Source organism: Labeo rohita, chromosome 17 (genome assembly GCF_022985175.1).
Source record: "Labeo rohita strain BAU-BD-2019 chromosome 17, IGBB_LRoh.1.0, whole genome shotgun sequence".
Lineage (NCBI taxonomy): Eukaryota > Metazoa > Chordata > Actinopteri > Cypriniformes > Cyprinidae > Labeo > Labeo rohita.
In genome coordinates this window covers 5,493,582-5,554,411 of record NC_066885.1, presented here as the reverse complement: position 1 = coordinate 5,554,411, position 60,830 = coordinate 5,493,582, and the positions used below count along the sequence as shown (strand labels likewise).

Here is a 60,830-nt window from a genome sequence, read left to right as displayed (position 1 = left end):
CTAATTAGAATCTCAAGGAGCACTTGATAATTACAGACAGGTATGTTTGATTAGGGTTGGAACTAAACTCTGCAGGAAAGTCGATCTCCAGGAACAGGGTTGGGCACCCCTGATGTAGAGTCATTTACATGATGGTTCTGGTAATAATACCGTATATATACACATACATATACATACTCACACAGTGGAAACCAAAATCTATAAATACTTGATTTTTTTCTGAAATATTGTTAATTTTGTATTGTAATATTGTAAATCAAAATTTGAAGAAATATTAGCTGTTGACATACCATTGTTCTACTAACATGTTTGACAAAATATCCAAAGCATTTCTACAAAAAAACTTTATTTTGTGGAAAACACAGTGATCAAAATTAGAGAACAGTACTAACCACTGTAGCACAAAAGAAGATTACAACTAAAATGTTGTAGGGATATCAGCGCCAGTAGCCTTGTGGACAGTGTGCTAACATATGGTGTGGTTGCGCCTCGGACGTCCCGAGATCAAATCCTGCCTTGTGGACCTTTCCTGATCCCACCCCAACTCTCTCTCCCACTTGCTTCCTGTCTCATTTCCACTGTCAAAAAAAGTAATAAAAATGTTTAGGGTTATAGCTGTCAGAACATAGTAGGAAGTGTAGAGGCCCTTGCTTTGAATGATTTCAGCACATTTGCAGCCATAGGACATCACTAGTTTCTCAGACTTCACTGTTGTGACCTTGGTCCACTCTTCTTCCAGTCTCTTCCATAATTTGGTTCTTGGAATACCCTGCTCTTGGAAATTTGGAACCGGTTCTTACAGTTTTTTTTCAACTGCTTACACACAAAATCATTACTTGCCACACAATTTCTGAAATCTGACACTCAAACACCAGAACCACACACCAAATCTGTAAAACCATATGCTAATTCTCGGCCTGTGACTAAGTTGTCAATTTCATAAAACACTTTTTGCAAAACACAATTCTCTATGTAACACAAAAATCTATAATTTATAAATAATTTTAATAATTTTTAAATAATTTATTTGTGCCTCACACTAACTCCTCACTTGTGCAAACACTCATTGCTTTACTTAACACAAACAACACAATCATGCCTTTAAAATAGACCTTGGAATATGCTTTGGAATATTCACCTTTTTCAAAATTATGTTTGGTTTCTGTCCAACTATACACATGGTTAAAATACACTACAAGTCAAAAGTTTCTAAACAGTAAGCTTTTTAAATGTTTTTTTTAATTCTATTCTGCACACCAAGCCTGCATTTATGTAATCAAAAATACAGCAAAAGCAGTAATATTGTAAAATGTTTTTACTATTTAAAATAACTGCTTTCTAATTGAATATATTTAATTGCAACAATCACACAGACCTGCAAGAATACACAGAAACAGTGACTAGTTACATCAAAAAGTGCATAGATGATGTGACAGTCACCAAAACCATCACCATATATGCTAACCAACAGCAGAGGTTCATGGGCTGCTAAAAATCTGAGATGAAGCATTCAGATCAGGAGATAAGGCAGCTCTCAAAACAGCAAGAGCCAATCTATCTCATGGCATCAAGAAGGCAAAACATCAATATGCTCAGAAAATTAACAATAATTTCAGCGACAGTAAAGACACTCGGTCCCTGTGGCAAGCCATGCAGACCATCACTGACTACAAGCCCCTGCCACAGGCCAGTGACGATGACACATCCCTGCCAGATGCACTCAACCACTTCTACTCACGATTTCAGATACAGAACAACACTCCTGCACAGAAACTCCACACATCTCCAAACGACCAGGTACTCTGTCTTTCTCCAGCCGACGTAAGGATGACCCTATCCAGGATAAACCCACGAAAGGCTGCGGGCCCTGACAACATACCTGGCCGTGTACTAAGAGACTGTGCTGCACAGCTGACGGATGTCCTAACAGACATCTTCAACACCTCACTGAGCCAGGCAGTCGTCCCCACGTGTCTCAAATCCACCTCTATAATTCCAGTTCCAAAGAAGTCACCTTTGTCCTGTCTGAATGACTATCGTCCCATAGCACTGACCCCAATCATGATGAAGTGCTTTGGGAAGTTAGTCATGCATCACATCAAGTCCAGTCTCCCAAACACGCTGGACCCATTCCAGTTTGCATACCGTCCAAACCGCTCCACTAGATGCAATATCCAGCACTCTCCACCTAGCCCTTACTCACCTGGAACAGAAAAACTCTTATGTTAGAATGCTGTTCATTGACTTCAGCTCAGCATTCAACACAATAATCCCTCAGCAGCTCATCCACAAACTAAACCTGCTGGGCCTAAACACCTCTCTCTGTAATTGGATCCTGGACTTCTTAACTGGAAGACCTCAGTCAGTCCGTGTTGGCTGCAACACCTCGAGCACTACCACACTAAGCACAGGTGCCCCACAAGGCTGTGTTCTCAGCCCACTGCTCTTCACGCTGCTGACCCTTGACTGCACTGCCAAGTTCAGCTCCAACCACATTGTCAAGTTCGCTGATGACACGACCAGCAACAATGATGAAACACACTACAGAGAGGAAGTGGCACAGCTGGCTGAAAGGTGTGGTGCTAACAACCTGTCCCTCAATGTAAGTAAGAAAAAAGAGGTTGTGATAGACTTCAGAAGAAACTCTGTTGACCACCCCCCACTGACCATTGACAGCTCGACTGTGGAGAGAGTCAGCAGCACTAAATTTCTGGGGGTGCACATTACAGAGGATCTCACCTGGACCACCAATGTCATGTCGCTCAACAAGAAGGGGCCAACAGCGCCTCCACTTTCTCCGCCGGCTGAAAAGGGCAAGTTTCCCTCCACCCATCCTCACCACCTTCTACTGACCAGCTGCATCACTGTCTAGTACGGAAACTGCAGTGCTGCTGACCGCAAGGCCCTACAGCGGACAGTGAACACAGCTGCAAAGATCATCGGTGCCCCTCTCCCCTCCATCCTGGACATTTTCCTTGCGCAATGCTCCAGCAAGGCCTCCAGCATCATGAAGGATCCCACCCATCCCTCCCACAATCTCTTCCAGCTCCTGCCATCAGGTAGAAGGTACCGGAGTATTAAAGCTTGCTCTGTCCGATTCCTCAACAGCTTTTTCCCCCAGGCTGTGAGAGCTTTTAACGCCAATCTCCCTGTCCCCCTCTGAAACCATGAAAACCTCAGCCTCCCAACCCCCAACTCATTAAAACTGTTGACAGTTTTCCTAAGTGCAATTCTAAGTGCAATCTCTTTCGTAAAACTTCATGTACAGTACTTATGTAAAGTTTTTTTAGTCTTAGTTTGTGTGCGTGTAGTCAACTATTTATTGTAGTTATAGTATTTATAGTATATGTAGTCAGATGGTTAACTGCTGTATAGGTCTATAATTGCTTTTCTTATATTTGTACTGTTGTATGTTTACATTATGTTTAACTAGTATGTAGCACCGTGGTCCTGCGAGACACGGCATATCGTTCCACTATATGTCCACACATGTAGCAGAATGACAATAATGCTTGACTTGACTTGACTTGACTATACCATTGAAAAGCTTGGAGTCAGTATTTTTTTTTTTTCGGGAAAGAAATTATAGAAATAAATACTTTTATTTAGCAAAGATGCTTTAATTGATCAAAAGTAATGCTAAAGACATATATATATAATATATATATATATATACATATAATTTCTATTTCATATAAATGCTTCTGGACTTTCTGTTCATCAGAGAAACCTAAAAAGTCTACTCAGCTGTTTTCACCATTATAATAATAATAATAATAATAATAATAATAACAATAATAATCTTAGAATGATTTCTGAAAGATCATATGACTGGAGTAATGATGCTAAAAATTCAACTTAAAATATATTGAAATATAATAGTAAAAAGATAATAGTAGAAATAATAATAAAAAATGTTGTTTTTACTGTACTTTGGATCAAATACGTAAGGCATTTTGCTTTTTGTGTGTAAAGTTTTGAAAAATAGAGGCAAAATTTTGAAAATGTGTGTAAGCAGTTGAAAAAACTGTAATACTCAGTATGACACTGAACAGAGTGTTTCCCATCAGACCCAAATAAATTAAACTTCTTGCCACTGAGTGTACAAGTTTGTGACAAAATTCCACATCTGTTTTTAACTCCTGGAGGATGAGCTTCTGGGGAGTGTTGCTAAGCTTGTCTCTACAGAATCCCCAACAGCTGCTCAAGGTTAAGACTCAGTGAAATACATGTCCACTGAAAGATTTTCACCTTGGGAGAATGAATATCTTCTTTGTCAATAATGCAGGGAATGAGCAGAGGCTAGCATGTTCTGTTTCAAGTTTTCTTTGTATTACATCACACAGTGGTGTGTGAATTCATGACAGCACTGATAAAGCACAACTCCCTCACACCTTCAGCACTCATACATCCCAATAGAAAAGCTTTACTACCACTGAATTTCACTGGGAGAACCAGGCACTTCTCATTGTACTCCTCCTCTAGCAACAGCATAACATTTAGGATGCTTTTGGATCCAAAATGATTGACTTGGACTCAAGATCAGAGTATGGATTCCCAGAAGTCTATATTTTGTAAATATGGGCCTTGGAAGAGGTTAAATGAGTTTATTGTGCTTTGGCTACAGTAATTCTAGTGGTGACAACAACCATGCATGTGTCAGGCATTCACCACAGCCACCTCCACCCGCCACGTCACCAGTAGCACCGCTCACCCGCTCTCAGTCACCAGAGTTCTAATCCTCCACACCTGATTCCAATCAGCCACGCCCTATAAAAAACGCTCACCCACAGTCATTCACTGTCTGGTCTACCGTTCACATCCCCTATGTGAATAACCTGGACTCATCGTGGCTTTCCCCTTACGGACTCACTATCACTGCTCAACTGTTGCAAGGACTGTCAGATAAGCTTATCATTAATCTATCCATTCTTGCATTCCATTTTACAATCCTGTCAATAAAGCTCCTGTTTGGTTTTGCACCTTACCTCTGCCTCTGGTCTCATCCCTGTTGTAATGTGACAGAAGACCAGACCGACACCGAACATGAGCACCGAAGCACCTGCTGCATCCCATCACTTCAGTTGGTGTATGCCCTCAAGGCTGGGTTATGGCCATGCCTGCAACATTCGCTGGGGATGCGGCTGAGTGTAGCCTTTTTTTTACTTCAAGTCAATCTGTACATCCAAATGCAACCAGAACGGTTTTCCTCCGAAAGTGCTAAGGTCGCCTTCTTAATCTCCCTCCTTACTGGTAAGGCCCTGCAGTGGGCAAAAGCTATCTGGAATTCAAATAATAACATAATCAACTCCTTTGAACAGTTTACTAGCCATTTCTCAGAAGTTTTCAGCACTGCTGCCAGCACGCTCACCACTTCCGATCAGCTGTTCCGTCTCTGCCAGGGCACTTCTTCTGTGAATGAATACACCATACACTTCCACATGCTGGCGTTGGCTAGTGGTTGGAATGAGGTAGCGCTGCTGAGTGGTTACCGGCAGGGACTCAACCCAGAGATTCGTGCAGCCATGGCACTGTATGATGACTCCACTGGATTGGAATCCTTTCTGCAACGAACAACCAGAGTTTCCCAGCGACTAGCCACCTGCCAGCCACCGGTAACCACTCCTCAGCCCGCTTCGGTGGCTGCCTGTTTCCCAGTACCAGAACCTATGCAAGTGGACACCACTTGTCTATCACGTGCAGAAAGGAATCACTGCAGGTCATCGGGCTTATGCTTATACTGCGGCAATCAAGGTCACCTCATCCGCAACTGCCCCATCAGACCCCCACGCCCGGTGGTGAGTACCATCCAATCAGAAGTCGAAACAACAGATTTGACTCTGGTACCTGTTACTCTCCATACTTCTGAACACTCTCTTTCTGTCTCTGTTCTGATTGATTCATGTTCCTCCAGCAACTTCATCTCACAGGAATGCTTTCAAGAATATTCAATAAAGACTATTCAGGAAAAACCACTGGGGCATAGAAGATACGTTATTCTTCACCACTCATCACCCTGCAAGTCGGACTGTTTCATAAGGAGGACATACGGTTTCTGGTACTGGAGGATTCCACCGTCAGCGTAATCCTGGGATGCCCGTGGCTCTATCAACATATTCCAGACCTCCGCTGGGATCCCTGTGACATTATTTGTTGGAATGAACAATGTTATGATCAGTGTCTATCTAACCTGCCTCTCCCCCGATCCATTCCAGTACACCTGGCCTCTACCCAAGTTGAAAGCCCAGAGCCAGAATTCTCTCCAGGAATCCAAGCGGAGTATGTGCCGTTCCATTATGGTTCAGTAAACAGGTAGCCACTCATCTTCCACATCATCGGCCATGGGACTGTGCCATCAAGCTGCTGCCTGGAGCCGAACTTCCCAAGGGACGAATCTATCCACTGTCCATCCCGGAGCGCCAGGCAATGGAGGAGTACATTGCAGAAGCACTGAAACAAGGATTCATTCAACCATTCACCTCACCGACCGCTTCAAGTTTCTTTTTCGTGGGCAAGAAGGATGGAGGTCTACGTCCCTGCAGATAGATTACCGTCAACTCAACTCCCAAATCATTCAGCAACCCTATCCTCTTCCCCTGGTCCCAGCCAGGGGAAGAGTCCCTCAAAGAGCTTTGTGGAGCCAGAATCTTTATGAAGCTGCGGAGTGCGGAGTGCTTATAACCTCATTTGTATTCGTACGGGAGACGAGTAGAAGACGGCCTTCATTACACTCACAGGGCACTACGAATACCGGGTAATGCCATACAGTCTCTCCATCAGTCCCTCTGTCTTCCAAACGTTTATGAATGAGGTGTTTCGGGAGTTTTTTTCATCGCTTCATTATGGTCTACATTGATGACATCTTGATTTACTCCCGGAACCAGGCCGACCATCGCCAGCACGACCAGCAGGTCCTCCAGAAACGTCAAAAACACAGTCTATACCTCAAGTTGGAAAAATGTGAATTTCATCAGCCTTCAGTCCACTTCCTAGGATATGTCATCAGTGCCGAGGGCATACAAATGGACCAGGGGAAAGTCAACGTTTCCTGGGTTTCTCTAACTTCTATCGCAGTTTCATCCAGAACTGCACCACTGACCTCCCTCCTGAGGGGTAAACTTAAACATCTCACTCGGAACCCACAAAGCTGTCCAGCTCAAGACCATCTTTAGCACCGCTCCTTTATTACATCACCCAGATCCTGAACTCCCTTTACGGTTGAAGTCGACGCTTCCACTACTGGAGTTGGAGTGGTCCTCTCTCAAGCGGTCGGTGAGCCTCCTCTCCTCCATCCCTGTGCCTTTTTTTCCCGTAAACTGACAGCATGTCACTTCCGCCGGATGTGCCGTACTCTGTGAGATAAAGTGTTACTCTTTTCATAGTTGTTGCCGTCTTTGAGACACTTGCATGGTATTTCTCCTGCTCTTTTTCTAGCAAAAATTCATTCATTACTAAATGAAAACTTAAAGGGAAAACCTAATTATTTCAAGAGCCTTGTCACAATTCCACATTTTTGAACATCCATGTTACCTCTGCTATATTTTCACAAATAAAACTATAATTTGGTATTCCTCTTGTACCATTGTCCTCTTGTATGCTAAAAAATAAATCTCCTGGAAGTTCTCTCCCAAGTGGTTCCATTATTGCCAGCATTAAGTAGTATGATTCAGTAGGCCATGTAACTAACTGTCAGGAAATTACTTGTCTTTAAAAGTTTTGGTTCAATATACTTACCTGTTGATCAAACATTGCCTTAAACATACGCTATTTATTATTATTATTTTTTTTTAGTTTTATTTATTAACTTTCAGGAGGGTGTACTCATTTTTTGCAACACAACATTTTATCACTTTGATAAAAAAAAGTCTTATTTTCCTGAATAATTTTGAAATTCTTTTTTGGTAATTGACCAAGCAGGCTTCAAAGAACCTTAATATGTCTTCTAAGTAAAGAGTAGGCTGAATTTGTTAAGTTTTAGAGGGGGGTGTACTCATTTATTCTGTGCACTGTATCTGTAAGTGGTCTCTAATTGTGATCAAATATCTAATTTAAGTTTTTAACACTGTGCTTCAGAATACAATTCATTTATGAAATTTGCTTAAAAACTGGGAGCCTGAACATCCTTTCATAGTAACAGAGTACAGTATATGGGCATTGAATTTCACATAATGTGAAGTTTATATAAATGTAGATATGTAGAAAATGTACATTCTGGTCTGTAGTGTTCACTGCTGCTTAAGATGCAAAAAGGCTGAAGATCTGAGAAGAAATTAAGTCCTGAGGTCAACACAAGCACACAAGCCATTTCCTCCCTTGTCATGTCTTTCTCACAGTGACTGATATGTTCAGATAGCATCTGAACAGCCTTTTAAACACAACAGTTTTAAATAAGCCAGCAGAAGCTATATTTATTGTAATTCTTCTCATTGTAGGCCAAGTGTGAGGAAAAAAAATCTTGTGAGAAAGAAACGTTCAAAGGAAATAATGACTGCTCCCTGCCCTGCATTTCATGACAAGTGGACAAGGCATGATATTATTTTAACAAAGCTGATTGGCCTTAAAGGGTTGTGTAGAGGAGTTTGGGTAGCATCAGTGTATACCTGTGGGTTGTTTGTCAAATGGTGCTGTTTAGTTGTTTGTTTGATGTGGTAGAGGTGTGAAGTCTTAGGTAGGTTGTAGGTGCTGGTGTAGATGAACAATTCACACGTACTCATCATGCCATTCCAGAGCTGTATGACTTTACTGTCTGTTACTGAGCACAAAATGAGATCATCATGAATATCCAGTTGTGTGAATTCAGTAGAATGGCAGTACATTGAGACATAAAATACAATACAATACAATACAATACTCAAGTTACATCAGTGGTTAAAACCTTGAATGTTTCTTATACAGATCTGGTTTTATATGTAACTATATGCAAAAATAACAAAACCCACTCTCATTTTTTACCCAGGTGAGTTTGTGTTTAGCTTGAGCAAAGAAGGTGGGTTGGTTTTAACTTACACTACACTACTACTCTGCTCTGGAGCAGATTTTATTTTAGGTTAGAGATCGCTAACTCAAACTGAACTAATCAGCTGTGAGCAAAGTGACATGAATCTAATGCTATAAGCTACTCCTCCTGTATCTCTCACTTCAAATTTAAGCACATGTTTTTGAGCTCTTTGTGAAACTACATAAATGATTAAATTCATTTGTACAGTCATATTTTCTTTTCTGCTGCCTTGTCAAACTATTGCTGTGGCATCAGTGTTTATTCCTGCATTGTAAAAATTTGTAATTTTTAGTAACAACATCTCTTGATCTGCAGAAGAGAATTGTGAGATATAAACTTGCAATTCTGATAACATATCAGTCATTTTTTGCAACTTTGTTTCTTAAAATTGCAAGTTCATGTCTCGCAATTCTGACTATAACTTACAATTGTGAGTTTATGTCTCACAATTCTGAGAAAAAAAGTCAGAATTGCAAGTTTTTATCTCACAGTTTTGACTTTGAGAACATATCAGTCTTTTTTTGCCACATCTCCAGATTTGTGTTTGTCTCACAATTCTGACTTTATAACTCGCAATTGCAAGAGTATATCTCACAATTCTGAGAAAAACAGACTTCCATCCTAAACCTACTCTGAAACTCTGAGTTTTATTCAGATAGCCTCATGCAACAGGCCATGAATGACTTTCTGTTCTTGTAACAGTTCTTAGATAAAAATACTCCTCGTTCAGACTGTCAGCCCAAATCTGATTTTGTGCATATCTGGATGGAATCTGATTTGAATAACTGACTGTTCACACATCGCAACTGTTCATATCCGATTTGTTTTTCCATAAGCGCTCTTTCGATTTATGTAATGTGCATTGATTTCTACGGCAATGCTGTTGCGTTGTTATGCCTATGCTATGAACAACAATAACAGCAATACAGATGTGGTACATGACAACATGTTGCCGCCAAGCTGGATTATATTTCGTTTTATGAGGCAGTGACAAGAAACGCAGAAAGCTGCAATGTGCGACTTTATTCCATGCTACCGTCTTGGCTGGTTTCAAAACTCAAAGAGGTGCATATACTTGCATTTTCACTTGACTTGCAGTTTGCAAAAACACAAGCATGTTTCTGCAAAGATGTTCATTATGTTTTCGACAAAACATGAAAAAACTATGCTAAATCAGACTGAAACGGATTTCCAGGATTCCAAACCACATACAAATGTAGCTCGAAATGGATTTGTAATAATCAGATTTCATGTAGTTGTCACAGGCGTCGTGTGCGGGAATGAGGAGTAGGGACGAGGAGATCAGGAACATACAGATTATTTAAATAATCCACACTATGAACAGGAACGACCAGGAACAGCAGGGAATCCACACGCAAACACAACGTAAAAGACTTTAAACGACATAGAGTGACTTACAAAATGACTTCAAGAACCGACAACCAAACGGGGAACAGAACCAAACTTAAATAACCAGGCTAATCAGAGGGAGACAGGTGTGAATGATTACACAATGACGTCATGATTGAAAACGGAACAGGAAAGACCAAATAAGGGCATACACGGGAAAACCAAAGAAAACAGTCCACAGGGGTGTTGCGTTATATTTAGTAAACATAATCGGATATCAATCAGATTTGCACAAAAACCTGATTTGGGCTGACAGTCTAAACGAGGCTCAGTTTTCTGTAAAATACTTTTTTAATGACACATACGTTTTAGTTGAATTACGAATTATTCAAAAAAATTAAGCACATACAGTGCTTTCCGAATACATTCTGTGTTTTCCAGTTATTGAATGAAAGACTCTAATATGTCAGTTCTTTTCAGTCCATCCAAAGCATGAGCATCGGGTGTTTTCAGATTACAAACCGAATTATTCTAATGAGCTGATTTTTTTTTGTTTTTGTTTTTTTGAGTCAAAACCATACATTACAGAGCAACCAGTACACACACCATATATGTGTGTTTGAGGAGTAGTTTTGCTTTTTCACCATTGATTCAAAAGGGTCATTTCTGAATTAGCATTTCACTCTGTCAGTCTGTCAATTCATTAAGGACTTTTAAAATGATGAAAGTTTGAGAATTTAGAAATGAGAAAACAGTTCTTGATTCTTCTCTGAACAACTCAACTTGTAGTAAGGTGTAAAAACCATCACACACCCTACAATACTCAAGTTAAATAAACACTTTCTTCTCAAAGATCAAGGCAAATAGAAAAAACTGAGTAATAAAGATTTATCATTCATCTCAAATAACCAACTAGAGAAGGCTTGATTCTTTGAGGCTGCTTCTAGTTGCACTAACATAAATGAGCCAAAAGGGGGTGGGATTAGGACAACACTTTACAAATCACACAATATTGCAATATTTCGAACTAAATCTTTATCACAGAGCTCTTTGAGTTTCCAATTTGAATGACATGATTGCAGCGTAGTTGTCACTGAATTTAGTGTAAACTATTTAGATATAGTATGTGTAATCAAAGTATTAGCGTTTATGATAAATAAGTATCACACATACAGGAAGATGGAAACAGATGTGTGATCTTGTCATGTTGAGGGTGCTGCTGGCCTCACTTCACAATGTTTGTGGTTGATGGTTAAAAACAGAGGTGTTTTAAAAACTGTGGCATCAAAGACCTTTAGCAAACAAGTGGAGAGTTTATGTCTCTTTGTGTTCAGACTATTTCGCCAAACAAGATGCTGCGGAGTATCGTCCTGATTGCCCTGCTAATATCCTCAGGTAAAATTAGCACAGATCAGTTGTTGGTTATCTTTATTTGTCTTAATTGTGTGTGCCTATAACTGTAAACACAGCACAGACCAATTTAGACTGGCTTAAATTCATTGATGTGCGATGCTGGTCAGGCTAGAACCAGCTTGAATGCGCTCAAAATATACACTGTTTAACTAAACTCATGCAATTTACTCACAGTTTGTGCTCTTCACTGGGAAATGCACAAAGAAGAGTCAACTGTAAATGAACGTGAAGAAAGCTCTGTGAGTTGTCCTCAACATCATTTATCATGATCTCATTTTGCGTTCAACTGTAAAGTTTAATATAGAAATGTCTGAATTTTTAGAGTTGCATTCTGCTATTTTTCTTTTTTTTTTGATGTTTGAAGCTTTCAATGACTGCATACACTTTTATGATTACAAATGCGATTCTGGACCACAAAACCAGTCATAAGGGTCAATTATAATACATTTTGAATAAATAAGCTTTCCACTGATAATAATATTTGGCCAAGATACGACTATTTGAATATATGGAATCTGAGGGTGCAAAAAAATCTAAATATTTAGAAAACCACCTTTAGAGTTGTCCAAAAGTTCTTAATAATGCATATTACTAATCAAAAATTACGTTTTGATATATTTACAGCAGGAATTTTACAAAATATCTTCATGGAACATGATCTTTACTTAATTTCCTAATGATTTTTGGCATAAAAGAAAAATTTATCATTCTGACCCATACAGTGTATTTTTGGCTACTGCTACAAATATACCTCAACGACTTAAGACTGGTTTTGTGGTCCAGGGTCACAAATAACATGCACAATTTAGCCGAATTATTATTTAGGACATCAAAATTCACAAACTATTTTTTTAAAACCTGAAAAATACATGATCTGCCTATTTAATTGGCCAAATAGCTGATTAATCACACTGGCAGATGCAACGATCACCATCTTTAGAGGTCAGATATGTCATGTACTAAAAAATTAAACTTAAAGAGTATCTGCAAGATGCAGATAAGCAGTGGTTTTCAAACAGCTAGTCATCACAGACTTGTTGATTATTAGATCCTAAATTGTTGATTATTAGATCTGTCATGTACTGAAATGAAAATTAAAGAGCATCTGCAAGATGCATATCACTATCTTTAGAGGTCAGATCTGTCATTACTGAAATGAAACTTAAATAACATTTGCAAGATGGTTTTCAAACAGCTATTCACCATGGACTTGTTGATTATTAGATCCCAAATCTCATATAAACTACTGACTCCAATATGCTGTCATTGTCTTATTAGGGTGAGATACCAACAGAACAACTACCTGGAGTGTGTTGGGCCTGCAAGTGGGCAATGAAGAAGCTGAAAAGACGGATCTCCAATGGAGCAACTCCGGTTGGTAACAATACTTTTGTAACACTTTAATAAATTAATGCAAGATTAGTGGCTTAACGTTAACTGCTTGTCACTTAACTACAGGAGGACATTAAAACAAAGCTGGGGATGGTCTGTGATGAGATCGGCTTCCTAAAGTCACTGTGTAGGAAGCTTGTGAACAAGTATACAGACACCCTGATCGAAGAACTTTCAACTACTGATGACCCCAGAACCATCTGTGTTAACATTGGTGTTTGCAAGAAATAGGTGTTTATGAAGTTGAAGAATCCTATTTAGTTTGATAAATTATAGAAATGCATAAGGCTTTTTTGTTTTTGAAGGGCTTCTCACACGCTTAACCTCACTTTTAACCCTGGGTAAAGAAACGTTTCACACTTTTTACGCATAAAAACCCTGCTCCACAGCAAGTTTGCCATTGCATTTTTGGTGTTAACCAGTCACAGAAACACTGCACATTGCATAAACACTCAGCTTTCTGAGGGGAACTTCAGACCGTTTCATTTTTACCTTTATACTCCGAAAAGTCCATTCAGGAAAAAAAAAAAAAAAAAAAAAAACCATTACTTATGTCAGTAATATATAGCCTAATGATGTAGTCTAATCAGTGACACTGACACCACAAATATGCAAATAAGAACGTTAACCCTGGGTTTAAAAATGTATCATGTGAATACTCATTATTAACACAGCGTAAATTCCATTTACCCGGGATAGAATGACCTAGGCTTAAAGGGACAGTTCACCAAAAATGAAAATTCCCCACATTCTAAATATCAAATTTTATGTTCAACAGAAGAACGAAACTCATACAGGTTTGGAACAACTTGAGTAAATGATGGCAGAATTTTAGTTTTTATGTGAATGATCTCATCAAGTGTGAAAAGCCCTTGCATGCTCGCTTCAGCTGGAAAAGCTGGTTAGATTCTGCACTAGAGCTGATGGTGTGATTATTGTGGTTTTGTATACCGTTTTTTTTTTGTTTTGTATTTTTCTTATATGTCACGTACACTTAACTTTGCAAATTCTTCTCTGCATTCAGTTGGAAAATAAATGTGTGAAACAAACTTTAATGTTGCGTGACATCATGCTTTTACAACCAGAGGATGCCTAAATTCACAGTTTCTTGCATTTTGCAAAGAATTTGCAATAAAGAACCATTTGCAAAAAGACTAAATGAAGTAAAATGGGTCACAAGTATAAACAAATATACAGTTGAAGTCAAAAGTTTACATATACCTTGCAGAATCTGCAAAATGTTAATTATTTTGCCAAAATAAGAGGGATCATACAAAATGCATGTTATTTTTTTATATAGTACTTACCTGAATAAGATATTTCACATAAAAAAGATGTTTACATATAGTCCACAAGAGAAAATAATAGTTGAATTTATAAAAATGACCCTGTTCAAAAGTTTACATACATTTGATTCTTATTACTGTGTTGTTACCAGAATGATCCACAGCTGTGTTTTTTTGTTTAGTGATAGTTGCTCAGGAGTCTCTTGTTTGTCCTGAATAGTTAAACTACCTGCTGTTCTTCAGAAAAATCATTCAGGTCCCACAAATTCTTTGGTTTTTCAGTATTTATGTGTATTTGAACCCTTTCTAACAATGACTGTATGATTTTGAGGTCCATCTTTTCACACTGAGGACAACTGAGAGACTCATATGCAACTATTACAGAAGATTCAAACACTCACTGATGCTTTAGAAGGAAAAACGATGCAGTAAGACACTTACATGTTCCCCAGAAGACAAAATAAGTTAAATTTACCCCCGGCTCTTAATGCATTTCGTTTCCTTTCTGAAGCATCAGTGAGCATTTGAACCTTCTGTAATAGTTGCATATGAGAACACCCCTGTAACTGGCTTCAACCTTTTCAAATTGTATAAATGATTATTTTAGGTTCAAGTGCCTGCAAGGATTTGGAAACAAGCAGAGCACAGCTGTTTCTAAAGCAAGCAGTGCCATCTGCTGTTCAAAACTAAGCTCAGAATCGATTTGAGAAAGAATCGCAATGTGTTCAGAAAATCTTGACTCAATGCTGAATCACTTCTTGATTCACGCTGCAACGATTTATCGTCCCATCCCTATGGAAAACCAAATAATTTGTGGGACCTGGAGAATTCTTCTAAAGAATAGTGGGCAGTTTAACTGTTCAGGACAAAAAAGGAACTCATGAACAACTATCACTAAACAAAAAAAACACAGCTTTGAATCATTCAGGTAACAGCACAGTATTAGGAATCAAGTGTATGTAAACTTTTGAACAGGGTCATTTTTGTAAACTCAGCTATTATTGTCTCTTGTGGACTGTATGTAAACGTCTTTTATGTTAAATATCTTATTCAGGTCAGTACTAAATAAAAAATAACATGCATTTTGTATGACCCCTTGTATTTTGGTAAAATAATTAACATTTTGCTGATTCTGCAAGGTGTATGTAAACTTTTCACTTTAACTGAATATGCCCATGCAAATAACTATTACAGGACACAGTGAGTTACACTCAGTAACACATCCAGCATTTCACATGTTGTGCTAATGAGCTTAATAAGCTTTTCCTGTGAGATACTGCAAGATAATGCTACTGCAAGATTATGATGTGAGTTATTGCATGCAGTTATACAAATAAAAAAATGATACAGGGAAAACAGTGTCAAGATTTTTCATCATTCTGAATGAATTTGAAATCTACTTTATGATATAATCCTGTGATATATACAAACACTTTCACTTTTCACAGCAATACAATTGATTACTTGTCAAAAAGTGAATGACGTCATATTTGCACTACTAATTTCTCCCATTTTTGATCAGATGCTCAGAAAGCAATAGTGCAGGCCTGTATTGTCAGTAAACCTATTACAGGGAAAGTACCATCAAATTCCCTTTGAGTTTTAACATCTTGCTTGAGTTGAGTTCATCACTGTTTTGTGGTTTAAAACTACAACCTTTCTGTTTCAGTCCAGATTTTTCACCAATCAAACCACTGAAAGAATGCAAAAGCAAAAACACTGGCGATTAAACCTGAATATCAATGGAGGAAAAGAAAATACCTTGGAGTTTGAGATGGGTCAAAGGTCGCTGAGCCTTCATGAGTGTGTTAAGAAGACTCTGAAGGCCGGCTGAAGTCACTCAAGACCAAAGACACCAGGGAGGGGACAACAACTGGAGTTGGAACTGAGAACCATTTCTTTTTCCGGTGTCCTGCAGAGTTTAGCTCTAACCCTAATTAAGCACACCAGAACCAGACAATCAAAGTCTTACTAGACATACTCCAAACTCTGCAGGACACTGGCCCTCCAGGACCGAGTTTGGAGAGCCCTGTTTTAGTTTATTTGCTATGTATAAAATCTCTACAGACATCCTATATGCCCCTCTAGTGGCAGTAACCATAAAATGCAAGTTAATGTCATTTTTTGTGGGTATCAGAGACACTCAATGACCCAGTGCCTGATGTATTTTGATATTCACTATATAAAATAGGACTACAATGATGTTTGTTAAAAAATATAAATATAAACAGATATGCTTATTTTCATTTCATAATACAGGTAAATAAAATATTAAGATAATCTTAAGAACATCTAAGTGTAATCAAACGGTGCTATTTTGGGACACCATAAATATGAACTAAAATGCACTTTTAACATACTTCTTGAAAACAAAAATGTATTTAGTTGTAGTACAACCATATTTCATACACTTTTAAATATACTCATAATACATAGAAAATACACATATTAATTCTTTAAAATATAAGAATAATATATAATGAATATATACACTACAATTCAAAAGATTTTTGATGTTTTTGAATGTTTTTTGTCTTTTCTGCTCACCAAGCCTGCATTTATTTGATCCACCAAAAGCAGTAATACTGTGAATATTTGTAATATTTAAAATAACTGCTTTCTATTTGAATATATTTTAAAATGTAATTTATTACTGTGATCAAAGCTAAATTCAGCATCATTACTCCAGTCTTCAGTGTCACATGATCCTTCAGAAATCATTATAGAAGGATTATAGAAACACTTTTATTTTAGCAAGGATGCTTTAAATTGATGAAAAGTGATGATAAAGACATTTATAATGTTACAAAAGATTTCTATTTCAGACAAATGCTGTTCTTCTGAACTTTCTATTCTGAACTTTTTTCAAAGATACTCAGCTGTTTTCAACATCATAATGATAAATGTTTTGGAGAAGCAAATCAGAATATTAGAATGATTTCTGAAGGATCATGTGACTGGAGTAATGATGCTAAAAATTCAGCTTTGAAATCAAAGGAATAAATTACATTTTAAAATATATTTTTAAATGGAAAACAGTTATTTTAAATGACAAAAATATTTCAAAATTGTACTGTTTTTGCTGTACTTTGGATCAAATAAGTGCAGACTTGGTGAGCAGAAGAGACTTCTTTAAAAAAACATTAAACAAGTCTTACTGTTCAAAAACTTGACTGGTTGTGTAGATGTTCTTAAGAAGATCTTAAGAAGTGCTAAAGAATAATTAAGTATATTAAGTACAAAATTAGTGTGTGAAAATAGAGCACTTTAAGTACATTATGGAAGTGCACTTTTTTTTTCTCCTGGACAATACAGTACATCTGTGGTTTGTGGTTTAAAAGAAACACTAACTTGCGGTGATGCAGAGCTCTATAAAAAGAGCTCCACATGCTTCTAAGGGTCACATCTGAACCCTGATACTAAAAGTTTCGTCTTCACGCTGGTTAAAGATCATCTGCTAAGATGCTCCGCAACATCTTTCTTGTCAGCTTGCTCGTATATGCAGGTAAAAGAATCACTAAATCATTTCTAAAAGGACTTCTATTTTGCGTTAGGTATAAATATTATTGTCTATTTATCTGCAGTCTGTGCAGCTCAATGGGAGATCCGTAAGGTGGACTTTGCTGAGGACCAAGATGAAGAGATCTCTGTAAGCATCTCCTGATGACAACAGTGTATACTTTATAATAATGACTGATGCACATATGTTTAACAAGACAAGGGGGGAACTCTTCACTCATTTGCATGTGATTAGCAGGCGATCGATGAATAATTAAGCTGCATAGTTTATTGCATTGTCTCTTTGAGTGCAGAGAGATTTGTAGATTGGCTTCTGCTGTATTTTTATCTGCTTTATTATTATATGATTCATATTTGCTTCATATTGTGATGTTTTTCAGGCTGACGGCATGCTGAAACAGCAGATGTCTGTTAAGTGCGATTTATGCAAAACCATCATGAAGGAGGTGAAAAAGAAAATCTCCGCTAACGCAACGCCGGTGGGTGTCATGATTAATACTAAATTATTGAACTGACCATGCATCTCACAACAACTGTGACTAAATTCACCATTTCCCTCAGGATGAAATCAAAACCAAGCTGAACAACATGTGTGATAAACTGAAGCCACTGAGAGTTCAGTGCAAGCACTTTGTTGAAAAGTATCTGCAAAATCTGATCGATGAGCTGATGACGGATGACGGGCCAAACACCATCTGTACTAAAATTCATGCCTGCAAGTATGTATACAGAAATACCCACACCAAAAGTTTACAATCATGTCTTTTTTTCTCACTGTTATATGGTGATAATGGTTAAATGAGGAGATTTACATTTTTTTGTAACTTTTTTGTTTGTTTGTTTGTTCCAGGTCAGAACCATAAAGAAGTTCATTGTTGTACGTGATCAAGCTCATGACAATTTATGAATGAGAATAAATGATTACTTTGAAAGCATTACATGTGCATTACAATGAAAACAAAATAAAATATATGAATGAAGCAATCAATTTGTGTGTTTTCCTTTTTCTTTCTTTCTTTCACCAATTTTCTGTGTTTTTTGCGTTTACTGGTTTCTGGACACCTCGTCATTCATCAGAAACAGAGTATATGGGTGTTGAATTCCGCTTAATGCTACGTTTCTATAAAAGTACTGTACATACACTACCACTCAAAAGTTTTTGAACAGTAAGATTTTTTAAATGTTTTTAAAGAAGTCTCTTCTGCTCACCAAGCCTGCATTTATTTGATCCAAAGCACGAAAAAAAAAACTGTAAATTTTGAATATTTTACTATTTAAAATGACTGTTTTCTATTTAAATATATTTTAAAATAAAATTTATTTTTGTGATTTCAAAGCTGAATTATTAGCATCATTACTTCAGTCACATGATCCTTCAGAAATAATTCTAATAATCTGATTTGCTGCTCAAAAAAACATTTATTATTATTGTTATGTTGAAAACAGCTGAGTAGAATTGTTTCAGAAGAACAACATTAGATAATTGCTATTTTTTGGATTTTTCTATTCAAAGAATCCTGGAAAAAAAGTGCTCAGCTGTTTAAAAAATTAATAATATTAAAAATAAAAAAATGTTTCTTGAACAGTAAATCAGCATATTAGAATGATTTCTAAAGGATCGAATGTGACACTGAAGACTGGAGTAATGATGCTAAAAACAGCTTTGAAACACAGGAATAAATTAGATTTTAAAATATTTTCAAATAGAAAGCTGTTATTTTTAATAGTAAAAGTATTTCTAAATTGTACTGTTTTTGCTGTACTTTGGATCAAATAAATTCAGGCTTGGTGAGCAGAAGAGACTTCTTTAAAAAACACTAAAAATCTTACTGTTCAAAAACTTTTAACCACTACACTGGTAGTGTAAAATTGAAAAATAGTACAGTTATTTTTTTTTTACAGTGCATTTAAACTTTTTCCTCCTTTAAAAAGAGACCAACCTTAGGTCTGTATTCAAAAGCATTCATGAATTATAACAATTTAATTTTAGATGGACTTTAATGTCTATGTTCCAAAAAAAAAAAGCGCTTAAGGGGTTAAGATGCAAAAAGGCTGAATATCTGAGAAAAAAAATGATGTCTTCAGATAACACAACCACATAAGCCATTTCCTCCCTTGTCATGTCTTTCTCACAGTGACTGATACTGTATGTTCAGATATCTGATATCATCTTCCAAGTCAAGTCACCTTGACAAAGCAGCTTTACAGTATTAAACAGGAAATAATGTGTCAATAATGCAAAAATAATACATCTTTACATCTTTTTAAACACAAAGTATTGTAAATTGTTGTTCTGGAAGTGGACTTCTCCTTTAAGGAGACTTTAAAGGCCGACTGAAGTCATTCAAGGGTTGTCAGGCAAGACTAAAGACACCAGGGAGGGGACAACAACTGGAGTTGGAACTGAGAACCATTTCTTTTTCCGGTGTCGTGCAGAGTTTAGCTCTAACCCTAATTAAGCACACCAGAACCAGATAATCAAGGTCTTACTAGACATACTCCAAACTCTGCAGGACACCGGCCCTCCAGGACCGAGTTTAGAGAGGACTGTTTTAGTTTATTTGCCATGTATAAAATTTCTACAGACATCCTATATGCCCCTCTAGTGGCAGTAACCATAAAATGTCAATGTCAAAAGTTAATGTCATTTATTTTTTCACCAGTGAGCATCAGAGACACTCAATGACCCAGTGCCTGGTGTATTTTGATGTTCACTATATAAAATAGGACTACAATGATGTTTTTTGGTTTTGTTAAAAAATATAAACAGATATGTTTATTTTCAATTCAAAATACAGGTAAATAAAATAGAAAGATAATATTTAACCAAAATTGATTGATATAAGTGTACTCAGGTGAACAAAGGTGCAGTACAATACACTGTATTTCAGTACACTTTCATAATGTACTTAAAGTGCTCTATTTTCATGCACTAATTTTGTATTTAATATACTTAAAATTATTCTTTAGTACTTCTTAAGATAATCTTAAGAACATCTAAGGGTAATCAAACGGTGCTATTTTGGGACACCATAAATATGAACTAAAATGCGCTTTTAACATACTTCTTGAAAACAAAAAACTCTTAAGCCTCTTAAAAATCCTCATCCATACTCCTAACAATTTTGAAACTTAAGACCTCTTTTAAGGGTTAAGATGCTTTCTGAATTACTTTTTTTAAACTTTCTTAGAATTTTGTCACTTTTGTCACAGCGTTTATTTGAATAAAATTGTAACAATACACTAATATACAAAAGCTTGGAATCTGTATTTTTTATTTATTTTTTTTTTTTTTGCGGAAAGAAATTATAGAAACACTTTTATTTTAGCAAGGATGCTTTAAATTGATCAAAAGTGATGATAAAGACATTTATAACGTTACAAAAGATCTCTATTTCAGATAAATGCTGCTCTTCTGACATCTGTGGTTTGTGGTTTAAATAACAGAAGCATGTGGAGCTCTCTATAAAGAGAGCTCCACATGCTTCTGAGGATCACATCTGAACCCTGATTCTAAAAGCTTCGTCTTCACGCTGGTTAGAGATCATCTGCTAAAATGTTCCGCAACATCTTTCTTGTCAGCTTGCTCGTATATGCAGGTAAAAGAATCACTAAATCATTTCTAAAAGGACTTCTATTTTGTGTTAGGTATAAATATTTGTTTTATGCTTGAATCATTCATTATTGTCTATTTATCTGTAGTCTGTGCAGCTCAATGGGAGATCAGTAAGGTGGACTCTGCTGAGGACCAAGATGAAGAGATCTCTGTAAGCATCTCCTGATGACAACAGTGTATACTTTATAATAATGACTGATGCACATATGTTTAACAAGACAAGGGGGAAACTCTTCACTCATTTGCATGTGATTAGCAGGCAATCAATGAATAATTAAGCTGCATAGTTTATTGCATTGTCTCTTTGAGTGCAGAGAGATTTGTAGATTGGCTTCTGCTGTATTTTTATCTGCTTTATTATTATATGATTCATATTTGCTTCATATTGTGATGTTTTTCAGGCTGACGGCATGCTGAAACAGCAGATGTCTGTTAAGTGCAATTTATGCAAAACCATCATGAAGAAGGTGAAAAAGAAAATCTCCGCTAACGCAACGCCGGTGGGTGTCATGATTAATACTAAATTATTGAACTGACCATGCATCTCACAACAACTGTGACTAAATTCACCATTTCCCTCAGGATGAAATCAAAACCAAGCTGAACAACATGTGTGATAAATTCAAGCCACTGAGAGTTCAGTGCAAGCACTTTGTTGAAAAGTATCTGCAAAATCTGATCGATGAGCTGATGACGGATGACGGGCCAAACGCCATCTGTACTAAAATTCATGCCTGCAAGTATGTATACAGAAATACCCACACCAAAAGTTTACAATCATGTCTTTTTTTCTCACTGTTATATGGTGATAATGGTTAAATGAGGAGATTTACATTTTTTTGTAACTTTTTTGTTTGTTTGTTTGTTCCAGGTCAGAACCATAAAGAAGTTCATTGCTGTACGTGATCAAGCTCATGACAATTTCTGAATGAGAATAAATGATTACTTTGAAAGCATTACATGTGCATTACAATGAAAACAAAATAAAATATATGAATGAAGCAATCAATTTGTGTGTTTTCCTTTTTCTTTCTTTCTTTCACCAATTTTCTGTGTTTTTTGCGTTTACTGGTTTCTGGACACCTCGTCATTCATCAGAAACAGAGTATATGGGTGTTGAATTCCGCTTAATGCCACGTTTCTATAAAAGTACTGTACATACACTACCACTCAAAAGTTTTTTTCAATGTTTTTCAAGTCTCTTCTGCTCACCAAGCCTGCATTTATTTGATCCAAAGTACGAAAAAAAAACCTGTAAATTTTGAATATTTTACTATTTAAAATGACTGTTTTCTATTTAAATATATTTTAAAATAAAATTTATTTTTGTGATTTCAAAGCTGAATTATTAGCATCATTACTTCAGTCACATGATAATAATTCTAATAATCTGATTTGCTGCTCAAAAAACATTTATTATTATTGTTATGTTGAAAACAGCTGAGTAGAATTGTTTCAGAAGAACAACATTTATCTGATTCTAAAAGCTTCGTCTTCACGCTGGTTAGAGATCATCTGCTAAAATGTTCCGCAACATCTTTCTTGTCAGCTTGCTCGTATATGCAGGTAAAAGAATCACTAAATCATTTCTAAAAGGACTTCTATTTTGTGTTAGGTATAAATATTTGTTTTATGCTTGAATCATTCATTATTGTCTATTTATCTGTAGTCTGTGCAGCTCAATGGGAGATCCGTAAGGTGGACTCTGCTGAGGACCAAGATAAAGAGATCTCTGTAAGCATCTCCTGATGACAACAGTGTATACTTTAAAATAATGACTGACGTACATCTGTTTAACAAGGGGGAAATTTTTCACTCATTTGCATGTGATTAGCAGGTGATCATTGAGTGCAGAGAGATTTGTAGATTGGCTTCTGCTGTATTCTTATCTGCTTTATTGTTATATGATTTATATTTATTTCATATTGTGATGTTTTTCAGGCTGACGGCATGCCGAAACAGCAGCTGTCACCTGAGTGCATATTATGCAAAGTCATTATGTCGGTGGTGAAAAAGTACTCACCTCTAAACCAATAGTGGTGGGTGTCATGATTAATACCAAATTATTGAACTGACCATGCATCTCACAACAACTTCGACTAAATCCATCATTTCCCTTAGGATGAAATCAAATCCAAGCTGAACAAGGCCTGCGATATATTAAAGGACCGGAAAGTTAAGTGCAAGCACCTTGTTAAGAAGTATATGAACAAGATGGTCAAAGAGTTGGAGACGTCTGACATCTATCTGTACTAAAATTTTTATCTGCAATTAGGTACATAGAAATACCTCATTTTTTCCCACACTGATATGGTGATAATGGTTAAATGAAGATTTTAAATTTTTTTTTGTAACTCTATTGTTTGTTTGTTGCAGGTCAAAACCATAAAGGAGTTCATTGTTGTACGTGATCAAGCTCATGACAATTTATGAATGAGAATAAATGATTACTTTGAAAGCATTACATGTGCATTTCAGTGAAAACAAAATAAAATATATGAATGAAGCAATCAATTTGTGTGTTTTCATTTTTATTTCTTTCTTTCGCCAATTTTCTGTGTTTTTTGTGGTAACTGGTTTCTGGACACCTCGTCATTCATCAGAAAAAGTATATGGGTGTAGAATTTCATTTAATGCTAAGTTTCTATAAAAGTACTGTGCATACTCTACCAGTCAAAAGCTTTTGGACAGTAAGATTTTTAATGTTTTCAAAGAAGTCTCTTCTGCTCACCAAGCTGGCATTTATTTGATCCAAAGTAGCAAAAAATAAAATAAAATAAAATAAACTGTAAATTTGGAATATTTTACTATTTAAAATGACCTTTTTTCTATTTAAATATATTTTAAAATGTAATTTATTCTTATGATTTCAAAGCTGAAATTTTAGCATCATTACTTCAGTCACATGATCCTTCAGAAATATTTCTAATAATCTGATTTGCTGCTCAAAAATATTTATTATTATTGTTATGTTGAAAACAGCTGAGTAGAATTGTTTCAGAAGAACAGCATCTGAAATAGAAATCTTTTGTAACATTATAAATGTCTTTATCATTACTTTTGATCAATTTAAAGCATCCTTGCTATTAATTATTAAAGTATTATTTTCTTAATTTTACAGCACAGAGACAGAGCACATTAAAATAATAAATGATATTCGCCTAAATTCTGATTCTGGCAAAATATCAGTGCTGGTACTACTAGATCTTAGTCGATCATAACATACTTCTGGAGAGACTGGAAAACTGGGTTGGGCTTTCTGGGATGGCTCTCAGTTGGTTCAGGTCATACTTAGAAGGGAGAGGTTATTATGTGAGTATAGGAGAGCATAAGTCTAAGTGGACGTCCATGACATGCGGAGTCCCTTAAGGCTCAGTTCTTGCGCCACTCTTGTTTAGCCTGTATATGCTCCCACTAAGTCAAATAATGAGAAAGAACCAAATTGCCTATCAGCTATACCTAGCCTTATCACCAAATGTCTACAGCCCCTTTGACTCCTTCTGCCAATGCATTGATGAAATTAACAGTTGGATGTGCCAGAACTTCCTTCAGTTAAACAAGGAGAAAACTGAAGTCATTGCATTTGGAAGCAAAGAGGAAGCTCTCAAGGTGAATGCATACCTTGACTCTAGGGGTCAAACAACTAAAAATCAAGTCAGGAATCTTGGTGTGATTCTGGAGTCAGACCTTTGTTTCAGTAGTCATGTCAAAGCAGTAACTAAATCACCATACTATCATCCCAAAAACATTGCAAGAATTAGATGTTTTGTTTCCACTCAGGACTTGGAGAAACTTGTTCATGTCTTTATCACAAGCAGGGTGGACTATTGTAATGGTCTCCTCACCGGCCTTCCCAAGAAGACCATTAGACAGCTGTCGCTCATCCAGAACGCTGCTGCCAGGATTCTGACTAGAACCAGAAAATCTGAGCATATCACACCAGTCCTCAGGTCCCTACACTGGCTTCCAGTTATATTTAGAATTGATTTTAAAGTACTTTTACTAATTTATAAATCACTCAATGGCCTGGGACCTATATACATTGCAGATATGCTAAATGAATATAAACCTAACAGGCCACTCAGATCATTAGGATCGAGTTGGTTAGAAATACCAAGGGTTCACACAAAACAAGGGGAATCCGCGTTTAGCTATTATGCTGCCTGCAGTTGGAATCAGCTTCCAGAAGGGATCAAATGTGCCATAACATTAGCTACATTTAAATCTAGCCTCAAAACTCATCTGTTTAGCTGTGCATTTACTGAATGAGCACTGTGCTACGTCCGAACTGATTGCACTATGTATAATCGTGTTCTATTTTTAACTGTCTTAAACTTATTTTAAATCCATTTTTAAATTTTTAAATCATTTAAAAAGTTTTTAAATTCTTTTTTTTTTTTTGTGATTATTGTTTTTATGATTATTCTACTTCCTTTTTTGTAAAGGACAAATAAACTTGCCTTGCCTTGCCTTGCCTAAAAAATCAGCTTTGAAACACAGGAATAAATTAGATTTTAAAATATGTTTAAATAGAAAGAATAGAAAGTTATTTTTAATAGCAAAAATATTTCTAAATTGTACTGTTTTTGAATCAAATAAATTCAGGCTTGGTGAGCAGAAGAGACTTCTTTAAAAAACATTAAAAATCTTACTGTTCAAAAACTTTTGACTGGTAGTGCAGAATTGAAAAATAGTACAGTACATTTTCTTTACAGTACATTTACACTTTTTTTCTCTTTTAAAAAGAGACCAACCTTAGGTCTGTATTCAAAAGCATTCATGAATTATAACAATTTAATTTTAGATGGACTTTGATGTCTATGTTCAAAAAAAGCGGGGGTGGGGTCGTTAAGGGGTTAAGATGCAAAAAGGCTGAATATCTGAGAAAAACAATGACGTCTTCAGAAAACACAACCACATAAGCCATTTCCTCCCTTGTCATGTCTTTCTCACAGTGACTGATACTGTATGTTCAGATATCTGATATCATCTTTCAATTCAAGTCACCTTTACTTACATAGCACTTTTAACAACACAAATTGTGACAAAGCAGCTTTACAGTATTAAATAGGAAATAGTGTGTTTTAATTAATTTTTCAATAATGCAAAAATTGTGTCAATAATGCAAAAATAATGCATCTTTTTAAACACAACAGTTTTAAAAGTATGACCATGAGTCAGCAGAAGCTATTTAGGCCTATTGTTATTCTTCTCATTGTAGGCCAAGTGTAAGAAAGAAAAAACATCTCTTAAAAAAATAATTTAAAGAAAATGATGACTGCTCTGTGCTCCCTGCCCTGCATTTCATGACCTAGTGCACAAGACATGATATTATTTTATCAAATCTTACTGGCTAAAGCCTTTATAAAATGTATCCAACGTAGTCCAATTACAGAACAAATGTTATTAAATTGATTCTTCTTCAATCAAATAATTCAAGCGCATCCTGTTTTTTTACAACTAGAATGAAAGATTCTAATGAGTCATAAAGTGCATCTGGTGAAGTCCAATTAGAGAACGGATGATTCTAATGAGTCATTTCCTTTTAGTGAGTCAAAAACATACAGTACAGAGCAACCAGTGGAGTGCAAATCATATGTATCCACCTTTTTTTCCCGTAAGAGCGGGCACAGCCATTTGTAAATTTTATGGGTCTATTTTTAGCTGTACAAAACAGCTCATTTTGCTGCTTGATATTTCAAATTGGTGTGTCTTACCATATGTGACCACAAAACCAGTTTTAAGTAGCTTGGGTATATTTGTAGCAATAACCAAAAATACATTGTATGGGATATTTGATACAGATATTTTGTAAATTTCCTTGCGTAAATATATCAGAACTTAATGTTTGATTAGTAAAATGCATTGCTAAGAACTTCATTTGAACAACTTTAAACTTTAAAAAGATTTTCTCAATATTTAGATTTTTTTTTGCACCCTCAGATTTCAAATTTTCAAATAGTTGTATCTCGACCAAATCTTGTCCTATCCTAACAAACCATACATCAATGGAAATGGACCCTTATGACTGGTTTTGTGGTCCAGGGTCATATTATTTTGATGCAATTAAAAACAATTTTACTGTTTACTGCTTTTGTTCATTCTGACCCCAGAGGTGTGGTTTTGGTACTTTCTAACAAGGAGAGGATGGTGGTTAGAAAAAAACACAAAATAACTAAACCCAATGATGTTTGGTTATGTTAATAATTATGTGAATTATACTGAATTCCATACTAAAATACTCAGAGTTTCCATCACAATACTTCTTTAACAGCACCAACAGAGTAGTCTGATGACAAAACAAAGGATTCTATTGAGTTGGTTCTGTTCACTTCATCAAAAACATACAAGTACAGTATGAAGGGCCGTATAGGCCATAATTATTAAAAAGCCATTTGCAAACACTAGTGAAATTAGCACTTATATCAACATTAGTGAAATCTGTTCAAATACATTACTGAAAAGCCTCTAGTTTTCAAATAAGCCTCAAGGACTTGATTACTTCTTTCAGGTGCATTTAATGAAGGTCTGAACTCTGTAGGCCTGTGGCTTTACAGAAACTGAAATTGACACCTCTACTACAGAAAAAAACTGTGTAGTGTGATTCCTACGCCCTGTGTATAAAATGATTGTTATGTGTGGGTTATTTTAATTAAAACAAACACACAACTAACTAATAAGCTACTGACTTGTTGGTAATGTGATAGCATAGTATAATATAGATATTTTGTCAGAAGCATTTTATGAATGTGAATGAAACATTTTTGTAACGCCAAGCCAGCAGAGGGAGCCCTTACCCATGAACTGACTGTTGCTGCTCCCTCTGCTGCCTCGTTAGTAACTTCCTGTTTGGTGGCCATAAAGGGAGGCCATTTTCAAACAGACAATGGCGAAGTATTGATTTGCTCTTGCGGACTCTACCAAGTGTTTATCCCTGTTTTTGTCTTTTTACAGTTTTGTTTCATGGTCATAGTTTTGTCTTTGTTTTTTGCCACAGTCTTGTCTAGTTCATTGCCATAGTTTTGCCTAGTTTCATAGCCTTGTTCATTTGTTACTTTGGACTGCTCTCTCTGGTATTTTGACCCATTGCCTGTTTTATTGGATTTACGTTCTCGCCTTGCCCAGGATATTACTGTTTGGTTGGATATTGACCCTGCCTGTTTGACTACGATCTGTTTATTAAAGCTCGCACTTGGATCTTATACACTTCCTACGAGTCCTCATTACTTTGCCTCCCAAAGATCCAGCGGCTTTCAAAAACACAGATCACCATGGATGCAGCATCACGCCTCTTCCACCTCCACCAAGGTAACCGGCCCATTGAGGATTATGTGACTGATTTCTGTTACCTGTGCTATTTGGTACCTTTCAATGATGTGGCGCTTAAGGACATTTTTTCCCACGGATTAAATAAACATATTCGTTCCTACCTGCGTGGAGGTAAAATTAACTGGTCTCTGGAACAGTATATTGATTATGTGCTCAGGCTAAGTGGATCCTCGTTTACTGTGGGGATTGCAGATGAGGAACCCTGCAATCCTACCATACCATTTAAATCAGAACATTTTCACACCCCAACTTTCATGTCTGGAGTGGTTCACGTTGTGCCAACCACTCCAGAGCCCCATTGCAAGATGGCTGCCATCCCACAGTCTACTCACAAGATGGCTGCCATTTCAAAGCCTGCTCATGTCATGCCCGCTAAACCAAGACCTGCTCATGTCATGTCTACCAAGCCAGAGACCTCTCAAGCCAAGCCTGCCAAGCCAAAGACTGCTCAAGTCATGTCTACCAGGTCACAGTTCGCTCACGCCTGCTCACGCCAAGCCTGCCCGTCCAGAGTCTGCACCTCTCATGGCCGCCTTCCTAAAACCAGTCCACAAGATGGCCGCCATCCCAGAGCCTGTTCACAAGATGGCCGCCATCTCCAAGCCTGTTCACAAGATGGCCGCCATCTCCAAGCCTGTTCACAAGATGGCCGCCATCCCCAAGCCTGTTCACAAGATGGCCGCCATCCCCAAGCCTGTTCACAAGATGGCTGCCACGCCTGAGCCTCATCAAGCCAAAATCATCTCATCCGCATCTCATCCCATCATCTCTGCCACACCCAAGGCAAATCAAGTGATGCCTGATCCTCCAGTATCAAGTCAAGTTTCCAAGTCAAGCTGCAGCTGTGTTTCCTGAGTCAAGTCAAGTTTCCGAGTACAGTCAAGACACAGCTGTCCTCCATGAGCCAAGCCAAGATACAGCTGTTCTCCATGAGTCAAACCAAGATACAGCTGTTGTTATCCATGAGTCAAGCCAAGTTACAGCTGTTCCCCATGAGTCAAGCCAAGTCACAGCTGTTCCCCATGAGTCAAGCCAAGTCACAGCTGTTCCCCATGAATCAAGTCACGTTACAGCTGTTGTTCCTGAGTCAAGTCACAGCTTACAGCTGTCAAGTCACAGCTGGCCCCCATGAGTCAAGCCAAGTCAAGTCACGTTACAGGCCTCCCTGAGTCAAGTCAAGTGACCAGCTGTCAAGTCACGGCAGGCCTCCCTTTGCCTCTGTTCCCCCACCCTTCTGGACTGTTGTTGTTGTTGTTGTTGTTGTTGTTGTTGTTTTGTTGTTGTTCCCCCACCCTTGTTGTTGTTGTTGTTGTTGTTGTTGTTGTTGTTGTTGTTGTTGTTGTTGTTGTTGTTTGAGCGCCAGGGGTCGCTCCTGGGGGGGGATTCTGTAACGCCAAGCCAGCAGAGGGAGCCCTTACCCATGAACTGACTGTTGCTGCTCCTTCTGCTGCCTCGTTGGTAACTTCCTGTTTGGTGGCAATAAAGGGAGGCCATTTCCAAACAGACAACGGCGAAGTATTGTTTATCCCTGTTTTCATTGCCCTGTTTTTGTCTTTTTACGGTTTTGTTTCATGGTCATAGTTTTGTCTTTGTTTTTTGCCACAGTCTTGTCTAGTTCATTGCCATAGTTTTGCCTAGTTTCATAGCCTTGTTCATTTGTTACTTTGGACTGCTCTCTCTGGTATTTTGACCCATTGCCTGTTTTATTGGATTTACTTTCTCGCCTTGCCCAGGATATTACTGTTTGGTTGGATATTGACCCTGCCTGTTTGACTACGATCTGTTTATTAAAGCTCGCACTTGGATCTTCTACGCTTCCTACGAGTCCTCATTACAATTTTAAGCATTGTTAAAGTGTAGTTAAAGACAGTTATTGTATTTCATTATAGACTTTCCATGGTAGTACCAAAGAATTTTTGGAAGTACCTCATGGCAGAACATTCAATTTGAGTTCAATTGAATTTTATTGCACTCAAATTGACACCATGGTATTGTCACATATAGTACAACAAAGCCCTGTGATCAAAAATAAACACAGGTGTCTCATTCTATTTGAAAATATCAACTATTGATTTTGCATTACTAAAAATAAATAAATGTGAAAAAAATTTCAATCTAAAACATACCCGCCCTCTGATTTTTTTTTTTTTTTTTTCACAAATGTCACCCTGAGTATCACACATACAGCATGTTTAAAAAAAAAAAAAGTAATGCCAGGAGTGAACGTACATCTTCACATGCTATTCTTAGTGGTTTCCGGTTAAAACTGTGTTTTAAAAAAGAGGCAGTAAAGACCTTCAACAAGCAGACAGTTTTCAGTCTCATTGTTTTCAGAGCTTCTCAAACAGCTTTTCCTGCTTGATATTGCAGATTGGTGTGTCTTACCATATGTGACCACAAAACCAGTTTTAAGTAGCACGGGTATATTTGTAGCAATAGCCAAAAATACATTGTATGGGATATTTGATACAGATATTTTGTAAATTTCCTAGCGTAAATATATCAGAACCTAATTTTTGATTAGTAAAATGCATTGCTAAGAACTTCATTTGAACAACTTTAAACTTTAAAAAGATTTTCTCAATATTTAGATTTTTTTTACACCCTCAGATTCCAGATTTTCAAATAGTATGTCAGCCAAATCTTATCCTATCCTAACAAACCATACATCAATGGAAGACTCTTATGACTGGTTTTGTGGTCCAGGGGTCCAGGGCCGTTTACTGCACATTGTTCATTCTGACCCCAGAGGTGTGGTTTTGGTACTTTCTAACAAGGAGAGGATGGTGGTTAGAAAAAAAACACAAAATAACTAAACCCAATGATGTTTGGTTATATTAATAATTATGTGAATTATACTGAATTCCATACTAAAATACTCAGAGTTTCCATCACAATACTTCTTTAACAGCACCAACAGTGTAGTCTGATGACAAAACAAAGGATTCTATTGAGTTGGTTCTGTTCAGTTCATCCAAAACATACAAGTACAGCATGATGGGCTGTATAGGCCATAATTATTGAAAAGCCTTTTGCAAACACTGAAATTAGCAATAATATCAACATTAGTGAAATCTGTTCAAATACATTACTGAAAAGCCTCTAGTTTTCAAATAAGCCTCAAGGACTTGATTAGCTGGATCAGGTGCATTTAATGAAGGTTGAACTCTGTAGGCCTGTGGCTTTACAGAAACTGAAATTGACACCTCTACTACAGAAAAAAACTGTGCAGTGTGAATCCTACATCCTGTGTATAAAATGATTGTTATGTGTGGGTTATTTTAATTAAAACAAACACACAACTAACTAATAAGCTACTGACTTGTTGGTAATGTGATAGCATAGTATAAGATTTGTCAGAAGCATTTTATGAATGTGAATTAAACATTTTAAGCATTGTTGTTTAATGTGTAGTTAAAGCCAGTTATTGTATTGCATTATAGACTTTCCATGGTAGCACCAAAGAATGTTTGGAAGTACCTCATGGCGGAACATTCAATTTGAGTTCAAATTTGTATTTATTGCACTCAAATTTACACCATGGTATTGTCACATATACTACAACAAAGCCCTGTGATCAAAAATAAACATAGGTGTCTCATTATTCTATTTGAAAATATCAACTATTGATTTTGCATTACTAAAAATAAATAAATGTGAAAAAATTTCAGTCTAAAAAATACCCGCCCTCTGATTTTTTCACAAATGTCACCCTGAGTATCACACATACAGCATGTTAAAAAAAAAAAAAAAGTAATGCCAGGAGTGAACGTACATCTTCACATGCTATTCTTAGTGGTTTCCGGTTAAAACGGTGTTTTAAAAAAGAGGCAGTAAAGACCTTCAACAAGCAGACAGTTTTCAGTCTCATTGTTTTCAGACTCTTTTGCCAAACAAGATGCTGCGGAGAATCATCCTGATCGCCCTGCTGATATCCTCAGGTAAAATGAGCACAGATCAGTTGCTAGTTATCTTTATCTTAGTCAATCTATTTGTTTTTATTTTGTATGCCTAGCTGGAAAAAAAAACAGCATAGACCGATTTGAACTGGCTTAAGTTCATGCTAAAACCAGCTTTAATGTGCTCAAAATATATATAACATATTCTTACTGTTTAGTCATGAAGTATATAAAATGCTAGCATTTAGTACTTAGCATGTTTTACATTTATCATGCATTTTTTCTCAGTTTGTGCTCTTCACTGGGAAATGCGCAAAGAAAAGTCTACCGGAAATGAATTTGAAGAAAGCTCAGTGAGTTCTTAATATGATTTATAATGAACACTTATGATTCCATTTTATGTTCACTTGCAAAGCAGCACAGCAAACTGCTTTCACCAGATTGTGTATTAGTATCTATAAGTAGTGCTCAAAAATGTATTTATAATGTAGAAATGTCCAGTTTGCTTTCAATTTTTAAAGATTGCATTAATTTCTATTATTTTTCAATCATTTTGTTGTCTTGTTAGGGTGAGATACAAACAGAACAAGCCCCTGGAATTTGCTGGACTTGCAAGTGGGCAATGAAGAAGCTGAAAAAACAGATCTCCAATGGAGCAACTCAGGTTGGTAACAGTACTGCTTCATACGCTTTACTAAAAACTAGCGTGAGTGAGACTAATGGTTAATGTTAACTCATATGGTCACTTTTCCTCAGGACGACATTAAAAAGAAGCTTGAGATGATCTGTGATGAGATCGGCTTCCTAAAGTCTCAGTGTAAGACGTTTGTGAACCAGTACAGGGACACTCTGGTCGAAGAACTTTCAACTACCGATGACGCCAAAACCATCTGTGTTAACATTGGTGTTTGCAAGAAATAGGAATGGAGTTAATGGCTTTTTTAAAATAGCTGTATTCAAAATATCTTCTTTTATGTTCAACACAAGAGAGAAATTCATACAGGTTTGAAACAACTTGAGAGTTCTATTTTTGGCTGAACTATCCTTTTAACTAGGTCAAGTGTGAAAAGCCCTTGCATGTTCACTTCAGCTAGAAAGTTTGTGAGATTCTGCACTAGAGCTAGAGTGCATTAGAGCTAATGGTGTGATTATTGTTGCTTTGTATACCAGTTTTTTGCACATTTGTCATGTATACTCAACTTTACTCCACTTTTTTGCTTTCAATTGAAAAATGTGCAAAACAAACTTTCATGTTTTGTGACATGATTTTTTTTTTTTTTTTGTGGCTTTTATGGCTTTTTTATTAGATAGGACAGTAGAGAGCAGACAGGAAAGTATTAGGTGGAGAGAGTGGGGTGGGATCAGCAAAGGACCCCGAGACAGGAATCGAACTTCATGATGATGCTAACATATACACAAATTCTTTCCCATTGTATTTGTGCTAGTAATTCCTCCCATTTGTTATCGGATTTTAATGCTTGGAAAGCAATACATTGTTTTCACAACGCGTCATAAATTGGCCATATTGGCAGCACTGAATGTAAGCAATGCCACTAAACTGAACAGAACTTGCAAATTTAGCTGATTATTGCTGCTGAAAATGGTCAATTATTGTCATGCTTTGGGCTGTACTAATCAGTCGGACCGGGAAAAACATTCAGAGTGCTATAGACCACCAAAATTCATGCAAAAATTTGCAAAAAAAAAACTGAAAAAAGAAGGCATTTAGTAGTACATTAAACCGTGCAATCCATGCTGTTGTTTACATCTTAGTATCTCCAATATGGCCCTCTTTAGTACAGATCTAAGCAAAGTACCCCTGCTTGAGTCGAGTTCATCACTGTTTTATGGTTTGAACCTACAACCTTTCAAAAATTTGACAATAAGTGACAATTTGTGCATCCAAGCTGACAAGATGCTAGCGATCAAATCTGAATAACAACTAAGGAAAAGAAAATACCTTGAAGATTGAGATGGGTCAAAGGTCACTGGGCCTTTATGAGGGCGTTGAGGAGACTCTGAAGGCCAATTGAGGTCTCTGAAGGGTTGGCAGACAAGTCCAAAGACATCAAAGAGGAACAAACAGGAGACATCTAAAAATAACCAGAAAATACAAACCTGTATGACTTTTGTTCCTCTACAGAACACAAAATGACTAGAGTTGGAACTGATTTCTTATTCAGATCCGGCTCTCTTTAAATGTTACACATTAGGTGTTCATTGGAGTGGTGTAAGAGCAAGTGAAATTCTCACACTTAAAATAGAAAAAGACTAAAATAAATAAGTTTTTGCGTATTCCTCTCCTTGGGTCAGTTTGACCCATCATAGAAAACAAAATAAATCCAAAGTTAATTGAAGTTTCAATTGGAAAACGTTTCCATATTCTAATTTATTAGATTTATTAAATCTCTATAGAGATCCTATAGGCCCTTTATGGCAGTAACCATAAAATGCAAACTAATATTATTTTTTCCAAAAGGGGGCAACAGAGACATTCAGTTACCCAGTGCATTACTAATTTTTATGTTCACAATAGAATAGGACTGCAATTATGTGTTTTTAAGAAATAATTTAAACAAATATGCTTATATTCATAGTAAAATTAAGAATTTAAAGGTAAATAAAATACATATCACAAATAATAATAACCATAATAATAATAAACTGGATAAATATAAAGATAATACTTTATGCTACCCACAAGGAGAGGTTTTCTTACTCTCTAACAAGAGACAATGAGGGATAAAATAAATAAATATAAAATAACTAAAGCAGGGAAGCAAAACTCAATTCCTGGAGGGTCACAGCCCAAGGCCAGCCCACCTGGCTGCTGCAGGTAGATTGACCAAAAGATGAAAATGTTTGCAATGAAAACAACTTAATTTGCAAAATAGTGAGAGATACAAAACTAATTAGCAACAGGAAAGAAAACTGTTTAATATCATTAATATATGCTTATTATATGTTATATGTCTATTATATGTTTTTTATATGCTTATTATATTATATATTATACAAAACTATTATATATATTAATCATATGTTATATATATATACACTACCGTTCAAAAGTTTGGGGTCAGTAAGACTTGTAATAGTCTGTAAAGAAGTCTCTTATGCTCATCAAGGCTGCATTTATTTGATTAAAAATATAGAAAAAAACAGTAATATTGCAAAATGTTTTTACAATATAAAATAATGTTTTTTATTTTAACATACTTTAAAATAGAATTTATTCCTGTGATGAAAAGCTGAATTTTTATCAGCTGTTACTCCAGTCTTAAGTGTCACATGATCCTTCAGAAATCATTCTAATATGCGGATTTATTATTAGAATGATCAATGTTGGATAATATCAACAGTTGTGCTGCCAAATATTTTTTGGAACCTGTGATTTTTTTTTTTTTTTTTTTTTTCAGGATTCTTTCATGAATAACAAGTTTAAAAAGTACAGTGTTTATTCAAAATATAAATATTTTATAACAATGTAAATTATTTATTATTAACTTTTAATAAACTTTTAATTATTAACTTAATACATCCTTGGTGAATAAAAGTATTAATTTCTTAAAAAAAAAAAAAAAAAAAAAAAAAAAGAAACAATAAAAATGTACTGACCCCAAACTTTTGAACGGTAGTGTGTATATATATATATATATATATATATATGTGTGTGTGTGTTATATATATATATATATATATATAATATTTATAACATAAATAAATGTCCTCTGACATGCTATATAGATCTAGTTATGAAGGCTGTGTGCTTACAGTAACCACACTCTGGTATTGATAGGATTTGAACATTTGATGTAATGAAATGAAAGACATCCAGACATTGTGCTTTGTATCAAATCATACCTTAAAGAATAAATTAATAAAGAACAGACATGCAAACTGCATTAAGCCTTTATTGAAATTATTTTTGGAATTCTATCAGATTCAAACATATGCAGCACAGCAACTTTTTAATGTGCAGGAATTAGTACAGCATAATTTCAAGCCCATAGTTCTTCAGTCCCACAGTGATCACTAACAAATCATGCCATTTGAAAGCAACCATGTACATTTATTCCATTATCTTGCGTCTCATAGTGCACAGGTACACGTTTTGTTAAGTCACAGCCAACAATAACAAAGTAGTTGCCAGTTGTACAGTTAACAATGATACACCTCCCATCAGCTCCCATTTGGCCTCTGACCCGGTACACTGGAAAAAGATTTGTGCTATTGTAAAGGTTTCCCCCTATGTTTCGGCCATCACTACTACAGATTCGTTTAATTGCGGGTACCGAACTCTGGATAAAAGATATACTTCTATTGTTACAGAGATCTCTGCCGCTGGATGAAAGGCAATTCACCCAAGCGTTTCTATCTGCAGTCCTGAAATAATTTGAGATAATGTGTCTATTCTTGAACTTAGTAAACGGATCTATGATCTGGTGATTCGCACCATCGCTGAGAGTCAGAATAAAGAGGAGCAAGAGAAAAGCTGCAGATTGCATCCTGAGGAAAAACAGAAAAAAGAGCAGGTTAAGAAAGCAAAGATTAAGTATCGGAGTGATCACCTCCTGTGAGATCAGAAGTTAGAAGTGTTGGGGAAGTCAGTCTATTAAGTTATCAACATTTTCAAAGCTTACTGCTGTTTGAATGTCTTATTGACCAGCTGTCATAACAGCAGACTGACATGGCAACGACAGTCTTGTAACTTTAAAAACTTAATAATGTAACAACACAATAAAAGGTGCTTGTTCATTTTGATAATATTAATATGTACTTTATGTTAACTTTTCATTTGGTGCCCCAATTTATAAATGTCTACATAAAAAATGTGATCTGCTTTACACAGGATTACACAGAACAAGCCAAACAAAGAGAAAAACTTCAACTGACAATTATACATTGTACACAGACACACACACATAGACACAAAATCACATTAATAATACATGAATGCATTAGACATAATTTATGGATTTATGGAATCATGACTTCTTCATTTGAAGAAGATGGAGATTTACCTTTCTGTAGTTCTTGAGTTTGTATGAATGAAAGAGTCTTGTAGAGTCTGATCCCTGGAGTTCAGAAAGCATCAGCTGTGTCAGAGACGCTCGCTGAAGTCATATTTATTAGGCTGGAAAGAGGAAGGTCTGAAAATTCACCTTGTTTTTTGGAAATGCACCAGAAATTGCACAATTTTTTTTTTTGTCATTCAGCAAACCACAGTTTGTGTTTGTAGTGCCACTTTAAATTTTCACAATATTAAATGAGAATCAAACATTCACTGTGTCTTTTTACACTCTCCAGTGCAATATGACTGATATATTGCATGATGTAGATAATGAAGCATTTAATAATGTAGATGGTTTAAAAGCAGCTGTCTCCTCAATCTAATGAAGTAAGCTCTGAGCACTTGATTTGCATGATTAACTAGCCAAACAGAAACAAATTGCATGAGTTTGAAAATAAACACACATAAGACATAAAATTCTGTAGTAGCTAAAGCTGTTGGGAAGTCAGATCATTTTTTGCAAATCATTTCATTCAACATGTTTGTTTTAATAAAGCTGTAAAAATAAATATTTAAATAAATAAACATCTTTGTTAGGAAACCTTTAAGTTGATGCATGACTAGTTGCTGTTAATAACTGTTAATAACTTTATGGCTGTTAATAATTAAGCTATAATATCTAATTAAGTGTGAGGATTTTTTCTGAGGAAAAAAGAGAAAAAAATATACAGACAAAATACCAAAGAAATTACACAATCACAGAAGGAAACAGACCTGTATAGGCCATTCTTTACCTCTTCATGTACACCACATGGTAAAACCAGCATGAAAATGTGATAATGAGTGTTTTTTTAAAGGTAGCTTAACTCTTCTTTATCCCAAGAAGTTGTCAAATTTGTAAGATTTACTATACAAATTTAATTAATGTTCATTGAACTTAAAGGAGAAGTCCACTTCCAAAGCAAACATTCACATATAATGTACTCACCTCCTTGTCATCCAAGATGTTCATGTCTTTCTTTCTTCAGTCTTAAAGAAATTATATTTTTTTGAGGATAACATTTCTGCATTTTTCTCCATATAATGGACTGATTTGGTGCCCCGATTTTGAACTTTCAAAATGCAATTTAAATGCGGCTTCAAACGATCCCAAATGTGGTTGTAAACGATCCCAGCTGGGGAAGAAGGGTCTTATCTAGTGAAACTATTGGTTATTTTCATTAAAAAAAAATACAATTTATTTTTTTTAATCTCAAATGCTTGTCTTGCCTTTCTCTCCCTGAACTCTGTATATTCTCAAGACAGTTGGGGTACGTCGAAAAACTCATATTTTCTCCCTCAACTTCAAAAATCATTTCAAAATCATCCTACATCGCTGCAGAAGTACCGACCCAGTCTTTGCAAAGTGAACATGTAAAGAAGATCAAACACCCTTAACAAAAAAGGTAAAACAGCAATATAGGATGATTTCGAAGTTGAGGGAAAATAGTCCAGGCAAAGTAAGACAAGACGAGCATTTGGCATTAACAAGTATATAAATTGTATTATTTTGATTAAAATAACCAATCGTTTCACTAGATAAGACCCTTCTTTGTTACAACTGCATTTGGGATCGTTTGAAGCCGCATTTAAACAGCATTTTGGAAGTTCAAAATCGGGACACCATATCAGTCCATTATATGGAGAAAAATGCTGAAATGTTTTCCTCAAAAAACATAATTTCTTTACGACTGAAGAAAGAAAGACATGAACATCTTGGATGACAAGGGCGTGAGTACATTATTTGTAAATTGTTGTTCTGGAAGTGGACTTCTCCTATAAAAGAAAATACCTTTTATTTTCTTTGAGTTCAGATTCATTACATTTGCGAAATTGGCAAGAAAAACAACGCAGTATCTATTTCCTAAAGGGAGGACAATGTGTTGCATTAATATTCTGGGCTCATCTGCATGTCTTTGACCATACATCACAATTCAAAATATGTCATTTTCATACCTAAAATATATGTTTGAGTCACTGTTATGCAGACTGATCACAGCTTAAAAGGCTTAATTCCTACCACTGGCCATCCTTCACAAAACTTAACAGTTTTATCAGTTTCATAGTTTTATCTGCAACATGATCTCCATTTGAAATTTGGCAGTGACCGTAAGTTCGCAAAAACACAAACGGTAGGGTGACCACCTGGCAATAGATCTGTTTCTGTGCTTACCACATAGAACTATGGAAGGCCGGATTATTAAAAATTTCTTTACACGTCACGTGTACACACGTTATAACGCGTGTACACGTAATTGCGTCTACACGCGTTCTGACGCGTAGACGCGTAATTACAGGTAGACGCATAAACACAAGATTTCCGGTGTCACAATAAAAGTCACATCCACTAGCGCGCAAAACCTACACTGTGTTTATTTATTGATTTATTTGTGTGTTATTATATTTATTATTATTAAGTACATTTTGAGGCAAAACATAAGATGCCTTATAAAACATTAATATAATAATATTAATAATGTAATATAATTGTAAATAGTTATTTGTTTAATTTAATTATTTCCTGTTTCTTGTTCATGATATATAAAATAATGCTTGAAACTTAAGGGCGTTTTATATGAAATACACTTTAATCACAAGATTCAAAAGAAATGTTTACTCCAATGCCAAAAACATGTGCAGTTTTCTATATGAAAACTAAAAACATTTCAATAAAAATCTAAACACACACACACACACACACACACAGCAGCAGCAGCAGCATAATTTTAGAAATAATTTTATTAAGTGAACAATTCACTCTTAGGCCCATTTTGACAATCCTGGTTGTCCTCCATGCTAATCTCATTGTCTGGTAGTGCTGCTGGTCTGCAGATGGATACTACAGTCTACAGTTTTATGTTGATTATTTTTATTACTTATGGTGGATGTACCCTATGTTGTTGGATGTTCCCTATGGATGTTCCCCATCTTGTTGTGTACAATTTTGCAATTAAAAAACAGTTCCTCGATTGTGATTGGTTAAACTGTGTTCAAAGTTGTTGCGTTCAATACACCTGTGAAAAAATATTTATTTAAAGTTTTTATTTATTTATTTTAAGTATATTTATTTTATGTTATTGTTTTTACAAAAGCTAAACTTTTTTTTATTAAAGCTTATTGCTTTATTGAGCGTAATCTTTTTCACAAAAACTCATTCAATAAGGGGCAATAGCCATATGTTAAATTTTGGGATCACTTAAGCAGTGTAAACTTTTTTCTTTCCACCTGTATTTTAAAATGTATTTCGTATTTTAATTAATTTTAATAAATATGTATTGTTACATGTGTAATAAAGTTTGTAAATTATATTTTTAATCAAAATAACTATTTTAATATATGTCAGTGAAATTTAGTGTTATTTATGATTAAGTGGAAAATATATAACGTGCGGACCAATCGCAGGCAAATGTTGAAAAAAGCGCGTTTTGTGAAACTCCCACCTATACTATGTTGTAAACGAAGATGAGCTCCAGAAGGAATCGTATCGTTAATTTAATACAAAGATTTAACGTTGCTGCTGATAATGCCATTGGAAATTAACGCACGTATTTTGAAATGCCGCCTCCTTCTAGGTCATAATACGACGTCATTATCATGTGACTATAGATAGCGCTGACATATCCGGAAAGAAAAAATGACGTACCGCCAGGTGCGTTAGTGCGTATTTTGGTACGTCACTTTTATATGTATTATTAATTAATGATAGGTCATTATGTAGAGATTTACGTCACTATTATATGTTTAATTAATTTTATGCAAATTTCGATGTTTCCGGCCTTGCCATTGGCCAAACATTAACGTCTGTACACGAAATAGCGCGTGTAGACGCAATTACGTGTACACGCGTTATAACGTCTGTACACATGACGTGTAAAGAAATTTTTAATATATGGAAAGTGACGTACCAAAATACGCACTAACGCACCTGGTGGTACGTCATTTTCTCTTTCCGGATATGTCAGCGCTATCTATTAGTCACATGATAATGACGTCGTATTATGACCTAAAAGGAGGCGGCATTTCAAAATACGTGCGTTAGAGGAGTTAGTTAGTTTCAGTGACATATATTAAAATAGTTATTTTGATTAAAAATATAATTTACAAACTTTATTACACATGTAACAATACATATTTATTAAAATTAATTAAAATACGAAATACATTTTAAAATACAGGTGGAAAGAAAAAAGTTTACACTGCTTAAGTGATCCCAAAATTTAACATATGGCTATTGCCCCTTATTGAATGAGTTTTTGTGAAAAAGATTACGCTCAAAAAAGCAATAAGCTTTAATAAAAAAAAAAGTTTAGCTTTTGTAAAAACAATAACATAAAATAAATATACTTAAAATAAATAAATAAAAACTTTAAATAAATATTTTTTCACAGGTGTATTGAACGCAACAACTTTGAACACAGTTCAACCAATCACAATCGAGGAACTGCTTTTTTTAATTGCAAAATTGTACACAACAAGATGGGGAACATCCATAGGGAACATCCAACAACATAGGGTACATCCACCATAAGTAATAAAAATAATCAACATAAAACTGTAGACTGTAGTATCCATCTGCAGACCAGCAGCACTACCAGACAATGAGATTAGCATGGAGGACAACCAGGATTGTCAAAATGGGCCTAAGAGTGAATTGTTCACTTAATAAAATTATTTCTAAAATTATGCTGCTGCTGCTGCTGTGTGTGTGTGTGTGTGTGTTTAGTTTTTTATTGAAATGTTTTTAGTTTTCATATAGAAAACTGCACATGTTTTTGGCTTTGGAGTAAACATTTCTTTTGAATCTTGTGATTAAAGTGTATTTCATATAAAACGCCCTTAAGTTTCAAGCATTATTTTATATATCATGAACAAGAAACAGGAAATAATTAAATTAAACAAATAACTATTTACAATTATATTACATTATTAATATTATTATATTAATGTTTTATAAGGCACCTTATGTTTTGCCTCAAAATGTACTTAATAATAATAAATATAATAATACACAAATAAATCAATAAATAAACAGTGTAGGTTTTGCGCATGGTTTTGCGCGCTAGTGGATGTGACTTTTATTTTGACACTGAAAATCTTGTGCTTACGCGTCTATCCGTAATTACGCGTGTAGCGTCAGAACGTCTGTACACGAAATAACGCGTGTAGACGCAATTACGTGTACACGCGTTATAACGTCTGTACACATGACGTGTAAAGAAATTTTTAATAATCCGGCCTTCCATATAGAACAGCCGTTAACGATCTGTCCGTCACGGACTGCGTTACTACATTTTGCTGTCTTGCGAAAATGTAAACAGGCTTGTGTAAGTAAATTACTCAATGCAAAGAAAGAGAAGTAGTGGGTACTTGATATTTCTATGTTCTTTTGTTTTTTTCATGTGGTTTCACGCTAGCACTTTTGGTGCGCATCCAGGTTCGATTGACGTCAGAGCTCGGTTCGTTTGGATGAACGATGTCCGAGTCCGCTTAAAAAGGGTGGTCTGGGGTTCGCTTCATGTGAACTCCGGTACGGTTCGCTGCTGATGTGAACGCAAACCGACCAAATCGCGGACGTGAACCGCAATTGATGCCGTATTATTTGATAAAAAATATGTGTTTGTGTGTGTTTCACTCACTTTCCTGAGGAGCGTGACTTCACACGCTGCAAGCAGAAAGCTGCATGTCTCATTTCTGGTCGCCTTCAGCGTTCTTCAGAGCATTTGCAGGACATTCGTAAGACAGAGGTAAGTGCCGTTATGCACTGAAGCTTTGTAAACAAAACGAACGGCTTAAAAACGTAAATATATAAAAGTCCAGAGAGCCATGTTATGGATTTTGCCGCCTTTTCCTGCACTGCCGTTACTAAGCAACTGGGTAAACACCTGCTGGCTTGATGACGCAAACGAACCGCGGTTCGGACCAAAATAAAATAAAAATAAAATAAAATATACATTTAAAATAAAATAAAATTGTTAAATGTGAGCCAAAATCAGCACAATTAAAAAAACCAAAGACTTCAACTACTTCAGTCTGTGTGCATTGAATGTATTTAATACACATGTTCAAAAGTTTAGGATCACTTGGAAATTTCTAATGTAGTTCATGAAAAGTCACATAAAATTACTTTCAATAGCCAATATAGCACTGAACAAAAAATGTAATCATTGTCAGAGTTAGAAATAATCTTTTTATTTGAAACAACGAATTTTTATTTATTTATTTTTTTTTAACTTTTCTTTCATCAAAAAGCCACCTTTTGCAGAAATTACAGCCTGGCGGATCTTTGGCATTTTAGTTGTCAATTGTTCAAGGTAATCTGATGAGATTTCATACCATGCTTCCTGAAGCATCTCCCATAAAATGGATTGGCTTAATGTACTCTCCCTTTGTACCATATGGTCAAGCTGCTCCCACAGTAGCTCGATAGGGTTCAGATCTGGAGACTGTGCTTGAGACTGTTTTCTGTTGTAGGATGAAATCAGCTTCAATCAAGTGCTGTCCACAGGGTGGCGTTGCAAAATGCGATAGCCTGCTATCTTCAAGGTCTGTACAAATGTCCCATTTTACCACCTCCAAAGCAACCCCAGACCATGACACTGCCTCCACCAGTGGCGTAGCAAAGGTGCACCAGGCCCGTATGCAAAAAATTTGTACAGGCTAACTTGTTGATTTTTCTTAAGAACATAACGTTACATGAGTATTTACAAGATGTTTTATACATGGTATAAATGCTTGGAAATAATATTTAACGTTTTCAAATCCATTATTTGTAGCATGCAAGTCTCAGCCTATAAATTCTGTCAATTTTATGATAAAATACAAACAATAAATGTGTTTTTATGCTCTTTAATTTATAGTGAGATATTTGTCTCACTATAAATTAAAAATTCTTGTGAATAGTCATAATTGTAGTAACATAACATTTAGCTTACCTCAGATAAGCCAACAAGCCTATAACTTTGCCAACATTATTTTATTTTTCTCATGAATCAGCCAGTTAACTGAGTTAAAGCCTACATTTACTTAATCGCTGTTTTTCATGTTAAATGTAAAGACAGGTTGGATGCCACGGCCTTTTTTTGGGGGGCGGAGTAGCTTCACATTAAGTACGCAATATAACATGATTTTATTACATGAATTCTTTCATTTTAAGTAGTAATTTAAAGCATTCTGTAGATATATTTATCGTGTCTGTGAGGCAAATATTCAGTGAGTTTTGGGTCATTTTTGTGAAGCACTCCTCCTCAAGACAGAGAGGGCAGAAAGGGCATGTTTGTTTCCTTTATTTTACAAAAGCACAACGTTTAGTTGATATTGTGAGTGCACACAAATAAAAGTAGACCTTTTGCAGTTCCGAATGATGTATTACTCTTACCTTTATGAGCAAAAATGATGGCCTATTTTAGGTTTCCACTGTTATTAAGAAAAAAATGCAAGTGATCACACTGACGCTTCCATGTCCTGCAAAGCGTGCTTAAGCTTATCTGCACAAACAATTGAATATGCGTCTAACAGCGCACATTTATCTAGGTTAAAGGTTTTATATTGTGATTTTATTTTAGGCAAGTTGTGTTGATTTGAGAAGGCTAAATTGATCAAACATGCTCAACTGATTGCCGCTGACCGCTTGGTCGTTACTTTAAAGAACAAAAACTTGAATTTAACAAACATAAAATGTTCCAAACGTATTTCTAAATTAAATAATAAAGAAACAGAAAATCTAGCCACTTTGCCATTAAAAAACAAAACTGAACTGCAACATGGGCTCTGTTCTGCTAAGTTGTCGGACAAGGACAGGGCTCCAGTCTAAGGGCTGCGTTTCCCAAAAGCATCTTGGATGCATCTGTCCACAACACATTTTTCCAGTCTTCAACTGTCTGTGCTCTTTTGCCCATCTCAATCTTTTCTTTTTACTGGCTTTTTCTTAGCAAATCTGCCACAAACTCCAGCATCCAAAAGTTGCCTCTTCACTCTTGATGTTGACACTGGTCTTTGGCTGCTACTGTTTAATGAACACACAATCTCAGGTGTTTGTCCTCCTGCACAGTTGTGTACCGTAGCCTCCCACTCATTTTTCTGTTCTGGTTAGAAGCAGTTTGCACTGTTCTATGAAGGGAGTAGTTCACAGCATGCTTAGATATTTTACATTTCCTCACAATTTCTCACATCGAATAGCCTTCATTTCTAAGAACATCAATAGACTGGTGTGTTTTCAAAGGTGTGTTCTTTCGTTTTAGCCATTTTGAGCCTGTACACAAATCTACAACTCCTGACGCTCCAGATACTAAACTAACCTAAAGAAGGCCACTTTTATTGCTCCCTTAATCAGTACATCAGATGTCAACTGTGACAGCATTATTTCAAAAAGGTTTTCTTATCATCAATTAGCCTTTCAAAATGATTAACTTGGAATAGCAAACGTAACACAAGACTGCAAAAGGGGACTGATGGTTGCTGATAATGGGCCTCACGCAATGTAGATCTGGTGAAGATGTGAAGTTTTTGAAAAGTATAAAAACAAATTCTTTGGAAAACAAGGACATCTCCAAGTGATCCCAAACTATTTAAATGGTGGTGCAATTTCAAGTGTGTTTTCATGGAAAACAAGGGCATTTCCAAGTGATCACAAACTTTTGAATAGTATATATAAACGCTAAGGAAGAGTTGTTATGCTTCCCTTCTTATGCTGATTTATATGTGTGACAGCATTTGCCATTCTCATGCTTTACCACTATGGTCTATGATTTCATATGTGGTAAACAACAATTAAATGAAGAAGTTAAGACCAGCATTAACTTATCTTTATTTTCTTTAAACAGATCTGTACTAGTTATGCATTTAAAAAAAAAAAGTTTTCTTCTTTAGTATTTCATGTAATTGAACATAACTTGGTGTGTATATGTGTGTGTTTTATGTTTTTCTTGCCAATTTTGCAAATGTAAAAAAGGAAAGGCATTTTCTTTTAAGTACAATGAACATTCATTACATTTGTATAGTAAATGGTAAATTTCAATATTAGGAACCCACTCATACATATCTAACAAATTTTGACAACTTATTGAGGCAAGGAAGAGTTGTTTAGTGTTATGCTTTCTTTTTTTAATGTACATGTTGACAACTGGTTGAGGTAAGTGTCACGAATCTGGTCGATGTTCCGCGGTCCACTCTTCACCAGATGTCACTCTCACCTTATCACACACACTGTCTGTTACATTACACCCCGGACTACATCTCCCAGTATCCATCGCGCTGATTGCGTCAGCACCCGTGACCAATCAGCAGCGCTATAAAAGCCCCGGCCTTTCCCCTCGCAAGCCACGGAGTATTGTTGTTGTGTTTCTATTGTTAGCGTTCCCTAGTTTCCTTGTTCCTAGTTCCCTGTGTTTAGTTCCCTCGCCTGGCTCCCCCGTTTTCGACTGTTCGGCGCCTGCCTACTGGACTCGTGTTATTTGGTTTATTCTCTTCGCTCAGCCCCTTAACAGGGTTCCCGCGGGTCCTTAAAAAGTCTTAAAAAGTCTTAAATTTAGTTTATCAAATTTAAGGTCATAAAAAGTCTTAAATTGTACAAGAAAGTCTTAATTATGATTAAGAGGTCTTAAATTTTAGGCATGGGAAGACCAGAATTGCGATACAGCTTAGTGTCACGATTAAACTTCAAAAAAACTATGATTTCGTTAAATAAACATGAGCGCTGCACATTCAAAGTCCGGTGCTGAGCTGCTTTGTGTACTGCGGTTACCGGGGAAACACATGTCTGCAGTTCCGAATGCGCCATCTGCTGCCAGAGATTGAATGTGCACTTTCAATAAGTCTGTTGTTTTGAGTAGGGTATTCTTACAATACAGGAGGCTGTAGTTTTAGGACCGCATTTCTAGGACCCTGTATTTTTTATTTATTGTATTGTATTGTATTTATTTATTTGTCATATGTATGCATTAACAGCTCATACTATTTATAGCAGTTGTTATTCAATTCTGTATATTATTATTGTTAAGAAAATACTAAATGTAGTTGTTTAATTGTATACACTTAATTATTGTCCTAGCCAACTCCTAATCCTAAACTTACCCCTGGGTAACCCTCTTGAAATATTTAACCTAATTTATTTCAATATATTCTAGACTTCAGTTCATTAGCCGCTGCGCTTCATGTCTGACGTGTGACCTACTTAACAAAGTGAAGTAAACAGTAAAACAATTGCCATACAAATTAGTGTGTTTATTAGTACTTTAATAAATTTGAAATAATTTGAATACAAATACTAATTTACAACATCCAGCAGCACAATGAACTGTTTTGGACAGTTAAATGGGCTAAATGGAGATTGCAGACACCCCCTTGAGCACTCAATGGGCTAAAAAGTTCTGTTTCACGAACTTTATGTCAGCTTTTACATTAAAAATAAGATGGAAAGATAAAAAAAAAATTAATAATTTCAATGGATCTAGTCTTTGCGTCTGTTTGATGTTTCTTTGTTGGAATGGAATTGCTAGATGGCACTGTCCCAAAAAATAGGGTCCCAGAAATGTGGTTTTGCAGGAACATAGTATTGGGGTTGTTTTTGTTCAGACCAAAGCGAAAAGCGACCCATATTTTTACCCTGCAAACATGCAGAGCTGTAAATGTGAACTGGTGAATCATTAAGAAGATAATTCATCATAAAAATCTAAACACTAACATGTATTTGTATGTTTTTTAAATTGATATAATAATTTATTGATAATAATTATTTCAATTAATATAAGTAATACTTTTGACTCATCTATTTTCTTAGAAATGTGAAATGTATCACTTTATAAACCTTTTGTTTTTGTGAAAAATCTGAACTGTAAATCAGTTTTTACAGTAGTTTACAGTCATTTTACAGTTTAATATTTAACCATAGACATTGCCTTACCCTGCTCATATGGTATTAATTTTATTTGTGCAGGTCTTAAAAAAGGTCTTAAAAAGTCTTAAATTTGAGCTTAAAAATCCTGCAGGAACCCTGCTTAAGGATTACATTCGCCACGGATCGACCCTCGCCTGTTTCACGGACTTCTATTGTGCATCGCCTTCGTTATACCTGCCTGCCATTGTTGTTTGACCCTGCCTGTTCGACCATGTCTTTGTCTCGTCCCTTAAATAAAAGCTCGCAAATGGATCCGCTCGCCTCTCGCCTCTCACTCCCCATTACAGAATACTCCGTCACAACAGGATCCAGCAGCTTCACCCCCGGACAATCAACTGATATAGACACAGACAGAATTCTTTGCAGGATCAAACAAGGACCACGTACACTCGAGCAACACATCCATGAGTTTCTGGCCATTGCCAATTATTCCACCCTCCCGGACTGTATAGTTATAGAAATCTTTTGTGATGGCATAAATGAGCCTTTAAAGGCGAGGCGCGAGGGCCCGCGAGGGCCCGCGCTCATCTCTGGCTGCTTTCTTGGACTTTGCTCTGTTATGTGTGGGCTCTCCATTTACCATAGGTGTCGCGGAGGAGGAGCGCGTCGCCACGGAACCGCTGACCGCCTGGATCGCTCGTGAAATGGCGGCCGCGCCGGAGCACGTTCTTACCAGGGTGGTGACAACAGAGTCCGTGCACAAAATGGCGGCGACTGCGGTGCCCGTTCGCAAGATGGCGGCAAAAACAGAGCTCCATCACGTCACAGCTGCCATACCTGAGTCAAGTCAAGTTTCCAAGTCAAGTCAAGTTGCAGCTGTATTTCCTGAGTCAAGTCAAGTTTCCAAGTCAAGTCAAGTCGCAGCTGTGTTTCCTGAGTCAAGTCAAGTTTCCGAGTCAAGTCAAATTGCAGCTGTGTTTCCTGAGTCAAGTCAATTTACAGCTGCATTTCCCGAGTCAAGTCAAGTTTCCAAGTCAAGTCAAGCTACGGCTGCTGTTCCAGTGTCAGGTTAAGCTACGGCTGCTGTTCCAGGGTCAAGTCAAGCTACGGTCATCGTTCCTGTGTCAAGTCAGGTTAAAGCTGTGTTTCCTGTGTCAAGTCAAGTCAGAACTATCGCTCCTGTCTCAAGTCAAGTTACAGCCATCTTTCCTGAGCTAAGCACTGTTAAGATGGCCGCCACGCCAGAGCCACTGCACAAGATGGCCGTCACGCCAGAGCCACTGCACAAAATGGCCGTCACGCCAGGGCCACTGCACAAGATGGCCGTCACGTCGGAGCCTGCTCACGTCACATCAGCCAAGCCACTGCCTGTTCACGTCATGTCTTCTGCTCCTGAGTCTGCACCCATCATGGCCGCCCTTCCTGAAGCGGTTCCTGAGTCAAGTCACATTACAGCAGCTGTTCATACTAGGTCAAGTCAAGTTACAGCCGTATCTCCTGAGCCAAGTCAAGCTACGACTGTTGTTCCAGAGTCAAGTCAAGCTACAGCTGTAGCTTCCAAGTCCAGTCAAGCTTCCAAGTCCAACAATGTCAAAGCTGTCGTTCCTGCGTCAAGCAACGTCAAGGCGGTCGTTCCTGCGTCAAGCAACGTCAAGGCGGTCATTCCTGAGTCAAGCAAAGTCACAGCCGTGGTTCCTGAGTCAGGCAAAGTCACAGCTATGGTTCCTGAGTCAAGTAAATCATTGATCTTCACAAGCCAGGTCAAGTCACCGCTGGTCTTCACGTGTCAGATCAAGTCACTGCTGATCTCCATGAGCCAAGTCAAGTCACCGCTGATCTCCATGAGTCAAGTCAGTTCACTACTGGTCTTCACAAGCCAGGCCAAGCCACAACCGATCTTCACGAATCAAGTCAAGTCACAGCCAATCTCCACGAACCAGGTCAAACCACAGCTGATCTTCATGAGCCAAGTGAAATTAATGCTGCTGTTCCAGAGCCAAGTCATGTCTCGTCTGACCTTCCAGAGCCCCGTCACATCTCGTCTATCTGTCCAGAGCCTCACCATGTTTCGTCTGACATCCCAAGGTCATGGCCTATCATGATGGCCAGCGTGCTGGACCCACCACTAGTGTCAGTGTGGGCAGCAAACATCCCAGTGGCATCAACACCTTCTAAAACCACCATTAAAGAGGTCCTGCCACCCGCCGCTGCTCTTCCCTTAATGGCGGTTGCCATTTGGCGTGTGTGGGCTGCACACTGTGCTTCTGAGGTCACGTCTTTTCACAAGTCTGCCCTGGAGGTCACGTCTGTTCACAAGTCTGCCCCGGAGGTCACGTCTGTTCACAAGCCTGCTCCTAAGGTCACGTTTGTTCACAAGTCTGCTCCAGAGGTCCCGTCTGGTCTCAAGTCTGCTCCAGAGGTCCCGTCTGGTCTCAAGTCCGCTCCAGAGGCCTCTTCCGTCAGAGAAGCTGCGCCAATGCCTCCAGAGGTGTCAGCGTTGGCTGTAGAACCTCCTATGGAGGCGGCGTTATCCTTTGGTCTCTCTGCTTCTCTCCCTATTCTCTCTGCCTCCTCTGTCTCTGCTCTCCCCAGGTCCTAGTCCATTAAGCGGGTTCCTGCTCTGCCCTGGAGGGCTCCTGCGCCTCCTGCTCGGCCTACGGCTCCACCCTGGAGGGCCCCTACGCCTCCTGCTCTGCCCTGGAGGGCTTCTGCGCCTCCTGTTCCGCCCTGGAGGGCTTCTGCGCCTCCTGCTCCGCCCTGGAGGGCTCCGGCGCCTCCTGCTCTGGCTCCGCCCTGGGGGGCTCCTGCGCCTCCAGCTCCGCCCTGGAGGGCTCCTGTGCCCTCGGCTCCGCCCTGGAGGGCTCCTGCTCTGTCGGTCCTGCCTCTATCACCGGGCCCTCTACATGGACCTGGTCCTCCAGCCCTCGCCCTGTCTCGCTCCCGCCCCACCGCTCCCCTGGACTGTTGTTCGTTTGGAGCGTCTGGAAGCCGCTTGGGGGGGGGCTATGTCACGAATCTGGTCGATGTTCCGCGGTCCACTCTCCACTAGATTGCGTCAGCACCCGTGACCAATCAGCAGCGCTATAAAAGCCTCGGTCTTTCCCCTCGCAAGCCACGGAGTATTGTTGTTGTGTTTCTATTGTTAGCGTTCCCTAGTTTCCTTGTTCCTAGTTCCCTGTGTTTAGTTCCCTCGCCTGGCTCCCCCGTTTTCGACTGTTCGCCGCCTGCCTACTGGACTCTCGCTCGTGTTATTTGGTTTATTCTCCTCGCTCAGCCCCTTAAGGATTACGTTCGCCACGGATCGACCCTCGCCTGTTTCACGGACTTCTATTGTGCATCGCCTTCGTTATACCTGCCTGCCATTGTTGTTTGACCCTGCCTGTTCGACCATGTCTTTGTCTCATCCCTTAAATAAAAGCTCGCAAATGGATCCTCTCACTCCCCCGTTACAGTAAGGAATTGTTGTTTAGTGTTATGTTTCTTTTTTAATGTACATGCATGAGAACATTTGCCATTCTCAGACTGGTTGTACCACTGTGGTACAAGGTATATAAGAAAAAAATGAAGAAGTAAAGAATGGCCTAAACAGGTCTGTTTCCTTTAGTGATTGTGTAATTTTCTTTGGTATTTTTTTGGCCACACAGAAAAAAAGAATCCTCACACTTAATTTGGAGATATTAGATATTAGATATCAACAGCAATTTAGTTGTTAACAGTTATTAACAGCAATTATTTATACAGTCATGCATCAATTTAAAAGTTTCCTAACAAAGATATGTTTTATTTTATTTATTTACTAAAACAAACATGCTGAATAAAATGATTTGCAAAATCATGCAAAACATCCAAACAGCTTCAGCTACTACAGTATTTGATATATTGTATGTGTGTTTATTTTCAAACTCCTGCATTTCTGTTTGGCTAGTTAATCACACAAATCAAGTGCTCAAAGCTTATGTCATTTAGATAGAGGAGACAGCTGCTTTTACACCATCTACATTATTATTGAATGCAATTTATCAGTCATATTGCACTGAAAAGTGTAAAAAAAGACACAATGAATATTTGATTCTCAGTTATATTGTGGTTCCCAAGAGCAGAAAATTTAAAGTGCCACTAAAAACACAAATTGTGGTTTTCTGAATGGCAAGACATGGGTTTCCGGTGCGTCTCTGAGAAACAAGGTGCACTGTAAAATAAAAAAGAAAAATCTGACATTTACGGCAGTGAAAAATATGATAGCAACATTTTAGGTTTTACAGACTTACATTTACAGCAAAAAAAAATTTCAATAATTGATATAATGTTAATATACCAACCTATTGAATTAATAATATCCACCAACCTAAAAAACAGGTGGTGAACATCACATGGTGAATCAAAGTTCATCACAAACAGCTTTTCCACAAGCTGAGAAGGAGAATACTATTATATAGAAGATGCACTGTTTCACTCACACAAATACTAAAAACCATCATGGTAACACACTTGATACTGAAATAATGCAATAATGTTAATAATAAAGTTAACAACATTAAATGCATGATAAAACCCTACTGAACATAACCGATGATAACAAAGACGAAATAGTTATTTCAACAAAAAACATCAAATATTAAGTGTCATGCAGGGAATTCTGGGAATGTCAATTTACGTTTTTTCACTGTAAATTATACAGTGACTTGTTACATTTACATTTATTCATTTGGCAGATGCCTTTGTCCAAGTTTCAGTCATTGTTCAAAATAGTAAAAGCTAGGAGAGGAAGGAATAAAGGGTAAGAAGAACAGAAAAAGTAAAGGCATATAATTTTTGGTAACACTTCCGTATAGGTACAAATTCTCACTATTAAAGTCGCTTGTTAGCATGCCTATTAATAACCAGTGTCGGGGAATAAGTAGTTACATGTAACGGAATTATGCAATTTAATTACAAAACAAATGTAACTGTAATCTGTTACTGAGAAAAAATGTGTAATTAAATTACAGTTACTCATAAAAATTGTAAAAATTACAAATCTTCTTACACATACAGATTTGATTGATTGCTTTCCAAAATTGCATTGACTGCTCTAAAATATGAGACATCAATGTTTCAGGAGTTTATTTGACAGCTGTTTTATTTCGCAGTTTGGTTTATGTATATGTTTAATTTTTTTTAATTAAGTTTTTTACCCCCAAGGCATTGCTAGTTTATAAACAGTTTAGAAAAATGTAGAAATATATTTAGAAATGTAAATTTTAAAAAGAAATCAAAAAGTAATCAAATGTAATGAGATTTAAAGGATTAGTTCACTTCCAGAACAAAAATTTACAGATAATGTACTCCATGTCTTTCTTTCTTCAGTCGTAAAAAAAAATATGTTTTTTGAGGGAAACATTTCAGGATCTCTCTCCATGTAATGGACTTCTATGGTGCCCCCAAATTTGCTCTTCCAAAATGCAGTTTAAATGCAGCTTCAAAGGGCTCTAAATGATCCCAGCCGAGAAAGTAAAGTCTTATCTAGCGAAACGTTTGGTTATTTTCTAAAATAGACTGAAATTCATATACTTTTTAACCTCAAATGCTCACTTTGTCTAGCTCTGTGTGAACTGTTTTGTTTTTTTTTGTTTTTTTTTCGGTCATGACAGTTAGGGTACGTCTAAAAACTCCTGTCTGATTTTCTCCTCCAACTTCAAAATCGCCCTACATCACTGTTTTACTTTTTTTTTGTTAAGGGTGTTTGATCTTCTTTGCATGTTCACTTTGTAAACTTGGTACTTCTGCAATGTAGGACGATTTTAAAGTTGGAGGAGAAAATGAGATGGGAGTTTTTAGACGTACCCTAACTGTCATGACCGGAAAAAAAGAGAAAGAGTTCACACAGAGCTAGACAAGATGAGTGTTTGAGGTTAAAAAGTATATCAATTGTAAATTGTTTTTCGAAAATAACCCATCGTTTCGCTATGTAAGACCCTTCTTCCTCGGTTGAAGGATCCTTCGTTTAGATCCTTTAATGGTTTGTTAATAGCGAGAATTGAGCTTAATTTTTTTATGAAGAGGCAGTTAGATGGTGAGTTTCTTGAAGATTTTGAAGGATTTGGCTGTCCGGGCGGAGTTTGGTAGGTCGTTCCACCAATACAGTACGGTGAGAAAAACATCCTGGAGAGTGAATTTGTGCCTCTCTGCAATGGGACCATGAGCTGACCCTCAGGCATTTACTGACCACAGGCTTCTGGAGGGAATGTAGACACATAGAAGAGAGTAGAGGAGCCTGTAGTTGTTCTGTAGGCAAGCACCAATTACTTGAACTTGATGCATTCTGAATCATTTGCAGAGGCCTGAATGCACGTGTTTGAAGTCCAGCCAAAGAGCATTGCAATAATCCAGGCTAGAAATGACAAGGGCCTGGATGAGAAGCTGTGTTGCATGCTCTGTTAGGAAGGGTCTGATCTTCCTGAAGATGTGTAGTGTGAACCTGCATGATTGTGCTGGGAAGATGAAAAGCTCTGTCAAGCAATCTGAGATCCGAGCAAGTACCATTGGATCATGTGGTTGAAATGAGAGGTAGAGCTGTGCGTCATCAACATAGCAATGGTGCTGTGTATATAGAGAAGAAGAGGAATCCAAGATCTGATTCCTGAGGAACCCCAGTGACCAATTGATATTATTTCTCCCCAAGACACCCTGAAGGACCTACCTGTGAGGTGAGACTTAAACCCTTGGACTGCAGTTCTGGTGATGCTCAGCGATGAGTTCTATTCGAGATAGATCTTGCAGAATGGGAACTGAATATTTGGACTTAGCTTAGCATTTCAGTGACTGACAGCAAGGTGGTTTCAGTTGAATGGCCACTTTTGAATCCAGATTGGTTATTGTCCAGCTGGTTGTTCTGTTAGAGGAAGGAAAACACTTGTGGTTTTACTATGAACGGGAGGAGAGGCACAGGCCTGTAGCTCTCAACAAGTGAGGTGTCCAGTGTTGGTTACCCACGCCCGCTTGAATGTGGTGGGAAAAATGCCTGTGAGAAGAGCTGTGTTGATGATGTGTGTGAGTGAAGACATAAGTCCAGGGGAAGTAGCTTGTAGGAGATGTGAGAGGATTGGGTCTAGAGGGGAGGTGGTAGGGTGGCTGAAGAGGATAAGTTTGGAGACTTCATCTTACGTAAGAGGAGAGAAGGAGGAGAGAAGATGGTCAGCTCTTTGAGTGTTTGCTCTGTAAAGTGAATAAAGCTGGGAAATGACTGCTGATGGATATGGTTTTGTTAGCAAAATAATAAGCAAAATCATCAGCAGTTAAAGCATGTTCATGTCTTTCTTTCTTCAGTTGTAAAGAAATGATGTCTTTTGAGGAAAAATTTATTTATAGTGGATTTCTCTCCAGTTTGAACTTACAAATCAAAAGGCTATAAACGATTCGAGGAAGAGGGTGTTTGATCTTCTTTGCATGCTCACTTTGTAAACAAGTTTGAATGTAGGACGATTTTGAAGTTGGAGGAGGAAATGAGATGGGAGTTTAAATCTTACATAATATAAACCTGATTTGTAAAATACTATTACAGTTTAAAAGAACTATTTTCTATTTGAATATATTACAAAACATAATTATCAGTGTTGAAGAACTGACCCTTGAAATCTTCTAATATGCTTTTGCTGCTCAAGAAAATGATATTATCAGTTTTTGGGCTTCATATTTTTGTGGAAAATGATACAATTTTTGGGATTCTTTTATGAATAAACGTCCAAAAGAACAGCATTTATCTTTACTATCACTTTTAATCAATTTAATGCATAGTTGCCAAATAAAAGTACTAGTTAAATTTGTATGTAAGAAACTAATGCATTGTTTGTAGTTATTTTTGATGAATGCTTTTTATTTCTTATTACATGTACAGATGAAGTTCGTTTCCCAAATTCTAATTGGTAACACTGCAACTTTTAGTCTTAACAAGAACTGACAATAAAAACAGTCTACTACCATAATGTACTTAAAGTGTTCTTTTTTAAAAAGTTTTCTACTTTTGTACTTAATATACTAAAAATTATTTTTTAGTACTTATTAAAATAATCTTAAGAACATCTAAGTATACTCAACTGTGCTATTTTGGGACTAAATATGAATATGAATTAAAATGTGCTTTTAACATACTTTGCTTGTATTTAAAAATATATTTAGCAATGTAATTATTTACCATTTGTAGTAGAATTGAAACCATCTTTTATACACTTTTAAATATTTACATCTACATTTAGACATTTAGCAGATGCTTTAATCTAATGCGACTTACAAAAGAGGACAATGAAAGCAATTAAAATCAACAAAAGAACAATAACATGCAGGTGCTATGACAAGTCTCTGTGTTAGTTAGCCTAACACAGTACATGTAGCAAGGTTTTTGTTTTATTATATAATAAATAAAAAAGAAAAGTGTTAGAGGCCTTACAAAAAGAATAGAGAAGCTAGTGTTATTTTTTTTATTTTATATATTAGAAAATACACTTATTAACTATTTAAAATACAAGTATAATATATATGCAAATCGTATTTATAATGTATTGCTCACATATTTTTATAAATTAATTCATTTCAAATAATTGTAATTATGCTAACATTTCCTTTATATGATGTTTATGGTATATTTAAGTAGTACAATCAAGTACACTATTACCATGTCATTAGTAGCACTTTTTTCCACATTAAAAATATAACAATTTAAGTATGTTATGCTAAAAGTATATTTATTGTTAAATTGTGAAATTTGGTACACATTCTAAAATTACACCTATTGTGTAGTCACTTCATCAAGCTGTTGTTTTTTATCATTCAACTACTTAAATATTAGAAACAATACATTTGATTAAAATGACTGTAAATGTAATTCATGTACATGCAAACACCCATAGATTAAAAGGATAATTACCCTGTTTCCACATAGATACAACAATACAGCACAGGTATTGTATGTAATGTTCAACCAACAAAATAGTATCTCGTCAAAAACACTTTAGTTTTTTGTGATGTACAACAAAATCAATTGCACACCACACAAGTCTCAACGGACATTAAGTAATACATTTCTACTGTATTTTTCATGAAAATCCAAATAGAACTTATTGACAGTATATATAAAAATCCTCTAAAATTTTATATAAAGTGATTGTAGCACACTTTAAGCAATGCAATTATAAAACACTTTGGTGTACTTAATCTGACCACATTTTAAATCAATTTAATTGTTAGTGGTAATTAGTGTATTTATATTAAGTGTACTTAAGTAGCACAGTTGGGAAACTGTACTTATAACTATTAAATTACTAATGTATTTTAAATAAAATCAATATAGGATAGCTATATAAAAGTGTACAAACACTGAACCAGTTTTCTAAATCATTCAGAGCACACTTTTAAGAAATACACTAAAAGTCCTCCTTATATTTTTACAGTAGTACACTTTATTTCAACGTACTAAAAATCTATTTAAATATCAGTGGTATTTAGCATACTTTTACATTTCCACTGAAGTACTACTGAAGTAGAAACATACTTTTATTTAGTGTATTTATAATGTATAACTTTTGCAATTTTATTAGCACAAAAAATAAAAATGTGCTCCAAATGCACTTGCTGGTATTTAAGTATTTTTTAGTGCATTCAAGTACACTTTATTTTACCTGGGAGTGTATGATAGATGGGTTCATCTGTACTACAAGTGGTAACTAAATACATTTTTTAATACAGACAAAGTGTTAAAAGCACATTTTAGTTTATATTCATGGTGTCCCGAAACCATGCATTTTACAATAGCTTTGACTAAATCCATCATTTCCCTCAGGATAAAATCAAAACCATGCTGAACAACATCTGTGATCAGTTTAAGCCGTTGAGAGGTCCGTGCAAGGGCATTGTTGAAAAGCATCTGGGCAATCTGATCAGTGAGCTGATGACGAATGACGGACCAAAAGCCGCCTGTATTAAAATTCACGCCTGCAAGAAGGTATACAGAAATACCCACACCAAAAGTTTACAATCAGGTCTTCTTTCTCACAGTAATATAGTGAATAATGTTTAAATGATGAGATTAAAAATGTTTTGTTTGTTTGTTTGTTTTGTTTGTTTTGTTTTGTTTGTTACAATATATGCATTACAGTAAAAGCTAAATAAATTGTATAAATAAAGCAATCAGTTTTCTTTTATTTTCAGTTGTTTATATTTATTTACAATTTTCATATATTTCAATTGTTTTCTTTCATTTTTTGTTCGGATCGCCCATTTTCTGTGTTTTTTGTGGTTACTGGTTTCTGGACACCATGTCGTTGATCTGTAACAGAATACACGGGGGTTGAATTTCACTTAATGTTAAGTTTATATAAAAGCACATATGCAGAAAATGCTTAAAATGCAAAAAGTCTAAAGATATGAGAAAAAATGAGGTCTTGAAATCGACATAACCACACGAGCCATTTCCTCCCTTGTCATGTCTTTCTCACAGTGACTGATATGTTCAAATACCATCTTTACATCCTTTTAAACACAACTGTTTTATAATATGACCATGAGTCAGCAGAAGCTATATTTATTGTAATTCTTCTCCTTGTAGACCAAGTGTGAGAAAAAAAATCTCTTGAGAAACTAATTCAAAGGAAATCATGACTGATATTATTTTATCAAAGTCAACTGGTTAAAGCCTTTATAAAGTATAGTCAGATTACAGAACAAATGTTTCTAATGATTTGGCTCTTTCCAGTCAATCAAAAAATGAAAGCGCATCCTGTGTTTTCCAATTATAGAATGAAAGACTCTAATGACTCAGTTTTCTTCACTTCATTCATCCAAAACAAAGTGCACCTGCTAAAGTCTGATTACAGAATGGATTACAATGAGTCGGTTCCTTTTAGTGAGTCCAAAACATACAATACAAAGCAACCAGTGGAGTGCGAATCATATCCTCATTTTTCTTCTTGTAAGAACGGGCACGGCCATTTGTAAATTTTATGGGTCTGGTTTCCAGTCTCATCAGCGTCCAGCTATTTAGCTGTACAAAACAGCTTGTATTAGGCATGTGTCTTATTATTCTATTTAAAAATATATATAACTATTGATTTTGCATTCCTAGAAATGAATAAATGTAAAATTAAAATCTAAAAAACACCTACCTAGTATTGCCAGGAGTGACTGTACTGTACATCTTTACATGTTGAAGGTACTATTCTTAGTCTGTGGTTTCTGGTTAAAACAGTGTTTTAAAAAAAGCAACCTTCAACAACCAGAGAGTTTTCAGTCTCATTGTTTTTAGACTCTTTTGCCAAACAAGATGCTGCGGAGTATCGTCCTGGTCGCACAGATCAGTTGTTAGTTATCTTTATCAGTCTTTGATTAATCTTAAAGTCTTATTTGTTTTTATTTTGTGTGTCTAGCTGGAAAAAAGCAGCATAGACCAATTTGGACCGGCTTAAGTTAATGCAGTTAAGGTGATTTTAAAGTTGGAGGAGAAAATGAGATGGGAGTTTTTAGACGTACCCTAACTGTCATGTTTGGTAAAAAAAAAACAGTTCACGCAGAGCTAGACAAGATGAGCGTTTGAGGTTGAAAAGTATATACATTTTATTTTTTTTAGAAAATAACCAATCTTTTCACTGGATAAGACCCTTATTCCTCGTTTAGGATCGTTTAGAGCTCTTTGAAGCTGCATTTTGGAAGTTCACATTTGGGGACACCAATGAAGTCTATTACATGGAGAGAAATCCTGAAATGTTTTTTCTCAAAAAACATCATTTCTTTACGACTGAAGAAAAAAAAAACATGAACATCTTGGGTGATAAGGGGGTGAGTATGTTATCTGAAAAATTTGTTCTGGAAGTGAACTAATCCTTTAACCTTGGGTTACTGTCATTCTAAACACATTTTTAACCCTGCGTAAAGGAACGTTTCAGACACAATTTAGCAACACACACAAGTTAGCACAACTTTTTTATCCAGGGTTATCCAATTCTGTCATCATTTATTCACCCTCAAGCTGCTCCAAACCTGTATAAATTTCTTTCTTCTGCAGAACACAAAAGAAGTTTTTTTGAAGAATGTGTTGAGTGTCCTCATTGACTTCCATAGTATTTTATTCCATGCTGTGGAAGTCAGTGAAGACCATAAGTTGTTTGGTTAGCTGTATTC

General features: G+C 36.5%; 4 protein-coding genes across 4 annotated transcripts; all 4 read left to right on the top strand.

The window, feature by feature from the left end:
- Positions 1-11,575: 11,575 nt before the first annotated feature.
- Positions 11,576-13,571, top strand: LOC127179300 (antimicrobial peptide NK-lysin-like). Its single transcript, XM_051132626.1, has 4 exons — positions 11,576-11,743; positions 11,936-12,000; positions 13,040-13,135; positions 13,220-13,571. The coding sequence occupies exons 1-4, from the start codon at positions 11,665-11,667 to the stop codon at positions 13,382-13,384; spliced, it is 405 nt and encodes a 134-aa protein (XP_050988583.1). The 5' UTR covers positions 11,576-11,664; the 3' UTR covers positions 13,385-13,571.
- Positions 13,572-17,853: 4,282 nt separating this feature from the next.
- On the top strand, positions 17,854-18,821 carry LOC127179615 (prosaposin-like). The gene is made up of 5 exons (XM_051133273.1): positions 17,854-17,944; positions 18,024-18,088; positions 18,339-18,437; positions 18,520-18,677; positions 18,809-18,821. Exons 1-5 carry the CDS (start codon positions 17,902-17,904, stop codon positions 18,819-18,821), a joined length of 378 nt encoding a protein of 125 aa, XP_050989230.1. The 5' UTR covers positions 17,854-17,901.
- A 2,647-nt stretch (positions 18,822-21,468) lies between these two features.
- Positions 21,469-22,526, top strand: LOC127180141 (antimicrobial peptide NK-lysin-like). Its single transcript, XM_051134108.1, has 5 exons — positions 21,469-21,557; positions 21,661-21,725; positions 21,976-22,074; positions 22,157-22,318; positions 22,446-22,526. The coding sequence occupies exons 1-5, from the start codon at positions 21,515-21,517 to the stop codon at positions 22,500-22,502; spliced, it is 426 nt and encodes a 141-aa protein (XP_050990065.1). The 5' UTR covers positions 21,469-21,514; the 3' UTR covers positions 22,503-22,526.
- A 10,163-nt stretch (positions 22,527-32,689) lies between these two features.
- On the top strand, positions 32,690-35,856 carry nkl.4 (NK-lysin tandem duplicate 4). The gene is made up of 4 exons (XM_051134196.1): positions 32,690-32,844; positions 33,091-33,155; positions 33,371-33,466; positions 33,559-35,856. Exons 1-4 carry the CDS (start codon positions 32,802-32,804, stop codon positions 33,721-33,723), a joined length of 369 nt encoding a protein of 122 aa, XP_050990153.1. The 5' UTR covers positions 32,690-32,801; the 3' UTR covers positions 33,724-35,856.
- Positions 35,857-60,830: the final 24,974 nt, after the last annotated feature.

What these genes read in the sequence shown, in the direction of transcription:
- LOC127179300 (XM_051132626.1), top strand. Translation starts at nt 11,665, where the DNA reads ATGTCTCTTTGTGTTCAGACTATTTCGCCAAACAAGATGCTGCGGAGT. An exon ending in ATGAACGTGAAGAAAGCTCT is followed by an intron (nt 12,001 to 13,039) that starts GTGAGTTGTCCT and finishes TTGTCTTATTAG; the next exon opens with GGTGAGATACCAACAGAACA. An exon ending in TCTCCAATGGAGCAACTCCG is followed by an intron (nt 13,136 to 13,219) that starts GTTGGTAACAAT and finishes ACTTAACTACAG; the next exon opens with GAGGACATTAAAACAAAGCT.
- LOC127179615 (XM_051133273.1), top strand. Translation starts at nt 17,902, where the DNA reads ATGCTCCGCAACATCTTTCTTGTCAGCTTGCTCGTATATGCAG. An exon ending in CAGCTTGCTCGTATATGCAG is followed by an intron (nt 17,945 to 18,023) that starts GTAAAAGAATCA and finishes ATTTATCTGCAG; the next exon opens with TCTGTGCAGCTCAATGGGAG. An exon ending in TCTCCGCTAACGCAACGCCG is followed by an intron (nt 18,438 to 18,519) that starts GTGGGTGTCATG and finishes CATTTCCCTCAG; the next exon opens with GATGAAATCAAAACCAAGCT.
- LOC127180141 (XM_051134108.1), top strand. Translation starts at nt 21,515, where the DNA reads ATGTTCCGCAACATCTTTCTTGTCAGCTTGCTCGTATATGCAG. An exon ending in CAGCTTGCTCGTATATGCAG is followed by an intron (nt 21,558 to 21,660) that starts GTAAAAGAATCA and finishes ATTTATCTGTAG; the next exon opens with TCTGTGCAGCTCAATGGGAG. An exon ending in AAATTCATGCCTGCAAGTAT is followed by an intron (nt 22,319 to 22,445) that starts GTATACAGAAAT and finishes TGTTTGTTCCAG; the next exon opens with GTCAGAACCATAAAGAAGTT.
- nkl.4 (XM_051134196.1), top strand. Translation starts at nt 32,802, where the DNA reads ATGCTGCGGAGAATCATCCTGATCGCCCTGCTGATATCCTCAG. An exon ending in CGCCCTGCTGATATCCTCAG is followed by an intron (nt 32,845 to 33,090) that starts GTAAAATGAGCA and finishes ATTTTTTCTCAG; the next exon opens with TTTGTGCTCTTCACTGGGAA. An exon ending in TCTCCAATGGAGCAACTCAG is followed by an intron (nt 33,467 to 33,558) that starts GTTGGTAACAGT and finishes ACTTTTCCTCAG; the next exon opens with GACGACATTAAAAAGAAGCT.